Genomic DNA, 72,089 nt, shown 5'->3' on the forward strand with positions numbered 1-72,089 from the left:
TAGCTGTAAAAGCAAAATAGCAACATAGGTAAAGATTCCCCTTGACATTTAGTCCAGTCGTGTCTGACTCTAGGGCGCGGTGCTCATCCATGTTTCGAAGCCGTAGAACCAGCGTTTTGTCCATAGATAGTTTACGTGGTCATATGGCCAGTGCGACTAGACATGGAACGCCGTTACTTTCCCACTGAGATGGTACCTATTTATCTACTCGCATTTGCATGCTTTCAAACTGCTAGGTTGGCAGGAGCTGGGACTAGTGATGGGAGCTCACTCCGTCACGAGGATTTGATTTTACAACTGCTTGGTCTTCTGACCTTGCAGCACAGAAGCTTCTGCAGTTTAACCTGCAGTGCCACCACGTCCCTTAAAATAGCAACATAGCCAGTCCATTTTAATGGATATTTTATTATATTTTAAGGGTATGATTTTTGACTTATTTCTAACTTTTTAAAAATAAGGTTTATAAGTTGCCTTGAGCTGTAGTCTTCAGTGGATAGAGTAGAGATGTAGAAAATAATAATTCTTAGCAGAAACACCAAACTGGATGCTAACATAATGGGGACAGTTTCTGGAACCAAACACCTTTCATTTGTTGGATCAAAGGGATGGAAGCTAAGTATGTAAAGACACATGTTTTCAGCAATTATTGCTGTATGAAAATGCAGCAATGACCTTCTGCTTGCAGAGCATATCAACATTCTACAAGGTAATTCTAAAAATGAGGGCAGCCCAAGCCAAAAATTTAAACTAAGCTTCAGATCAGCTCCAAATTTTGGCTGGCTCTACCTAGAATGAGTTTGGAAATTGGAAGATAGTTTTCTAGTCTGGATTCTGCGGATCAGGCACAGCAACATTAGTTTACCTGAGAGGTTAAAAGGTGTGTATATTTCTGTTTTATCTCCTGTACTTATTCACACCTTCACCATTTCATTAGATCCAAAAACTGTCCTTCAAAATATTTTGGCACAGGGAACTGCAGCCACATCCCAAAGCAAAAGCAAAGCAAAGTATACCACCCATAGTGCCTAAAGAACTCTTTGAGCAGTTTATAATTTAATTATGAAGGCTACATATCCCCCACCCCCAAGCAGCCTGGGTATGCAATTTACTGACCTTGGAAGGCTGAGTAAACCTCAAACCAGCTACCTGCAATTGAACCTGGGCAGTGACCAGTGTTGGTTGCAGTACTGCAGTTTAACCACTGCACCACGAGGCTCATCAGCTGCCCTTAGTTTTGTTCCCCCCCCCCCAACTACTGTATAGTACAGATCATGTCCTCATCTTCTGGGATCCTTTAGCACTGGATAATTTCACATAAGAGAAGATGCTGTAGAAATTTGTGTGTACTGTGTCCATACTTAAATTTCCATTTTTAAATGTTAGGAAAACCAATTCTTCAAAAATGCTCTCGTTATGAATGCAGAACACTATGCTTCTGTATCCATGATTCAAAACACCAAGAAATGGCTAGATATGGCTGCTCAGTAGTGAGCCCACATTGCCAGGAGCCTTGGGCAGGCCTATGTTGCCTTTGGCAAGCAGCAGAGTTCCAGAGCGCCCCACAGCACATGGGAACAGTGAACTACTTCTGAGTATTCCGTACCTAGAAAACTCTGAAAAGAATCACCAAAAGTTGGAATCGACTTGACAGCACACAATTACTGTATTACTGTTATGAATTTGTGATTGCCAAAACCTCTTGTCCTCAACAGCCTGTCCAGCTCTTGCAAAGTCAAGACAGTGGGTTCCTTTATTGGGTTAATCCATCTCATATTTGATCTTACTCTTTTCCTCTTCTTTTCAACTTTTCCCAGCCTTACGGTCTCTTCTAGTGAGTCTTGTCTTCTCATGAGATGCCTGCTCTAATTTAGTCACTTCTGCTAAACAGACATTGCTTTAATATAATTTGAGCCAGTTTTGTACACACAGGAGTTTCCAATGCTCACATACAATCATGCTGAGAACATGCAGTTCCTCATCCCCAACTACCCTGGCCCTAAGATTTCAACCCCTGGAGTGCAATCTCCTGGGAAGCCTGATACTCAGTACTGTATTCAACTTTTTGATTTTAGAAAGGACATGATATTGCTTAGGCCTAGAAATGAAAGTGAGAGCTGCTGCCTCCTTTTCTTCTCAGCAAGGCTCTTTACAGTTGCACTTTAAAGGCAGATATTCCATGGGACAATGTTGTTTATTACTGTACTTGCTAAACGTCTGCCTATCGTGCTGCAGCTCTTAAAGGACTTTCATCCGTGTGGGCTCAAATTATGTATCTCCAACACAACACATGAAGAAGGTTCCAAAGGCACTCGACACAGAAGCGGGCAAAGCATCTTAGCACAGAAGCGGGCAAGAGAGAACCAGCGTCTCCACATGGGGGGGATTATAACGTTTTCCCTTCTCTTTCACGTGTATTCATCGCAAAGTAGGAAGGTTTAACGCGAGCACAGCTGAGGCTCCCTCCCTTGGCAGCTTTAGGCGAAAACGCGAAGCAAAATGATCTGGCGGGGAAGCGGAACCTTAGCGTCGCGACCGTTGTTTCCGGAGGGCGGCGAATGTTGGCGCTCCCCTCTCGCCGGATTGTTGGAAAGAAGCAAAAGAAGCGAAAGCGGTGTGAGCGGCGATGGCTTCTGCCTGGGTCGCCCGTGGTCTGTGGAGAGGCTGGAGCCGGAGTGAGTGCGCCAGGGAAATGCAGGGACGGGGTTAGGCCTTTGAAGGGTGCGGAGACTTGGCTCACCTTGGATCTTCTTAAGGGACGATTACAGGCCCTGCCCTTCATATGTGCGTTTCAGACCTTAATTTCCCAAGTGAGGACCCTATAAGTCTTCTGCTTACCCGTCGAAAAGGTCTCCCTGAAAGAATAATCCCCGACATGTTGCTCCTGGCTCCTCGTTTGTATTGTGGGTGAAGGGCGGGCCATTTTCGCGTGACCAAGAACCGCTTGGATTTCGGATGATGTGCATATTCGAGGCTTTGAGCTGGAGTTTACATTTGGATTCGGTGTCTCCAAACTCAAGGGCCAGTTGTGTAGTCGGTGGCGTGTTCCCCAATCCAGACGTTTTTCGATTTTGAAAGTATAGCTGGGTGCTATATACGCTAAGGAGTATTCGTTTATTAATTACCAGTAGCAAAAATAGCGATGTTGACTGGTCTGCCCTCCATTTGGAGTGGTATGTGTTGATGCTACTTCTATCCTTGCATTGTGCACGAGAGCTGCTAATGTAATCAGTGGATATGCTTTCAGTATCCCCCCCTCCGCTTTTAATGTATTAGTTACCGTATAATGCTAACCTCCAAAAATTGCATGATTGTGTGCTCCTTAAACATGTTTTCCTCCTATTCTTTCCTAACAATTCATATTTCACATATTTGGAGGACCTCAGGAGTAACTGATCTCTCTCTCTTTAATTTTAATTTTATTCAAATCAGTGAAGCTTGCTTCAAATTAAATGTGACCAGGAACTAGAGTTTTGTCCATTAAGAAGAAGCAATACACTGTTTAATGAGACTTCTTTTATTTCCAGGGTTTGTTTCAACAGCTCCTGCTTCTCAACTCTCAACGGCCGAGATTGCTCAGATGCGCAATGAGCTATTCACTAAAGAGAAAGAGAGACAATTGTCTCTTTATCCACGAATTGAGAAAATTGAAGTAAAATATGTTGGTGTATCTCACCCAGGCACATTGTTTATAATGAACAAAGGGCTTTCCACTCCATACAGTTGTGCTATGCGTAAGTGAATGGAATCAAGGGTTGTGGTTGTGTCACTCTAAGTCTGGATAACAAAGCAGAGTCAGGCTTTGTTTGCAGATGCACAATGCATAAATTAATCTTTCATGAAGAAGAATATTTTGGTGTAATATACTTATTCCATAATTAAATAGGCCTTACTGTTCCAGAGAGCTTATGGTACAATGAGTTCCAGTACCAACTTATCCTGTGTTGCTTAAGATATCACGCTCCATAGATGAATCCTTATCCAATTGATATTTCACCTCTCACTATGTGGGCATAACAATTTTGCATATTTGGAATGGAGAATATGTGAGCCTCCAGATATGCTGGACTCTAAACCCTAGCAGGCCTAACTGGCATACTTAATAATCTTGGATGCAATTTCCAGGCCAAAGATCCCTGTTGTATCTCTTCCTTCATTAGTTCTCTCTCTTCTGAACTGTCTTTATAAGTATGTTCTGTCAAACATTTTTAACAAGCTAAAAAGGAAAAGTGAATTCTCTGGAACAGTCTTGAATCCTGCACAAGTAGGTGGGCTTAATCTCATCCTCTTTTCTCAAAGAATTAGGGGTTCTGCTAGTGTCTAATACAGGTAGCAACACCTGGCCACAGGCACGGGACTTTCAAAAGTCTTACACTGAACCTCCATAGAATTTACCATGCATTCCCATTAACCAGAGTTGTGGGAGCTGCAGCCAAAAAAAAATCTAAGTCAGCAGAGGAGTCTTTCATACCTTACATGTGGGCCTTAGTAGCAACCACCATTTGCCTCAGAAGAAAGGCAAACACTCTCAGGATTGGGGGATTATGGATCAGATAGTTTTTGAGAGCCTAATGGGCACAGAAACTGTTGTTGCTAATAATAATCTTGGAACTACAGAACTGGAAGGAACCCTATGGATCACCCGAGTCTAGCTCCTGTCAAGGACCTATACTGGGACATTGAACTCCCAACTCCTTGCTCCACAGCGAGATGCCTAAACCATTGAGCTATCCAGCAGTTCAAAATACACTGCTAGCTTGCCCCCAACTTGTGGCAACTCTGTGAATGAGTCATCTCTAAAATGTCCTGTCCTCAACTGCCCTGCTCAGCTGCTGTAAATTCAAGCCTGGGTCTTCCTTTAGGGAGACAATCCATCTCATATTTGCTCTCTCTCTCTCTCTCTCTCTCTCTCTCTCTCTCTCTTGCTGCCTTTTCCAGCATTATTGTATTTTCCAGAGAATTCTGCCTTCTCATGCTGTGCTTGAAGTAGGATGGCTTAAATTTCATTGTTTCTGCCTTCAGGTTTAATTTTATCTAGGACTCACTTGGTTTTCATACTGGCAGTCAAGGCTTATCCACAAAGCTCTCCACCAGCACCGTATTTCAAATAAATCAGTGGTTTTTCCTGTCAGCTTTCTTTACTGTCCAGTTTTCAGAATCATATATCTTGGCCAGAAATACAAGAGCATACATGATCTTGGCCTGGGTCTCCAGTGACACATCCTTGCACTTGATGATCCTTTCTAATTCCTTAATTGCTGCCCTTCTGAGTCTCAGTCTTCTGATTTCTGGGCTGCAATCTCCTTTTGGATTGGTGATTGACTCAAGGTATACAAAATCTCTTAACTATTTTGATTTCTTCATTGTCAGCCTTAAAGTTGCATAGTTCTTCTATAGTTCTGATTCTGGTCTTCATGTTCAACTGCTTTGGCACTTTCTTCCTTCACTAAAAGTTGTTCCAAGTCATTGCTGCTTTCTGCCAGGAAAGATGGCGTTACAGTGGTGCCTCGCTTGACGACAATAATTCCAGCAAAATCGCTGTAGAAAGAAATCATTGTCAAGCGAGATAAAAAAGCCCATTGAAATGCATTGAAAACCGCTCAATGCGTTCCAATGGGCAAAATACCTTAGCGTTCAGCGAAAAATCTGCCGTAAATACAGCGCGGAGCCATTTTGAAAACCCGATGATCAGCTGTTTTGATCGTCGTAAAGTGAAAAATCGGTCCCCAAAGCAGGGAACTGATCATCGTCAAGCAGATTTTCCCTATTTAAACATTGTTTTGCAATCGCTTTTGCAATTGCAAAAACCTCATCATTAAGCGATTTCGTCATGGAGCGGGGTAATCGTTAAGCGGGGCACCACTGTATCTGCATATTTTAAATTGGCTTTCCGTATGATATGTTCTGTGTGCAGACAACCAGTAAGGGGACAACAGGCCACCTTGTCTAACACCTTTGCCTGTAAGAAACAATTTTGTTTCTCCATGTTTTGTCCTAACAGTAATTCCATGTCCACAATATAGATTACACATCAGGACAATTATGTGCTGAGGCACACTTATCTTGTTTAAAACAACTCATAAGTTTCTCATGCTCCACACAGCCAGAGGCTTTGCTATCAAGCATAGACTGATCTTCTGAAAAAAGAAGACTTCCAGTCCCGTAACCCCTTGTAGCACCCCCTGGAACTTAACCAGTCCCAGCCATTTCCTTCTTCAAAGACAAATGGTGGTTCCTCTGGAGGCTTAACAATATGTGTGTGATGAAAAACTTCTCTGTGGACTTAGATTTCCTGGCTGCAGCTCCCAGAATTTTGGCCGAGTGATTTTTTTTAAAAAGTGAATTCCAATGGTTGCTGTGCAAGAAATGCAGAAGTCCCAAGCCTAGCTGGCCTAAGTTATCCACCTGCTGCCCACTTTTTTTTCTAAATTATTAATTATCTGCCTGAAAATCTAAGCTCACATATTGCCCAGCTGATTATTTTAAAATATTAATTTATAACTACAGTTGTACTATAGTTTCATGGTGATTGTTGTTCTTCTTTTGGTACGTATTTTTGTCCTTTGCTAGATTTAAGTGAATTGCACTGTAAGAAATCTGTACTTGCCCTAGTGGATGGACAACTCTGGGATATGTACAAGCCTTTGACCCACTCATGTGAGATCCAGTTCCTTACTTTTAAAGATGAAGATCCAGAAGAAGTGAACCAAGTATGTTTGTGTTGATTTTTTTCAGAATATTTTCTTCCAATTGTTAATAATAAAGGGAACTAATTATTCTTTCTCTGTCATGTTTTCCCATATCTTCCCGATTTTTCTACTAATGTTACTTAATCACACATTTGTGTACTACAGTTGCATTTGTTTTGCAACCAATTATGTAAACACTTCTCTTTTTAATCCATGGGTTGTTAAGAAATAGGACAGTTATGGAAGGCTATTTCTAGCAGGCTTTTGTACACATGGCTCTGTTCTAGAGGATGTCATGTTTTATAACAGTGGTTCCCAACCTTTTCTGAGTCGCGAACCGGTTAGGGGTGGGTGGGGTCCGTTCGTGGAGGAGCAGCCCCCCGTGCTTGAGGGTGGGCGGGAGTTGCTCGTAGCGGGGCGTGCTCACAAAGGGGTGGGGTGGAACATGCTCACACATATGCGTGAAGGGGCAGGGTGCACTCACGAAGGGGTGGGGTGCGCTCATGGAGGGGCGGGGCACCCGTGCATGTAGGTGGGGTGGGTGGGTGGAGCGCATATGGGGGGGGAAGATCTGTCTCCGCAATCCGGTCCTGCCATGGCCACAGACTGGCACCAGGCCGCAGACCGGGGCTTGGGGACTCCTGTTTTATAACATTTATCACCAGTCAAACAAAATGTATAAAAGGTCTTTTGAACAGGGAGCTCTACGTGTTCCCTTCTCAATCCAAGAGTCTGCTTATGAAAGTTATGGTGGGGTGTTTGAAAAATAAAAATAAAAAGAAAGTCAGTAACGAACTTCATACTTGATATTTTAATTCTTTGAAGCTCGATTTTCAATTGAATTGAATGGTTTCTCATAACTTGACTTCAGAATAATATCTGTTTGACATTCTTGATTACAGGCTTATTGGCGCTCTTGTGCTATGATGTTGGGTTGTGTGTTAGAAGAGGCATTTAAAGATGAATACTTAGTCACTCTTGTTAAAGCTCCAGAGGTACCAGGTACATCATTTTTATTTATAGGTGTCCCATTCTCAGAATAAGTTGAATTTTGCAGTGTATGTAGACATTTTAGGAATGTGGGTCTTGTTCAGAAATTTAGGTAGTAACAGTGGTAACGTTATTTATTTTTATGTTAACTATCACTGTATATTGCAGTATACAGTCCTGAAATTTAATTTCAGGCTGGATGAAGAAATACTGTTTCTTAGCTATTGTGAGTCAATTGTCAATCCACTATATCAAACAGAACCAAGTTCTAAAAATTTATTTGTGTGAAAATACCGTACTTTTCTCCACATTTACTTGCTTTGAATTTGCTATCAAATCGTATCAACTAGTGATCATCACTTAAGTCTTTTTTATTTCTAGTTCTATTAAATATCCTGGGATGTTGAACTATTTGTAAAAATAATCTTGCAGTTTTCCAAACAGAATTCTCAGGTAGCCTCTGTCTTGGAACTGACCATGTCCAGCTGATGTGTGTGAGGAGTTTCAACCCATGATTTCAGCCTGTTTCTACTAGGAAGAAATATATACATATATTAGTTTGCCATTTTTCTTTATGCTGTACGAAGCATATATTTACAAAGGGTCTCAGAGTGGCTTACAAGTTTTCCCGTATATAAAATGCCCCCATGTATAAGATGTCCCAGCTTTTCTAACCCAAAATTAAGAAATCAATATTTTAAACATAAAACACATTTTAATTTAGTAATTAGGTAACATTTATGTGCCAGTACTGTCATATTATGCATCACATTTTAACTTGATTCAGCCTCTGGGCTCAGAACACTTGGACATTACGAGTCCCTGTTGCATCTGCACACTGCCTACGTGCTCCACCTCCAGTGAGGTGTGTTCCAATTCAGCATTAGTTGATGTGAGTTACATAAGGCTTCTGATTGGAGGAAGCTAAATCTCCTGACTGTAGGAAGGTAAGCCTCTTGATTGGAGGTAGCCTGTTTGCAGAGGCAAGGTATGGCCTGTTTTGTTCTCTTCTCAGCTTACTTCCATATATAAGATAACCCTCAAATTTTAGTCTAAAGATTTTAGACAAAAGTATTGTTTTATACATGGAAAATACAGTTTATTACAGTGTACTGTAGATAAAGCAAAAGCAAAACAGAACATGGGGAGAGCAGAATAAAATGCCTGTATACAATGATATGTGCAACCTCTGTTCCTACATGTTGAAATTATTTCTGAATTGGCATCAACATCTTTGCTTTTAAAATATCTCAAAGGCCTGAACAAACAAAACTTAACTGAAACATCTTGTTTGTGGATGACCCCCGTAGTCATTGGGGTTTTGGGAACAATATCAAGAAATTTCACACAGTCCTATAAATAGTTCCAGATCTGAGAAATAACACCATTAGAGCTACAAAAAGTGGCAAAATTAGGAATAGCTATTTAACAGATACTTAGGATTTTGGTTAAAACTTGTATCTGTTATAGAATACCACTCAGTGTTTTTATAGTTTTGATTAACTGTGCCTGGTTTTTTTACAACAACAACAACAACACTATGCTGTCAAGTCAATTCTAACTTCTGGTGACCTTTTTCCAGGGTTTTCTAGGTATGAAATAGATAGAAGTGGTTTACCATTCCCTTCTTCTGGGGGCACCCAGGGACTGTGCAGCTTGCTCAAGGCCACACAGGCTGGCTCTACTTGCAGGAAGCAGTGGGGGATTGAACTCTCAATCTTTGACTCTGAAGCCAGTTCCTAAATCACTGAGGCATCCAGCCTCTGCTGAAAGGAATATAAAGGTGGTGCTGGACAAACTTCCTTGGGAAATGAATTTGGGATATGGGGTTCAGCCAATGATAATATCCTTTCTTTACTCACCCTAATTAAGAATGTGGTGGAAGTCAGAACAGGACATCTAAAGGTGATAATATTCGACTTTTGGATTACATTCTTTTCTCACATGTTAGCCTTTGTTATAACAAAAGAGACTTCGACTTTCAAAGATACTTGTTTTTGTTGCTTTTTTCTGCACCTGTTCTAACTTTGTGGTATTCTTTTTGAGATGAGCAATGCTGTTGTTTTGTTTAATGGTATTTTAATACTGTAGGAAGAAACTTCATGTTGATTTCCAACAAAAGCACGAGCTGTGTTTTAAAAAACTCTACTCGAGTTCAAAAATATTTATTTTGTTTTTGACTTACTTTGTGCAGTGCTATCGGGAGCTTTCTGCTATGATGTCATCTTGGATAGCCGACTCGATGACTGGAAGCCAACAGAGGTAAACATAATGTTGATTCATCAAGCTATTTCTACTGAGGCTTTTCTCTGAGGAGAATCACTACAAAATACTACTCAAGGGTATGGACATACTGTTCAGTATAGAGATCTACTTAGCTTTGTGCTGCTATACTGCATTTCCTGTAATAAGGATGGGGAAGGTGTGGTCCTGCAGATGTTGTTGAATTGCGCCTCCCTTCAGCACCAGCCAGCATAGCCAGTGATCCAGAGGTTATGGGAAATACCACACATAAACATCTGAAACATCTGAATTTCCCTTCCTTGTTCTATAGTAAAGAATGGGTCACATTAAAATATTTTTGGTAACTAAAGGATGCTTGAGAAACTTGATATTTGGGCATTCCTTGGAAGACCATAACCTGATCCACAGTACTCAATTGTTATTTGAACTGGAATGTTTTATATTTTGCACTTGTTCAGATTTTACAGTGCAGTTCTTGGGTGCAGTTCACAAAAACACATTGAAATTAATCTTTATAAATTACAAATCAGTCTTTATCAGTTGAGATTAACCTGCTCAGGGAATAGAAGAGATAATACAAAAGCCTTTGTGAAGTGCAATCCATAAGTGAAATTCCAGACTGCTTACTTTTTCATGATTTACTATAAATGTGATGAGTTGTATAATTTTCCAGTCTGTCAAATTATAAAGCAATATGAGGTGAGCGAAGTGTGGTCTGTGGACTGCGTGCACCTGCTTCAAGGACATTTGCAGCTCCGATGGCTAACCCTAGAGCCCCCCACTCCCTGCTGTTTCACTTTTTTAAAATGAAAAATGAATTTCTTTGCATCCTGAGCCCTCTAGGAGTGACTTCTTTCCTTTGGGAGGGGGTCAGGAGCAGGCATCTCTTTGGGCAGTTCCAATTTTGTTTTCTTTTATTTCCTTCTATTTCTGGGCAGCATGTGGTGGGTTCCAGAAATTTGGTGTCCCAGATCTGCCACTGTGCTTCAGACCCCCATAGTTCTTGGGTCTTCAGCCCCCAGAATTCAACAGGAATTCCCACAGCCAAAATTCTGGGAGCTTAAATCAAATCGGAGTCCTGTCCAATCTTTTCCAGTTCTTATCTGTGATTAATCAAGGCTCTGGCAGCCATCTTTGTTCTGTGGAGAAGACGGAAAGTTGTTGAGTGGGACTAAGCTTTCTGGGAGCTACAAGGAATTGGGTGTCTGGCAATTTTTTAAGAAGCATCCTGTGCACAGACTGTCAAACTGTTCATTCTTTGCAGCTCCCACTGAGCTCCCACCCATCAGTTTCCTCTGTCTTTTCCACTGGACAAAAATGGCTGCTGGACCCTTTATTAACCATTGCTAAGAACTTAAAAACATATGTTAGGATTTTGATTTCTTGATGATAGTTCCCAGAATCCTGGCTGAAGGAATTACCGCTGAATTCTTGGGGCTGAAGATCAAGAAATATGAATGTCTCCTGCCTGCTTGCCATAAATGACCACTTCGATATAAAGTATTTCAGCTAGGGCAAAAATAGGAACAATTGATATTTATTCTTTTCCTTTCAGTTTGGAACTAGACTTAGTAACGCATGGAGTAGCCTTGCTGAAATCAATAGGCATTAAGTTGTCATAATACCATTTAGCTTATGCTAAATATGACTGAGTCTAATCAGTCGTCTGCACCTTATAGTCTTGCATTAACTCAGAGCAAAACAGAGACAAAGCTATCCTAACTATATTAGTTTTCGAAGCCCACTGGAGGATGGTGCTGAATTCTTGCAGACTTGTGAATTTAAGCTACCTGATGTATTAGAAACCTACATTGTTTATCTTGTTGATCTGTGCATGATACATGTTTTTTTTCTCCTAAGGAAAGCCTCCGTTCTTTTACAAAAGATGTTTATAAACTAATTCAGAAAGACCTGCCATTCGAACCACTGGATGTTGACCCAAAAGTGGCACGTGAAATATTTAAGCATAACAAGTCAGTATTAACATATTGTCAGATGAAAAATATTGTTTACAAACAACTATATATTTCACAGCACAACTTTTAGATAAAACTTAAATTGATCAGCCAGATCAAATTAATTATCCTTGCACAAGTGCACTGGCATGAATTGCAGTACCAGTTCTCATTACGTAACAAGCTATCACTTGTGTTTCTCATTGTATACCAGATCACAAGACCAGTACAGTGGTGCCCCGCATAGCGAGGTTAATCCGTTCCGGATTAACCTTCGCTATGTGAAATCTTCGCTAAGCGGGAAGTAAAAAGCCATTTAATGCGTTCCAAATCGGCCCTAACTTCCCACTTAGAGAAGTTTCCTGGCCCCGGGCAGCCATTTTCGCGCCCTCGGCAAGCGAGGGGAGGGCGCGAAAACGCCGTGCGGGGCCATTTCGGGTCATCCGCGGCTGTTTTGAAGCCGCAAAACAGCTGTTTTGCGGCTTCAAAACGGACCTGAAATGGCCCCGCGCCGCGTTTTCGCGCCCTCCCCTCCCCTGCCGAGGGCACGAAAACACAGCGCGGGGCCATTTCGGGTCATCCGGCGCCAAAATGGCCGCCGGACTCCCCAATCGTCGCAATGCGAGTGCGGCGATTGGGTGCTCCGTATAGCGATCCCGAAAAAGGGGATCGCTATACGGATTCGTCATTATACGGTGCGCTCGCTAAGCGAGGCACCACTGTATGTGACAAGAAATACAGGTAGTGGCTTTTTAATTGGTAATGATTAGTTGTAATTATCTGTAGCTTACACCATTGCATCTATGCAGGCATAATCAAGCAATACAATTCTGGCAAGTGTTTTCCATTTTTTCCCATTAGTTTTATAAAACATGTTACAGTGAATGTACTAACATTAAACTACAGTACGAAGTTATATGCTCAGTAAAAATTGTATAATTATTTGGATTAGTTGCATTCATATTTACTTAATAGGATGCTAATATAGAAGCTTTATGGCACTGAAGTGTGTTACAGATAAAGGAAACAGGAACAATTTTAGGTACAGGATTCATTAAAACGTGTAGCTTCTGGTGCATAGTAAGATAATAGGCATTGATATACTACAGAGTTTTGCAGTGAGAATAAATATATGCATTGTTTGGGAATATCACTGTGCTTTAGCTTGAATGAAGCTCTGGCTGCACAGAATGACTTATCTCTTACTGGCTTGTCTGTTTCCTATTGATTTGGATGGTAATGAAAGGAAGGCATTCAACTGGTACTATGTAAGGCCTGGCAAGAGGAATATCAGTCCCTGAAAGAGATGCTTTTAGGACAGACATGGAGAATCACCGTAATCAAGATCTTTTGGAGCATGGCTTTCAAAGTCCTTTGCCATTGACTGGCTGAAAACTTGTTGCTTTGTTATGCATGCAGAAGGCAAGTGGCTTCAGCTGCTTCTAGCTGGCAATTAATGAGTTGCTCCTGAGATTCTTTGGGGTGCCCACTGGCTTGGTATATACTTGAGAATCCCAGTAGGAACTCGCTAATTGCCAGCTGGAATGCACCAAAAGTTACACCAATTGCCTTTGACATCCATAGGAGAGCAATAAGATTTCATTCAGTGTATAGTTGAGGCACTAGAAATTGAAATCTAAAACGTCCAGAGGACCAAAAGTTCCTCACTACTGCCACAAGGAAGAGGGCACAAAGAAAAACCTTACATTGGCACTGGCAATTGTAAAGTAAGACTGGAACATACGGTCATGAATATACAAAAGAGAGTGGCATATCAGTTATGTGTCTTCTATCTGAATTGGCTCTCTTATGTTGTATACCTTGTGATGATTAGCTGTGAATTTATTTCCTTGTGTTCAAGGTACAAACTGGAAGAAATTGAGCAAAAAGCTTCACAAAATTCAGAAGGAAAAATACAGTTGCAAAGGTGAGTAAAATCCATGTGCCTCTTGTTCTATACAGTGGTGCCTCACTTAACGAGATAATCATTCCAGCGAAATCAATGTAGAGCGAAATTCTCGTTAAGCAAAATAAAAAATCCCATTGAAACGCATTGAAACCCCATTCAATGTGTTCCAATGGGCTGAAAAACTCACTCTCCAGCGAAGATCCTCCATGGGGCGGCCATTTCTGGTGCCTGTAAAGTGAGGAATCCATCCAAAAACACAGCGGGGAGCCATTTTGAATCCACCGATCAGCTGTTTTAAAATGTCGTAATGCGCAGAATCGGTTCCGGAAGCAGGGAACCAATCGTCGCAAAGCGGATTTTGCTTATTAAAACATCGTTTGCGATCACAAAAGCGTCATACAGTGGTTTCGTTGTTTAACGAGGCAGTTGTTAAGCGAGGCACCACTGTAGCATTCTTTCTAATTGATCCACTCTCATCAGGTAATAAAATACAGTAGTCTGAACTTCAGCTATAAATGGGCAGCATTCAGTCTTATTCCATTTGTATGGAGAGCAATAATCAAGTAAGGAGCCAGTTTAAAAAGTATCAGATGCCTCTTCCTGTGCTTTTTTTTTAAAAAAAAAGATTGTGTCAAGTGTTATAGTATATACTGATGCATTAATGGTTGTTGAAACAGTTCATGTTAGTGGTCTATCAGCTAGTCTGATCCTGTACTAGAACTCATGAGATTTAATATAAGCATCTGAACTTTTGATTCTTGTTCCTAGCTTGTTCTGTGACTTAAAACTGAGCCACACTTACCAGTGCAGTGCTGTGCCAAAATGGTCTAAATTCCACTTTCATCCACCCTAAATATAGAGCATTTTTCCTCTCATAGCAGTTTTGCACACACCTTGGTGAAATGGTACAGATCTGTATAAAGTTGAACAGGTGGGATTGTCATCTTCTTGAGTAACTAAACCTGTATTCCTCTGGAATGCAAGTTTTAACGTATTACTGAAAGTGCAGTGAAGAGGAGCAACATCTGAAATCGGAAGGCAGATGGTTTGGCTTTTCTTCCTGAGTATGTGGGAGATTATTAGTTTGTTGCCTTTTTAACAAGGGCAGGTTTTGGCTAACTGCTGGGCTGCCACAGATGTGGGAACAATGGTAATGGATGGATGTAAGAATACTTTTTGTAAAGATTCTCAAGTGCCTACAAGTGGTAATGTTAACAAAAATTGAACCCTTAACATTTGAGCTCCTTTCTAGAGGTATTTAGGAGCTTTTGCATTCCGTTGGAGGTCTTGATATGAGTGAGCTGAATATGTCCCAGATCTTGGCTCCTATGTCTTACTCTGTCCACTGTCCATTCCAAGCACTTGAGAAATTGCCAAGAGTAGTGTGGGAAGTGAGGGGTGCTGCGGTGGAGATTGGTTAACTATTATTGTTTGCAGAAGCGCTGCTGGAAAGGGGATCCCAAGAGAACTTCAGATTTTGAAATGGGAGAGGGATAATTAAATGAAATATCACAGGTGATGGCCAATATCTTTTTTTAAAAAAATCTATTTAGAAGTGTTTTGAAAACAATTGACTATTGATGTAACTAACTGTCAAGGATAACTGTCAAGGCTAACTATTTGTAGTTCTAAGGAAATCCTGTTTTTCAGAGAAATGCCAAGTTTTATATTTGTGTAATATTATTAATTTTTGTTGTTTGTTTGTTTTACTATGAATCAGATTTGGTCACTTTGTAGACATTTCTGAAGGCCCTCATATTCCCAGAACTAGCTTTTGCCACCAGTATGAGGTGACAGCAGGTTATAATCTTAAAAGCAGTCAGTCTGAATTAATACGAAGATTCCAGGGTCTCTCTGTTCCAGTTGCCTTAAAGGTTAGTAATCTATTAATTTAACAGTGTTTATGATAAAGATAAGAGACGTGTAATATGTTTGTTGTGCATAGTTTATATATACCCCACCCCATGACTCCACAGTATTGGGAGAAATAGTGCCTGTTGTTTAATATTTTGTAAGTCCTCTCACACTTTAGAGGTGGAATATGAACAAACTTAATAATGGGTAGTCTGTAGATGATGGAAAGAAAAATGAACAAAACTCAAACTTCTGCTACCTTTCCCTTTGGTCTTGATTTAAAATGTTTTCATTCTATGTTGAGATATAGGATCATACAGAAAGATCTGATTTTGTGTGTCCTCTGCTGTGAAATGGGTTTCTTAAGTAATTTCTGGTTCTAATAGGGTAATATAATCCCTTTTATTCCAGTGTGGATTAGATTTTTTTAAAAAATAGTCTTTTTAAAGGGAATATGTCTGTTTAAACTTGTGTTGGATTTGCGAGTCTTTCTTTGCATGAGTTAGTGATTCAGTACACTTCTGCCTTCAACAATGCTGGGGTTAGGGGCATGGGACCTCCCTGTTGTTCAAAATCTGTGTATAACTCTTATACCCCCAAAACATAACTGCAAAGCATAAACAGTTGAATCTTTCTCTCTCTCTCTCTCTCTCTCTCTCTCTCTCTCTCTCTCTCTCTCTCTCTCTCTCTCTCTCTCTCTCACACACACACACACACACACACACACACACACACACACACACACACACACACACACACACACACAGAGAGAGAGAGAGAGAGAGAGAGAGAGAGAGAGAGAGAGAGAACGAACAATTCTCTCTATATAGGGGTTCTCTTAATAGCATTGACATTCCTTTCCAAACAGTTCCATCTGCAATAAGCTTTAAAAATCCTTGTGACCCCTGATCCATATGCTGAATTAGAAATGTTGTGTTTGGAGGCAAGTAGACCACTTTGATGCCCCTGATTCTGAGCAGCCAGTGACACAGTATTTATTGAATATTAATTAATTAATTAATTAATTAATTAATTAATTAATTAATTAATTAATTAATTAATTAATTAATTAATTAATTAATTAATTAATTAATTAATTAGAATATCTGTTTAATGAAATAACTGTATAACCAAAACCGTGTTGTTCAGACCAATGCAATTCAAGGGGGAAGTGTATACTCTTGCTGAATTTACTGTAATGATAGAGTTGTAGTAAAACATTTTAAATTGCTAATTTATGAACTACTTTAGTTTTTAAAAACTCCTTTAACACTATAATATAAGTTATTAATTTGCAACAATAGTTTTCTGCTCTAGTGTGGGAAACTACCCTGTCACTGCTGAAGTGAATTGGAAAAATTGTTAAACTGGGTGTGTGTGTGCAGACTCTTTAATGACAAGCGCCTGAAGCAATCTCTATCTCTGCATATTAGGATAATTCTATTAAAAGCATTTCCATGTAGTTAAAAATGATTTTGAATACTGCAAAACCGACAGAAGATCTTATAAAAACAATAGTCCACCTAACAGGGTGGTCAAATTACTAGGATATAAGGAGTCAAATTAAAATGGCTATTTTGCTGTATAATTCACTGCATGTTTTCATATTCTAGCTTCATCATTCTGTATGGCACAGACTGTGGGAAAGAGCTAAGAAACCAGTAAGTCTGAACCTCAGAGAACAACCCTTAAATCTGTAAAACTAATTTTTCTATCATATAATGAAAGCTATAACATGTAGTAGAAGTCTTAAACAGTGAGGTCTAGGGTTGAATGTGAATTAGATGTTAGCCATCTGCTCTGGAATTCTGAACTTTTGATCCATGGAGCAACATGTTATGCATCACAGTGTGAATATTGCTAGGATGTGCTTGGGTTGCTAAGGCATGACAATAACACTTTTCTATGCCTATTTGAATGGTTTCTGGTCTTTTGGATCCAGAGTTCTAAAAATATAATGGTGGCAATCTTTCCAGACTTCTCCAATTCTGATGTCAAAATCAGCTTCATATTTATGTGTATAACTCTTATACCCTGTGATCATATTTATCCCTAGTGTCACATTTTGGATGTCTTTGATGACACTGTGTGGTATCTTTGTCTAGTGCAGTAAATATCTGTTACTAAAGGAGAGACAGCTAAGTTCCTACCATACTGTATACCTAATTTGGTGGTGATTGCAGGTAAACGAGTTTAAAAAGCCCATAGAAATGCATTAAAATGTGTTTAATGCATTCCTATGGGCTTAAAAACTCAACTTATGCGAAAATCCTCCATGGGGGCGGCCATTTTCGGTGTCTCTAAAGCGAGGCAACACAGCGGGCGGCCATTTTGGTACCGCCGATCAGCTGCAGGAAAATGGGGCCTTTGGGATGAGCGCGGGGAGCGCTCCCCGCGCTCATCCCAAAGGCCCCGCCGATCAGCTGCGCTGCGGGGAGTGGAGAGAGAGACAGAGAGACGAAGCACAGCTGATCGGCGGGAGTGTGCGATGATGGCGAGCAAGCCGATCAGCTGTGCTTCGGCTCTCTCCCCACCCCTCGCAGCTCCAACCTTGGCAGGGAGACTGACAGCCTGGGCAGGGAGACTGAGGCTGGGCCACCCTGGCCAAGAAAGACCCTCTGCGCCTGCAGAGGGTCTTTCTCGGCCAGCGTGGCGGCGGCGCCTCAGTCTCCCTGCCGAGGCTGGAGCTGCAAGGGGAGAGAGAGAGAGAGACGAAGCACAGCTGATTGGCGGGGGTTTGCGCTGATGGCTTCCCCGCGATCAGTGCAAACCCCCGCCAATCAGCTGTGCTTCGGCTCTCTCCCCACCCCTCACAACACAGCTAATCGGCGGGGCCTTTCGCAAAGCGAATTTTCCCCATAGGGGGCATCGCAAAGCAATCGCTCTTGCGATGGCAAAAATTTCATCGCAAAGCAATTTCATCGTAAAATGGAGCGATCGCTATGCGAGGCACCATTGTACTTTCATTTCTTTGAGGGGATGTATAAAAGTATGCACAAAATGTATGCAATCATACACATTTTAATTGTCTAGTGCTGGCTGAAATATATTAGGCAAGAATTGTCATCTATGCAACTTTTTTAAGCCTCTGAAGCTGCTTTATTTTACAGTCTCAATATGAATATGAAACCTTTACTATAATCTTGTAGTTTTAACAGAATATGTTTTGAAGAGAATGTGTTGACACCATATTGTGGAGCAAATTAGATTTTCCCGAGGTTGTAAAAATCCTGCTGTGTCTATCAAATCAATCATGTTCTATGTTCAGAAAATGATAGCTGGTAAAATGCGTATTTCTGTGAATAGATGTAAAAACAATGCTTCTTCATCTAACTGAAGGGACACTGATTTTAAAAATTGAATATATTCTTCAAGTGAAGCATGTGGCATGTTTTACAGATCACAGTGAAAGAAGCAAGGCACAAAAGTGAGAAGCAAAAAGAGGAAAACACAAAAGATGTAAAAGGTGGAAATCACACCTCAAGTGCTGAATCAGCTTAAGTCTTCTAACCTGCATATGGGAAAAAAGCTTCAAAACGAGGAATTTTTGAAAGCATCATGTCATTCAAATCAGTTGCCCAGAGATTTGGACCAAAGATTTTTCACAGACAGAGAAGTACTGGTTGGTCCTTGCTTCCAACTTCATCCAATCAGAAAATAGATGCAAACTTGAAGACTTTGAAAAGGGTGGTATGCATGGGGAAGCCAGTTGGAGCTGGAGTTACTCAAGTTTCAACAGAATTATTTCGAACAGGATGCCTGCAGAAGAATTTGGGAGGCATGGGTTTCATTTGTGATCTTAGCACATGATATTGTCTTCTCACATGCACAATATGTGTCCATAAATCATAGTTTTTAATACAATTCACACTTGGTATGTATGTGTATGTTTTGTTATTACCACATCTAAAGAATGAAAAATGCTGAGGTAAATAGGAAGGAGAGCTGCAAAAGGCACATTGATTCAGGCAAGCTTTGATCTTAATGTTGTAATTTTATAACCTAAGGCTTTAAGTACAGAATGGGAAGGATGGATTCAGATCCTGTTTTTTTTTGGGGGGGGGCAGGTGTGTTACTAATTAAGGATATTTCTAGTGGGTTTTTTTCTATATAGTTTTATTTTGGAAGTTTGGTTATTTATTCTTTTAAAAGACAGTTTCAATCTATACCAGGTTTATTCTGTGGTAGAATAAATTTGGTATGTAAATTAGCAACAAAATTGTCCAGGATGTGGTGACACAGGATCCCAGACTTGTCTTTTCAAAAAGGTACATTTTGAGACTAACTGTGCCAATTATTTCAGCTGCAGAGAATGCATTCATAGAAAAGATGCACAACATTGGGCCTTATACAGTGGTGACTCGCATAGCGATCGCTCCGTATAGCGACAAAATCGCTTAGCGATGCTGTTTTTGCAATTGCAAAAGCGATCGCTTTGCGATGGTCCCTATGGGGAAATTTCGCTTTGCGATGATTGCAGGGAAGCGATCATTGCAAAGCCCCCATTTTCAGCCAGCTGATCGGTGGTTTCAAAATGGCTGCTGGGTAAACAAAATGGCCGCCAGCTGTTTTCAGGCATGGATTCTTCGCTTTAGAGGCGCTATGGAGGATCTTCGCTTAAAGGTGAGTTTTAAGCCCATAGGAACGCATTAATCGTGTTTTAATGCATTTCTATGGGCTTTTTATTTTTGCTTAGCGATGTTATTGCTTAGCAGCGATTTTTTCTGCACGAATTAACATCGCTAAGCGAGGCACCACTGTATAGTCCTGGACAAGGGTTGTGTAGATCCATAATTTCCCTGCTACTGGCATAGCCACCTTGTTACCATCATATCATTTATTATTAACATAGTTGCTTTTTTACTGCTTATGGCAGTGCAGGAACAGTGATGCGCATTGAGATTAATGGTAGGAGGAGGCTTTAGCATCTCCCACTCTCAGTGGACCCAAGAAGCCACCCTACTCCAGCAATCTTGCACAAGATTGCTAGGATTGGTGAAGTTAACACCCCTGCACATGGTTGTACACATTACAGTGTATAACCTCAGGCAACTTGAAGAATACCAATAGTATGTGGGCAGGATAAATGCAATAGTTATATAGGCAGGATGACAGGATTCTGCTTATATCCCTGTTTTGTCCTTGTCTAGCTTTCACAAATCCTGTGAATGGCTTAAATGTCATGAGTGTATTGCTGTAAATCTATGGCATTCCCAATATATGCCAATAGATACTGTATGTCAATTTGCTTCACAGTTTTTCCAAATGAAGAAATTGTATGCAAGAACTGACTCTATGCCAAGGACCTCCACAGTGCTGGCTGGTCAGTTCCACAAACTGTTGCATTTATTTCTTTCTATTTTAACTATAACTTAGAAGTGTGTGCTTTATAGAACCTATTTTGAGTGTTTATTTATTCAATCATTTCCATCTGTTTGTGCCCTGGGCAACCTGACAATATCTGATGGAGCCCATATTAGAATATTTGTGCACTCCTGACATTGATCAGTCACCGGCTGGGTTTTATCTCCATTTCTGTGTAGAAGTTTCCAGTCCTTTTTGCCCAAGCAAGAAGAGGGCCATAGTGTAGTATGCATTACATGAGCGGTACTGGATTGGCAAACTGAGTTGTCCGTTTCAGATGATGTCTCTAGAAATGAGCTTCGTGTCTGTGGGACAAAGGCAGGTCATAAACTCATTAATACAAATCAGTATTAAACAGTCCTCTCTTAACTTTCACTTCTTTCATGTATTTGCAGCCCCATTGCACCCTTGCATTGTGGTAACATCTTCCTATCTCATAACAGATGATTGGCCGGCAGCATTTGTACAAGGGCTCTTGAACTACTTAGCCTTCCTTAGTGCAGAGGTGTGGGTGATTGTGGGACTGAATTTGATTTCTGGTGGGTCACTGAAGTAGAAGGGGCCCTCAGTTTTTTCTTCCGCTGATTATAACCCCAGCTCCCCTGCCATTACCTGAAATGAATCCAAGATGAATTTGCAGCAACAATGAGCTGAAACACTCAAATGCAGCACAGGAGATGGAGCACAACCCATGGGCAGCGCTCTACCTATATATAGAAATCTTGGAAATGAAATCACACCAGGTCAAAATCGTGGGGATGGACTGGGAGAAGATGGAAAGCTGATTTGACGTCATATTTTGCAAGCTCTGCCCCAATGCCGCATGTCTGAGCCATGCACACTGCTGCATTGAAGGAAGTGTACCTCAATGCATAATTCCGAGGGGATGGCGTCGTTTACTGGCTCTCCCTCCAGAAATGACAGGTGGTGTATTAGCCTGTACTCCCACTGATTTTTTCTTGGGCACTACCCCTAGAGGGGAGACCTGCAGATGTGCCATGGGGGGGGGTGCTCAAAAAGACCCAGCACCTGATCTTCTCTGACTTATCAATTTTTTTCCTTAACTACGTTCTCTGTCCCTTTGACCGACTTTAGATTCTGGGCAAAGAACTCTATGTTGTCCTACAGCTGGGATCCTAAAACCGTCCTTAAATCCACTCGACAGGTATGCAGCATCTCCCCTTCTGGGGTAATCCTGCAGCCATATTTCCAGATCCTCTATCTTAATCGGGCTGGGTCTCTTATGCAGGGTGGTCACCACCTCTGCCTTCCTACCCTGTTTCCCTGAAAATAAGCCCTAGTATGATTTTTCAGGATGCTTGTAATATAAGCCCTATTCCAAAAATAAGCCCCAGTTAAGTGAAACCCCGCCCTCCACCATTGTGCAGCATTGTGCAGCAACCAGAAGGAGATGACATGACTGTAAAATAAAACATCCCCTGAAAATAAGCCCCAATGCGTTTTTTGGAGCAAAAATTAATATAAGACCCAGTCTTATTTTCGAGGAAACGCGGTTTTACCACGGTATTCCCAGTCCTTTGTGTCCTTGCTCTGAAGCATGTTGTGCTGGGGTGCTAGTCTGCACACTGTGTACTCGTGCCTGTATTTACAGGCCTTGCGTGAGCATCTGCCTCTCAAATTGAAACCCCAACAGAGCAGGCGGGGTTGAACCACCTGCCCCGTGCCTACACAGGGGTTCAAATTCTGCCCACCTCTATGAAAAAGGTACCCACTGTCAAATCCGTCACCCAAATTTGGTTGGCCGATGTCATATACTGTAGCCAAAGGCCTGGTTGGGGCTCATCCCAATGCAAATTTGTGTGTATTGCACTTCTCATGCAAAACGATTAATCTTAGAGAAGCCATGTGTGCTAAGGATAATCCACATATGCACGTTAAGTCAAGGCACTGGACTAATGACAGTGCCCTCCAAGGCTGAGCCTTTACTATGACTCCAAAGTAAATTAAAAAGCCTGGGAGCCAGTTCGCCCATGACTGTTCAGGTTTACGCCTCCTGCACCTGTGGGTAGGGAGCCATCCAACTCTCAGACGGCATCCATGAATTAGACCACTGGCTATCTGGGAACCTATACATTTGCAAGTTCTGTACTGTATTATAGGGAGTATTTCCCTGTCCTCTGCCAGGCCAAGGCCAGTCTAGTGTTGTAAAGTGCGTGCATGTTTGGCCTGGATAAGGTGAAGAACCAAAGAGAGAGTTAGGACACAAAAATGGAGACCAATAGAACCAGTAGAACTATGGGACTTTGTATTTCTGGCTATAGGCCCTCATCGTGATACAGTGGGGCCCCGCATAGCAATGTTAATCCGTTCCAGGATTAACGTCACTATCCGGAAACATCACTAAATGGAACAAAAAACCCCATAAGAACGCATTAAACCCTGTTTAATGCGTTCCTATGGGGCAAAAACTCACCGTTCAGCGAAGATCCTCCATAGGGGCGGCCATTTTTGCCGCCTCGGTAAGCGAGGAATCCCTCAAGAAAACAGTGGGCGGCCATTTTGCCATGTCCCCGCTCCAGCCCCTCCCCGCCTTACAGCTGACGGGCGGGCTGCTCTTAGAAGCTTTGCTAGCAGCTAAATAGGCAGTGTAAATGCACTGCTGAAGCCTCTGAAAGCAGCGCTTTGTCGGGGTGGTTTGGCAGGGACAGGCCCACCCCCCCGCCCCCCTCACGCTGCTTTTGGAAGCCTCCTGGGGCTTTTTCAGCAGTGAAAATGCACCTCTGAAAGCGCCGCTTTGCCGTGGGGGTGGCGCAGGGGGGTGGCGGGGAGGTGGCGGGCCTGTCCCTGCTGACAAAAAATCTGCTGCTAATTGAGGGAGTGAGCAAACTCGAGGTTAAGACAACCCTGGTACAAGGATCCTCCCGAGCAAGCAGATTCCACACCTGTCCACTAAGTCAGTGGTTCTTAACCTTTTTGAAAGAAACACCCCCTTGAGCCATTGAGGAAGTTATCATCGCCCCCCTCCACACGGTGATGATATCTTATTTATTTATTTATTTATTTATTTATTTATTTATTTATTTATTTATTTATTTATTTATTTATTTATTTATGACACTTAAATCCAATGACCCCTGAAAACAAAATTGAATTCCAAGAAAATGAAATGCCCCCAAAAAGTAACATTTAATGATTTAGTTGCAAGTGAATTTTAAGACGCAAAAAGGGCATAAAAACAAACTGCAATGCAGGAACTAAAACTTTCAAGACAAAAACTCTGAAACTAAATTAAGATTGGAGGAAAATATATATTCATGCACACTGTAAAAAGGCTGTAGCCCTCTTCACAGGTTTGGCTTGCTCCAGCGCCCCCCTACCGCCCCCCTTCTGCTCCAGCACCCCCACACCGCCCCTTTTCATTCTACTGCCCCCCTGAAAAAATGAAATCGCCCCCTGGGGGGCATTATCGCCCACGTTAAGAACCACTGCACTAAGTGATGGAAGACACATTAAGCATTCTATACTTCACAATAAGTATCCCCATCTATTTAGGGGAAAACAAAGAAACATCTAATGCACATGCCCAGCTAGCAACCTGCCTAAAAAGAATATAAAAAGAGCGGTCTGGGCAACCATATTTTGTCTGCTGAGACCCAAAGGCTTTTGGAACCAACTACTTTTTTTGGAACTTGGACAATGGAAATAAAGAATTCTTTCTTTGGTGTATGTGGTATGAATGTGTTGAATGTATGAAACCCCTTTTATTAGAATTGTAATCAATAGGTAATAAAGTATATTCATTTTGTATTTATTAATGTGTCTTGTGAAGTCCTTTGCTGTTTAATATTGTTCTTCTTGGGATACAAAGATCTAGTGGTCACTCTTTTGTGACAGTGTCTGGGGCCACTGGAAGCTCACCTGATGTTTCTGCTTGAGGCGTGTTTTGCACCACCTTTTCAAAACCTGGATTTAGTTCTGTGCCACTGCATTCCCTGGCATCCTGAAGATGAACCCACCACATCCATCATCACAGCCCCACAGTCCTCAACTTTGATGCTGTGGCACTGGTGCAGACTGCTGATTAGCTTCTAAGGCAGCAAAGCAAGACATTAAGTTTTCTGCCAGAGCCTTGAGCTTTGCTTGTTTATGGCTCTTTGAATCCCTAGCTGAGCGACACAGCTGCAGTTTGCTAGCCCCTGAGAGGCGCAATCAGTTTCCAGGGCCAAAATTTTTGCCTGCAGTTGGTCTCATATTGGCCAGCTCTCCTCATCTGAGGATGACTGGGGTGGTGAGACCTGAGGAGCTGCGTGCTTTTTGGCAGGCTGCTTACCTTCAATTTGTTCCTTGGCCTTTTTTAGGCGCCATAATCGCAGCCCAGTCTCAGCCTGCAAAACGTGTGCTCTATGTGTGCACTGGCCAATAAAACCTCCTGTTGATCCTATTAATTTATTATATATTATTAGATTATTAATTAAATTATTTACCTATTTATTATCTTAGCTATCTAATTCATTATCAAAACCATAAGGTAAAATATTTTAATGTACTCTTACTTAAAACCAAGCTATGGAGGGAACACGTTCGAACACAGGCCGCCAGTCCTGGCACGTAAAGGCAGCCAAGGACTTGCTGAATGATCTTTTGCTTTCCCTTCCTGATACCTGTTTTGTTTGTTTTTTAAAAACAGTTTCCAGTTGCCCATTAGGTGCTGGGGGGGGGAATAGGGTGGGCTGATTAAAAAACAATCCTGCTAATTCTGTTGTTTGTTTAAACTAACTATGGCCCACTGTATCCAGAGGCCCAGAACATTCTCCACTTACTAATTTTATTTTATTATGAGCGTGCCCAGGACAGGGCTGGTGAGGACCAGGTGGCCATGCCTTGAACTCTTAATATGAGCCCCTTCTTTCTCCCCCCTTTTTAATTATACAATTATTTAAATTAAAATCCTCCTCACATTCCTTTAAAGCAACCCTTTGGCTAGGGAGCACCACAACTCCCAGCTTCCAAAACCATAGGGGGGGTGCCGATGCAGCCCCCCTTCCAAAATCCATTCTTCACTTTTGCAAGCCTCGAAAAGGGGCCAAAAGGAGGGTGCTCCTTCGGCCTTCCATCTGGGTTGCATTTGCAAGACTCCCAGGTCTCATGATATCCCGGGAGGGAGGCAATGAAGCTCCGTGCTGCCAAAGCACACTTGGCAGTGGAGCCAGCATTTTCATGTGAATGATTCATACAAAATAGAGTACAAAACAAGAAGAGCCAGAAGTTTTGGTTGTGCAAAGGGTCAGTGATTGGCCAACCACATGCCTGTATTCTGCCATATTTGAAATTACTTCCACAACATTGAGTCCTAAAACTGTTCATTGTTTAGTAGTGCAGACACATTCAATAGCAAAGCTATTAGTCCTTAGTTTGTCCCCTTTTCCCCTCCATTCTTCTGCATATACCTCTATGGAGAGGCCCTCCTTTTAATCACATGTTGTTTTAGTTCCCCCTTTAAACACATTTTAAACTCATTGGTTATAACAGTATTCTTCCTTGGGTGGAATTGTGGCTTCAGCTTTGAAGTGATGGCTTATTACCTGAATCCACTTATGCTGAGGATGTATTTGTGTCTACAGTGTGAGTTCTGCTCTACTCCCAGTTTCTTACCTTCAGCAGCAATGTTTTGGTCCCCCATTTGATCAGTTTGAGTAAATATGGATTGAGTACAGGAAGTCCTATGCTTTCCTATTTCGTTCTTTTGCTTTGCCCACCAAAGCATTTCTTCTATTGCATCATGTTAGCCAGTGCAGTATGTTTAATGTGATTTCCATTTGGATCTTTCATTCATAAGCTCCATATGGGTTCCTTACTTTTTCAAGCCTAGACCACTATCTTATCTGTGACAAAATGATAATAATTAAATTTAGTTGAGTTCTCAGCTTGAGCTCTTGCCCATTTGGTTCCCTATGGACAAAATGCAGGCAAAAATAAAATAAATAAAAATAATAAAAATAAAAATCTAGACTGACACCTATGAGTAGTTCAATGTGAATTATATGGAGAAGTGTTTTCTACACAAGTATAAGTTTTTGTAGCCTTCTGTAGTATATTCCTTGTCCCTCCCTCCCCATTTGACCAGTCTGAAAAACAAACATGGGTTGAACACCTAGTTGAGGTTGGTCTCCTTGCTTTGCTTTCTGAATTTAACATTAAGATTTCTCTTTCTTAGGATAGAATGTATTTCCAGAGTGTTCTAAGAAAGACAAATAAGGGAGTGAATGCAGCCTTGATGCTGTTTAAAATGCCCTCCAGATAATCAAGCAGATGTTTGATTGACATTACTTGAAAAGACAACCCACACCCAAGTAGATTAATAGGAAAAAAGCATTCTCATGATTGTCAATGATTCTAATCAAGATGTTATCAATAAAGTAGCTAATTTTAGTAGAGGGAAAATAACACACTGAAGCAAATAGACATGTACATGAAGCAGTTCTTCCTGTGACAGCAAATTTCCCAGCATCATAGTGACACATTTTGTGCTCTTTGCTTTCCTCCCACCAGTGGTAGTAGGTGTTTTCCATGTCAGTTCTGGGAATAAGCACCACACACAATTAATGCTAACATGTAGGAGTCAGTGCAAGATAAAACCCCTATCACGATTAGCATTAACAACATGTGGCCTTCACATCAAATCCTCAGTTGAATGTAGGGCCCATTAATTAAAAGAATTGGTCTTCTTGTTTTACCTATAATAATAAAAAGAAGTAGTAACTGGAAGCTTGAGAAGGAAAATGCATTGTAGCAGAACAAAATTTCCATGAACAAGGCTTGTAAATACAGTGTGATATTCTTAACACATTCCCCACATGCAGAAGGCAGAGGGAATGATTTCTTCGCATTCCATCAGAATCTGCTGCACAGACTTGAGGGACCATCTGGAGGCGAAAGTTGTCTTCAATTTCAGTAGGAAATAGATTTTCTTAAAGTTGACTTTTATTATCATATGGTGCATTTGAGTTTATAAAATATGTGTCAATTTAATAGTTTCACATCTAGAAAGGCAATTCTGTATCCATTTAATTAGGGGTACATCCTACTGAAGTCAGTGGGGTTTACTTCTGGATAGGCATGTGGAATTGAACTGTATATAAAAGTGTGTCTGTAGAAAAAAAAGGAAAACTAATGTTTTAAAACATTTTGACTTAAAGGGTAAGAAACTTGCAGGTCTAAGCTGACTTGGATGAAGTGTTAGTAATGCAACAGCAATTGGCACAGTGTGGACTTTGAAGATAAGACTGAAAAAATTTACTTCCTGTATCACATAAATGTTTTCACTGCTTTTGTACAATGCTTCTCCAAGGGGAACAGTCAGTGCAGTGCAGAGTTGTTACCTTCCACCGGTCTTAGGCTAGACTTATTAGTAATAACTGTTTTGAGGTTTTCAGATGAACATCATAGGTCACAGCTGTGTATAAATCAGAAGCTGGATTTCCCATATTTAAATTAAAAACCATTATCTCTTACATCATATGTTCAAGAATCACCTTTAGTATTTTTTTTTTTTTGTGAAGGAAGTAAATATCACAGATATTTTAAAGAATGTTTTTCATCCAGAGTTCTGTGGTCTAAATATGTTTGACATTTCTTTCGCCCACTGCCACATTCTTGCACTTGAGAGACTGCTTTTAATGTTTCAAGCTCTCTCTTTGAAGCTTGCTGTACTTTTTCTTCCACGTGGCCCTCTGGCTTATAACCTGCATATGTGCTGTGCTAAATTGCGGTGCATGTTCTTCACAGATTTGAGTTGAAATGAAACAGCTTGTTTTCAATCTCTGTGTTTAGGGAACTGAATGAGACTGCATATATGTTCACAGCACTCTTAATTCATAGCTGAGGAGCATGAGGAAGTGAATGTCATCTTAAGATGTGGTAAGTTAATTTAAGTGATAAATGAAAATTGCCTCTTCCTTTTTATTCTAAAATAAACCAGCCAAATGTAGTCACAAGGAAACACATGCAAGAGCCCGGAAGACACCGTTGGTAAGTATGAGAAGCATGTGCTTTTGTCAAATAGTTTTGGTGTGACAGTTCTTGAGTGAAGTATAGAATAGTTAATTAAGTCAGAGATGGGAGTCAAAGTTACCTGCCCTCTGACACCAGAATAAGAATACTTATCTCCCTCATATATTAAGCAATGGGCCCCAGCTGCTTCATAGTAGTAGCAATAATAATAATAATAATAATAATAATAATAATAATAATAATAATAATAATAATAATAATAATAATAATAATAATAATAATAATAATAATAATAATAATAATAATAATACCATCACAAGTACACCTAAGAATATATTTTCGTCAGTCCTAAAGTTTGGGAGAAAAATCAGACTTTATTGCCATAATGTCGAGGAGAAATACACACTTTTTTAAAAAATACAACTCCCATAATACCTCAACCAGGCAAGCTTTTTGTAATTCAAAGAAAGTAACTTCCAAGCTTTGTAGTTGCACCTCATCCTCTCAGGTACATAGTAATACACTTTTCCCCTCTGGCATATGGAAGAAATAAAGACAAAAACTGATTTATGTTTTTCTTTCAGAGGACAAAATTACAAAATCCTTTCAAATTGTTATGGTTGCTACCAACTATACTGTCCGGGAGGGGGGGATGTAGTGGAATAGCTCTGCATGTTCCAACTTTGTTGTATTGTCTTATTCAGGAGATGCAAACAACGACCAGAATCCTATAGGTGTTTGCAGAAGGTCTCTGCAATTAATTGTAGGATTTGCAGTGATCTGACAAGATGCTAAGGCACATCACAGTTGCCCAGTTGGATGCATCACTGGATATGTAACCAAGACATGCTACAGCATCTTCTCAATGAGCCACAGCAAACTACATAAACCTTATGCAAATGTCAATGCAGGATTGTGACCTCTGAATGTCTGCTATTGTTACCACTACCAGCTGCTCCTAGTTTTCCAGTTCATGCTGAGAATACACATGAATTCAATTTGAAAAATATGCCTCAAATCCAGTAGCCAGTCCCAATTAGAGCAGACTCATTGAATAGTACATCAACACTTTGAGACGTCCCACTGATTCCATAGGAATACCAGAGTTAGGAAACTTAAGTGCTGGATTTAAGTCCAAGACTGCATTTAATTGGCAACATTTGATTTTATCATATATAAAAATGGAATCTGCAACTTTAAATGGAAAATTGTTGAATGGTGTGATCCACCTCCCAGAGATCATGAGCTTTTGAAATGGATGGAATTAGCCATGAACCGTTGTACCACTGATTTCTATAGGCATATGACTAACTGGCTGAACTTAAGTAACTTATAGTTACTTAACTATAATAGGTTGGATTTTAGCCAAATTTCCAACTTAAAAATAAAGATACTGTTTATTATTTTTGTTTTAACCATCATGTAAGGATCTAAGACTTATACTGTTTCTAGGATGCAGACCTTTAGATTCTGAATGGAGGACTACACTTGTATATGCTAGTTTAAGGAAAAATCAGCCTTTATTGCCATAATGTCAAGGAGATATACACACCCTAATTTTCACCCTGATATTTAAAAAGAAACAAGGTACTATTTCCCTACCCATCCAGCCTGAATCAGTACTGCCCAGGAAATCCTTTAGCGCTTAACTGGTGCATCTATACATTGATGACTGAAATCATTATTATTTTTAATACATGCAACATGTGACTCTAAATTTGTATTTTTGTAAAGTTTCCAAACTTGATATTTAAATTGTAAAATATTTCTGAAGTTATTTGATTCTTAAATTTTGTAAATAATATTTTCATTAAGCCTTGAAAATCTAGATAGGAAGTTCAAAAGGTACTCTTTTTTCAACATTATGTCTTGATTGAAGAAAACCACCTCATCTTAAGAAGATCATCACTAAGTCCCATTAAAATCAATGGAAGAAATTATTTGCAACTAACTCAAAGCCCTTTAGTTCATTTGGTCTTAAGTGCAACTTTCTTTTGGGTGAATGTATTTTGATTTCTGGCTCTAAAATGCAGCAAACCCAAACAAAAACTGTACAAATTCCCCTACAAATACTTAAAAGTCTTTCAGGTGCGATGGCATTAACACCTGCATGTACAGGTGATAGTTAATGTTTAATCAGCAGTTAAACTGTCAAGGTTGTAATTTCTTCATTAACACAATTCTCCTGGTTTAAATTTTTTTTTGCTATTCCTAGACCGTATTGGTGCATCCCTAACACTGTGGTTATATAAGAACCACTTATTTTGTCCATCTATTTTGTAACTACTTTGGGGTTCATGTTGCCTCACTGGCTGGCTGACTAGATCCCTATATCTGTTCGTCTGCAGAGAAAGTGGAGGTGTTTTAATACTGACATCTTTCTTGTGGTCAGTTCCTTTGCCTACTCTATATTTCACTGCATATTACATTTTCACCTTTGTTTTTAAAGATAACAAAACATCAGTACTCCTACCTGTTGTTGGAGGCAGTTTCCACACAGATGTAAGAGTGGCTGCAGACTTCCTTTTGTTCCACCTTCTTGCAAACCGAAAAACACTCAGGGTGTAGGTTTCCTTTCTCTCTCTCTCTCTCAAAAGAAAGAAAAAGAATGAAAGCTCACAAATACAAAGAAAATATGTCCTAACAGCCACCTAGAAGGCATTGGAACATGCCCATTGCCCTGGTTCTATTCCCTGCAGTCTTGTAACAGAACTTAGGCAAAGAAGGTCAACCCCATACCATCCTGGGACCTTTTATAAGCCACGAAGGTGACTCATCTCCTTGCTTTCAGTAAATCCCCTGCTCTCTTTTCCTTTCTCTGTCTTCTCAGAATAAAAAGCTCGATCTTTTCTTAAGGATAAGAGAAAATTCCCATTGAGTGTTAAAATGCACGGTATTTTCTGCAAAACCTATAGCTTAAATATCTGTCTTTAGTAGTTACAATGAATAGAAATGACTAATTATGATCATGTGTTAAGGTACAAAGAGATGAGCAGAAGAAGGCAGCTAGAAATGCTAGCCACTTTCCTGAATGTATTCAGACGAAATATAGATAGGTATGTTCAGGTGAAGGGTATTTTGAATTAAAGAAGTGAATGACATCATCTGCTAGGCTTGATACCACTCTTCTAAAACCTTTGTTGCTCGTTAGAGGAAAAAAGTTTAATAGTTCCAAGACTTTTCAAGTCCATGTTACATGCGGCATATGAAACATGTAAAACAAATATATACAGTTGTCAAGGAATCATCTTTTTATCCTCCCAAGTGATTTTGTAGCCTACAACTGATTCCTAAAACCACAATTTTTAAAGTGTCAATTCATCTACTCAAGCAGGCTATGTTTGGTTTCCCACCATCATATAATAGTTCCCCACTCATCCCCACCCCCAAATTACATATGATGATGCCCCTTTCCTACTTCAGTTTCTGCCATAGATATATCAGTTAAAATGACAGACAGACAGACAGACAGACAGACAGACAGACAGATAGATATGCCTGCATGATTAACTTGTAAACTGCCCAGAGAGTGCTTTAAGCACTATGGGGGGTGGCATATAAGCAGCACACTTTTTAGATGCCTTATATCGTAGTAATTTGTTTTATGAGTGTTTTATATATATGTTCTCCATAAAGAAAGAATAAGACATATAAATAAGATCTAACAGGTTTGCAGATTAATTGTTGCAAAAGCTGTTAATTTTAAATTTCTGTGTCAAACTGCTAGTTGCTTAAGAACAAAAGAATAAAAAAGTGGCAACCTTAGTAGCAGTAATGATATGTGAAACCTACCTCATAATCTCTGAAACTCAGCTTCTTACCTGGTCAATTTGTTCACCAAACAGTCACCTTTTTTTTTCTTCCCAGGATTTTTTTTTAGCCACCCACTTCTGCCAAAAGCACCATATTTTTAAGTGAATGTAATTCATCTTTTCAGTCATCAGCAGGTAATTATTAGTGTAATTCATGTATTCAGTCACTTTTCTACTTCAGTCTCTGACACACACGTATACATAAAATGTATAAGGTATATAAATGAGATCTCTGTCTCTCATATTTATGCCTTATATACATCTTGCTTGTATGTTTTCTATTTATATGCTTTTTAAAAAGAAAACATATATAAGACATACAGCATAAGGCATATAAATTAGGTACATACGTATGACATATAAGTCAGGAATGGAGGAGATGACTTTTAAAATTATGTGCTGTCAAGTCAGTTCCAACTTACAGTGCCTGTAGTAGGGTTTCCAAGCTAACTGAGACATCGAAGGAGGGCTTTAACGATACCAGTCCTCCAGCATGTTTCCATAGCCAAGTGCAGATTTGAACCCAGCTCTCCTGAATCCTAGTCAACACTGTTCACCACACTACATTGGTTGAAAATGATATACTTGCCTTATGTTCTTATTTATGCATTTATAAGCTGTGTATATATTATTTATGTACCTTATTTCATTTAGAAACTGTGTCCTACACTATTCATTTAGAATAGTTCTTTAGGATGGTATATAAATGTAAGAAATAAATAATAAATTTTAATGCCTGATGGCAGGACTATGTGTACCTGATTTGAGGGAATTCAGAAACACAAAACCCAGTCAATGTGCTAGCTGACTGATATCTCTTATTTTGTACTGAAGATTAAATGAAGAAATAAGGGAGGGGGGCTTAAGTTTCAAAATATTGCTGGTTCTTACGCTACTAGGTGTAGTGTAACCCCTCATAGTGTAAGGCACGTGTGTGCTCAATAATGCCTGCATTCCTCTATAAATTGTGAGTGGTTTTTTCCCTCCTGATATGGTGGTGTCACAGCCAAAATTCATAGTAGCTGTCTCCTGCTTCTTTTTCTTGTGCTTTCCAACAAGAAATTTTGTTGCTGCTATGTAAATCCCCCTCTTGTCCTGCCTTTATATATGATACCCTGAAACACATTTGTTCCAGTAGAGACTGAAGCAGGTTGGAGTACCTCTACAAGAGCACAGGGTAGACTGGAAACAAATCAATGTGCCATTATTTGGGTACAGGTCAGTTGGAGAAGGAGTGGTGAACAACCCTAGCACATGTATTTTATTTCCACAGAAGGAGATGCTTATAATGCAGCTCCTTCCTTTTAAGTGCTTCAATCAGTCTGTGGGGAGGCGGTGTCATGTCCAGTTCAAGGGCTGGTTTGTCCCCCACTTTCTCAGAAGTTACATTTCCCCATGAAAACAGTCCATTTTTCTGCCTCATTTTGATGGCCACATAACAATTATTTGGGTTAGACTTTTGAGCTTACTGTAACATTGTACGGTGCTTTCTTCTTTCTTTTCTTTTCTTTTCTTTTCTTTTCTTTTCTTTTCTTTTCTTTTCTTTTCTTTTCTTTTCTCTTCCCTCCCACCCCGCCCCCATTACACATCACATAATCCCTCTGCAGATTCACTGACTGCTCAACTCTGTGTGCTCTGAAAAAACCCTGGTGGGGAAGTTACCTCATGACATTTTCCCCTTGAGTTTAATTGAAATGTGGGATACTGGAGGGTTGCTGGCTAACATGGAGATGTTAGTACAACACACACACTTCTAAACCACCTTAGAACCACAAGAATCCTGAACCTGAGCTATGACAAATTTCTCCAATTTTTCTCCTCCTTTAACTTTCTTTTTGAATGACACTTTTTTTCCTAACAGATTTATGGTCAAAATTCTCATGGGAGAAAATTTTAGTACAGCACTAAAGTAACACAGAAAAAAAAATAAGAATCATATGTAATAGATATGAGACAAATACAAGTATCTATATACTATATTGGATGCACTTGTTTCTTGATATATGTGAGACATAGGCCAGAGTCCTGTTGGAAGAAAACTGTACGAAAAACACTTCTTGTCCAGTGGGTTTGCACCCTTTTGTAGAGTGTGTTGTGCAACTTGATTTCACAAAACTGGTGCATGACTGGTCACAAAATGGTAACTTGCCAGAGAGCACAATCTCCTGACATGATTACTGTTGCACGCAGGCATAAGACACATAACATATTAAAAAGGCAATGGTCTTCAAATTGTAATATGCCAAAACACATCTAGCATACCAGGAGTGCAGTCTTATGCTCACTTGACTGGTCACAGAACAGGGGTTGCGAGATATTTTGGGACTTACTTCCAAGTAAATAATGTACAGGACTGAATATTCTGTGTGTCAAACTACTAAGACCTGGCATATATTTTTACAAGCTGTTAGGGCTTTTTTGTGGTGGTGGTGGTGGGGATTTAAGGAGGCAGGAAAACAAAAAGAGTTTTGTGATAACTTTAAAACCAAGACATTTTATTTGACATAAGCTTTCCTGGACTGCACTTCTTCTGAGGCATGGAGTGAACCCCAGCAGACAGATATCTAGTTCTACAGATCTGCAGTGCAGCCTTCTACTTCTCTACTAGAGTCAAGTCTTATTGGGTCCAGTGGTACTTCCAGGTGAGTAGGAACAGGAATGTAGGCTGAATTTATTTTAGTGTGCTGTATATGCTTTGTAGTAGTTCTACACAGCGTAGATTCTGATGATGTAAAGTCCACCTGTATCCTTCAGATTACTATGAAACTTAACTATAAACTTGAGGCAATGTGTTTGCACAATAGAGGACATGCAGTGATTTTTGATGATGTATGCAAAACATATACTAAGCAAGCATATTGCAAACTATGCCATTGTGAACAGAAAATCTCATGTGTTGACCAGTTCAGGTGGAATCCAGTCTTCAGGGGCTCATTTTCTCATGGTTTTGCAGACTTGCCATGTAAGACTTTGCTCTTCATTATGTGTTTAATTGTTAGAAAGCATGATGTTATATAGCAAGTAATAGTTGCTTTCTTTCAAACTTTCATTTGTTTTAGCATTACTGTCTTTGAGAGCTTTGATATGCAATAGGATATAAAATTAAATAAATCATAATCTGTTCAGGCTGCTATGAGCAAGATCTAGCTCTTTCCTTGGACAGATGGAAAACATATCCAGAGGACCATGATGTGAACACCAGACCAGAAATTATGGGCAGGTCTGTACCTTAAAATTGAGAAGCATGCAGCTCAGCGTAGAGGAAAACAAGGGGGCAGAGCAATGCAGACTCTGAAGCACAGGCAACATGAATCTAGAGAAGAGCATATTGATGTCACAGGCCATGGAAGAACATGGAAGACAAAAGATGAGTTGAAGATTCCAGTCTGAGTAAGTTGCAAGGAAAAAAGCAGGAACAATATCCATTGTAGTTTTAGATACGAAAAATATTTGTGTGTCTCTTCTCTGAATGGTTACTATAACCTGATTCACATTCACGTGATTGATTGATAGGACTCAGAGAAGACAGGCAACAATGGAATATATTTCATGAAAGTGACCACTTCTTTTTCAAAGCTGTATGGAATGACAATGTGAGTGGCTGTATTGATCTCTTTTCCTTTTATTTTTACTCTCTTCCAAACCATGATCTTGTTGGCTGGCTTGATTTGTTCAGAGTACACAATCTTCTATCATTTTAAGCCTTTAAATTATATTTAATTAATTAAATGTTTTTTTAATTTCAGATTATTGTTGTTGCTTAATTTGTTTCATTTTTTAAAAAAGAGAACACATAAATCTCTTTTAGTGCACACCATTTTGAAATATCCAGTGGGCTGAATATTGATAAAGGAATACTTCTAATAAATGATGCAGTTGTTTCCTTCTCATCCCTGTTTGGCTTTATTCTTTACCCACTTTAAGAATTAACCTAAGGAACTTAAGATTATAGCCAGTTGTTCATTGTGTGAGCAGTTCTAACTTTTCTGACCTTCCACAAGGCTCTTCATGCAAATATAAGTCTTCCAATGGGGTGGTGTTCTGGCATTGGCAACGGCAAACAGGAGTTCATAGAATAAAACCATTGCCGCATTAAACTTAGCTTGTGTTGCAACAAGACTTTGGCCAATGTCTGTAACGTGTAAGAAGAAAATAAATGAATTCTTTTGCAATACTGAGGCTATTGTACACTTACCACATATATAATATTCACTGGACAAGACAATAATGCTGGCAAAAGTTGAAAGGAAAAGGGGAAGACCAGTGTGAGAGGAATGATCTGAATGAAGTATGTCATGGCCTTGAGTCTGCTAAAGCTGAGCAGGGCTCTTAATGATAGGACCTTTTAGAGGCCACCAGTTCATAGACATGAAGTGAGTTGATGACACAGCAAAAACAATAACAAGAGGACTCAACACCAGTTGTGGAAGTACTGTACATGTGAGAATAGAGGCCAGAGCTGCCTTGTAACAGTTTAAGCTTGCTAATGTAGTTGCAAACCTATTTAGGAATAACAGATGTTGCCTCACTCATGCTTCAGGTACATCCAGACTAGACTACTGTAGTACTACTATTACTATCATTATAGTTCTATCCCACCTTTAGAATTAAAACAGCAGCAACAACAACAACCTTAAGGTGGCCAACAAATGCCACTGGAAACAATATAAAAGAATAAAACCATTTGAGTCATCATAATAATTGGAGCAATTTAAAAGACTAGCCTGAAAAGATGCATCTCCATAACTTTCCTGAAGGCACATCGAGAAGAAACCAATTGCATTCCCAGAAGAAATACATTCTATAATCTGAGACAACACAGAAGAAAGCCCTCTCCCACGTACCTGATCAGTAGCCAAAATAGACATGCCTTATTACAATAAACATAGACATTTTAAAAAGAAAAGGCAGCCAAAGGGGTCCTTAGCAGTGTTGAGATTGGAGGGGGCCAAAGAGGATGCAGCCTCTTCCTCCTCTTGGCTAAAAATTGTTCTTGTGTGATGGATAGTTTTCTCAGAATGAGAGTCTTCACTAGTACCAAGGAAGGCTTCCTTTTTAAAACAAAAATCAGCTTGGCAGGTTTTCATTGTGATTATAGCATGAGAGAAGAGAATTAACTCTGGCTCTATAGCCATATATGTAACTCGCCAAGCTTTTCATCTGTTCGCTCCTTACTAAGGCAAATTAAGCCAATTCACTCAATTGAGTGGGATTGTATCAGATTTGGTTTTTCTTCTCTGTTTTTTTGTGTTGTTCCAAAGCAAACCAAAGAAATGAACATGTGAGTACCAAAACATTTGCAACTGCAACAATTTTCTGAGAGAATGGTTGCATTTTCTGACAGAATTTCAAGGGTGGCAATATTTTTGGCCATGACTGTATAGTTTAAGTCTGAGGGATGGAGAGAGGAGTGATTACCAGAGGGCTGGGAGCCACAGATGCCCATCAGTGGACTTTGAAGAGCCATAGCTGATCACGCAAACCCCCTCCCCCTCATTATATCTCTTATGGGAACAGGGTTTTTTAAACTGTAAAAGCCACCCTGTGCTGTCTAGTGGCAATTTTTTTAAAAAAATGTTTTGCACGGGGGGCTGTGAAGGCTTCTGGGGGTGCTGACTGAACTTAAATCAAGACAGAACTCCCTGCCCTCCCAGTCATTAGAAGGCGGGAATTTGTGAGGAAATTTCATCCTCAAATTTAGACTTTCAGGGTGTTTTGGGGGGACTATTCCATGTCTTTGCACCCCTGTTCTAGAATCCTATTTGGGTTTTGCAAACTTGATAAAAATTTCACACAAAGAGTGAGCTAGCCCTGCTCCCCCACATCTTTCCTTTCACAATTTTTCACATGTAGGATCCTTCACAATCTGGGCACTATTCACCTGAGTCAGGACTGTGATTTCCTTTAGGGCCCCAAGTCATACTGATAGCCCTTGAGCATAGCAGAGACACCTCATCAGGCTAAACAGTGATCACTTTTCACCTGCAGATGTCCAGTGTGATGATGGCAGAGTGATGAGGCCAGAATGCCACCCCTTGACTTTTGGGTGAGTCCTTTGTTCAATTTGTAACATCCAAATAAGTCTGTTGTGCAAGTTTATTTATACTGTATGGATTTTGGACAATGTTCAGAGAACACTGGGTGTAAGGCATTGATTCCATTGAGGTAGTTCAGGCTGAGCTCACATGGTCAAAACCCTCAGCCTTTCTGTACAGTGGGGTCTTGACTTAAGAACGGCTCGAGTTAAGAACATTTTGATTTAAGAACCACTCTCATAGGAAAATATTGACTTGACTTAAGTACTTAGATTTGAGTTAAGAACTGAAAAAAACCCACGTGGGAGGCAGGGAAAGTGCAAAATTTGAACTTTCAGTTAACTGTTGGCCAGTGAAAAGAGTGCCTGTCTGCTTCCTCACTCCTCCCAGCGTTTAGAGAGTGGATTGGGAGACAGTCTTCGGACTGCCTGGTACGGTACTGCCTGGACTGTATTTTCCCTGCCTTCCCTGAACCTTTCTTGACCTAAGAAAAAAAGAAACAAAATATCCCCCTCTAGTGGTCGAAGGCAGAATAGCAGCTTCCCATTAGTTTCTATGGACTGAAAAGAGCAGATACGGATCAAATGGTTTTCAATGCATTCCTATGGGAAATGCAGATTTGAACTGAGAACTTTTTGACTTGAGAACCGGCTTCCAATACGGATTAAGTTCTCAAATCAAGACCCCACTGTATAACAGGAGCTGTGCCATCATCTGTCAATCACCCGCTAAGTTCCTTGTTGCCTCTGAACTTAGCTGCAGTCCTCAGAATATCAGGGAGAGAAATGGATTTTCCCAGGAACCATGCATTCTTGCAAGTTATCCCTGTTAAAATACAAAGAGAGTTTGTAAAGCCTTTAACTTTACAGAAACTTGCTCCTTATTAATTGATATGGACAGATCTAGCTATCTGCATTTTGGAATCTTTCTCAGGACATTTATGGGGGCTGTTGTAATGTGCACCTGCCCTTCCAAATGTATCATTATGACACTGATTGTACATAATACAAAACTATGTTATTGATTCAACTTTGGTTGAATTAGGAATTGTTTGTAGAACTGCAGTTTGTTGTCTTCATTGTCTGTGTGTACAGAAACAGAGAGAGAAAGAGGGGAAGGAAACTGAGCTGAAATTTCCTGTAACACTAAAGAGTGGAGCTATATTTGGCACAGTACAAAGTGGCTCTCAGTGTTAAGGTAAGAAAGAGAAGCTTGGCATTGTATGCGTTTCAAAGCAAAGCATGTAGGTGGGGAGATTTTAGGAGTTGTTCACAACTTAATCAGAAATTTCTGAACAATCTCCATTCATGGGGTCAGTAAAGTACATGGGATTTTCAGTCGTCAGTCTATTGCAGATTTTCGTTTCCCCAGAAAATTCTATATGATGTCACTAGTAAAACATTGTTTTTCTTTTCTTTTTTTAAATCCCTTATTATAAAGTTAAATTGACAGCTTTAGTTCATTGTCTAGATAACATTAAGTCACTTGCTTATTATCAACATTTAAGTTATGGTTATTAAAAATACATAAATAAGAATACATTTTAAGTAGTACTCATATTCTGTACTTACGAAATAAGTGTTCTATGAAAATGAAGGCACATACAAAGGGGCACCTGAAAGGCAATAGAAATGCAAGAAACAACAGAGGATATAATTAAAAGAATATAATTGTTCACTGTGTGGCCAAAATCCTCTTGTATAGGTGGCATAAGGGGAATAGTGTAACCAGCACTGGCAGATTGCTCCTAATTAAAGTTTTCCTCTTTCAGTTCTGAGTCCCACACAGCCACCTACCTTGCATGCATTTCGTTTTTGCCAATGTAACTTACAATTAGATGACTTTGGCCAATGTATTTTGAGTAAGTGTCACTTCAATTGAGAATCTGTACATTATTGTATAATTGCACGATAGTGCAGATATGATGTGTGGCACAGCAACTCAAGATTGTATAAAGGATTTTAAAAATAGGGGAAGCCCAAACAAAAGATCTATAACTTTTAAACCAGGCTTTGGATCAGCATCAAATTTCACATAGCTGTAGCAGATAGTCTGAAAAATTGCTTTGAGTTTGGGTGAGAAATAGTTAATTAATGAAAAAAGGAGACATGCATCATGTATTTTTGTGAATGGTAGTGAGTATAAGAGGGTATCCTGTAGACCAATGGTTCCTAACCTTGGGTGTCCAGATGTTCTTAGACTTGGATAACACAGCTAGTGGTGAAAGATTCTGGAAGTTTTAGTCCAAGAACATCATGGTTGGGATCCATTGCTATAGACCATCTTGACTGCTGCCATTGGTCATGTAATGCTTGCCATCCCTTTTCTGCTACAATGAAGGCACAATATTGTGCAGCAATATCCAGCCATTTCTTGGCATTTTGAATAATGCATAGAGAAGCACAACATCCCACATTTATAAACCAGAGGGTTTTTTAAAGGTATTGAATAGTTCATCAGACTATGGGTAGATGCCCAGCTAGACCTCTCCGCTGGTCCATGTGGGATTGGTTTATGGGAAAAACTGTTCTTTCTTTCTTTCTTTCTTTCTTTCTTTCTTTCTTTCTTTCTTTCTTTCTTTCTTTCTTTCTTTCTTTCTTTCTTTCTTTCTTTCTTTCTTTCTTTCTTTCCACTCTTTTTCTCAAAGCTAGTCTGACCACAAGTACCGTCTCAGTTCACTTTATCCCACGAACCATGCTTCACTGTTAAACAAGAGCAGTGATGCTTGTGATGGCAGTACAATTGCTCATCAGTGCACCAGTAGTAATTATCAGTTTATTATTATTATTAATTTTATTTATATGCTGCATTTCTCCCAACAAGGGATCCAAAGCAGCTCACAAAATTAAAATTCACACAATTTAAAAACACAATAAGTTAAATATTAAAAGATAAATTAAACAATATAGGATTTAAAATACAATTAAAAGATTAAAGCATGAAAACATAAAAACTATTAAATTATCTGGTAAAATGGGTTTCAGGGATTCAGAACCCCAAGACTTTAAGAATCAAATCCTTAATTACTCTTGGGAAATATAAGCCCTTGTGCCAACTACATTTGCCAAGAACTATTTAGGCTTTTCTTGACATACTTCTTCTGTGTCAGACATAGGAGGTTGGATGGATGAGCTAAGAATACTTACTAGGCTGATATTAAAATATCAGAGAAAATTTTTAGGACTGCATGATTTTTAACTCTTACTCGGGGAGAAGTGTTATGACTGGTGACAATTGTATTTGGCCCTTAGCCCAGAGGGTTTCACTAGCATCTCTAGTTAGTGATTGTATGAACGTTTTTTGTTTTGTTTGTCTGCTTTGTTTGTTGCCCAGACAACATGAATAGTTAGAGATTCAATTCCTCTGAAACATTTTAGTGCTCTGATATGAGTGCCTTCCCACAAGGTATATGTTCAACACTTAAAACAGAAATGCACAAAGCTTACTGATGAGTAGTCGCACTCTGGGCTTGATCCAGGAAAGAGTTTGACTAGCTAGCAACCTCCCTAAGATAATGAAGAAGCAGCTTTGCTTTTTCCATACTCAATTGCAAGCACTATCTGGGCCCACTTATGATACATTCCTCATGTAGGTATAGTAGTGGAAGATCAGGAAATTTTTTGTCTCTTTCATTGTTTCTTTCTAACTGATGCAAATAATGCTGCTATAACATCAGCCTAGAAATCCTGAGAGCATAATTCCTGATTTGTCTTGGCACCCTGGGAAAGTTACAGTTCCTGGGACTCATGTTAGGCACAAGGCAGTGGCAGCTGGTTCATTAGAGCAAATGGGGTACTGCTCCATCCAGCCTCAGGCTATATCACTGATTTCTTGTACCATAGCACAGAAGGGAAGGACCCTGCCAGTATTGTCCTCTTGCTGAATTCCTAGACACTCAATCTGTGTGAGTATGGGGATAGGGAGAAGAGGTAAGGCAGGTAGCAGCAAGCTAGTCCCTTGGCTGTACCCACTGTTGTCTTCTGTGCCTTCCAACCTACCAACCACAATGGGCACTCATCGCTAGCATATAGGAAAGCTCTTCCACATAACAGCTGCTGCAGCACCCACAGTCAGGTGAGTGGAGAAGGGACAGGTAAGTGGATGGATTGGGGAGGGAAGAGTTATCTGGCTCAGATGGCACTCTAGCTCAGAGAAAATCTTGAAGACAGTTATGTTCACCTTTATTTAGAACTGAGCATTCTGAGTTGCAAACATCCATGCTTCAGAAGATAGATTTTGGTGACTTCACCAGTTACAATAAGAACCATATGCATGTGGTTTCCAAAGGGGAAAATGTAGAGTAATATGACATATTTTCTTGTAAGCACATTTTTACATTTATGATTTTGAAATTATGTGGATGACTAGTGCATGCTCTTTATACTTTTCACATAGTTTCTCAGGAAGCAAAACCCCAAAACCCCTGAAGTTGATTTCACATATCCTATGGAGACAGGTGAAAAGTGGATGAAACAAGTGTTTTAACACTTTGTCGGAATATTGAAAAAAATATTAGTTGAACAGAAATTCCTGATTCATGTTCAGGTTCTCAATTAGTGATTCTTAATAGCCTGGCCACTGTTTTCTGGACCATCTGGAGCTTCTGCATCGGTCTTAAAGGAAGCCCCACATAGAGAGTGTTACAGTAGTCTATTCTTGAGACGATGAGCACATGGACCAATGTGGTGAGTGCCCCCGTGCCTACATAGGAACGTGGCTGGGCGATCCACCAAAGATGTAAGTGGGCAGACTGAACCACGGATGCCACCTGGGTCTCTATGGTAAGCGCTGGGTCAAGATGGAACCCCAGACTGTGAACCGAATTCTTGTGATGAGAATCACCCGCCCAAAAGAGAGGGAGTTCGACCACTGACATTGGGGCCACCCACCTGCAGGACCTCCGTCTTGTCTGGGTTCAACCTTTTGACTGCATCCATTGCAGAATGGCCTCCAGGCAGTGCCCAAGGGACGGAACGGCATCCACTGCAGATGGAAAAAAGGAGATGTAGAACTGGGTGTCCTCAGCATATTGGTGACACAAAACTCCACATCCCTGGATGACCCCTCCCCCCAACGGCCTCACATAGATGTTAAACAGCATTGGGGAGATTATTGAACCTTGTGGGACCCCACAACTGAGGGACCGCGGGGCTGATACATTCTCCCCAATCTGAACTCTCTGGGGATAGCCCTCCAAGAAGGACCAGAGCCAAGCGAGATCAAGGCCACCAGTCCCCAACTCAGAGAGCCTCCCCAGGAGGATACCGTGGTCAATGGTATTGAAGGCGGCTGAGATATCAAGGAGGACAAGCAAGGACATTTTGCCCCTGTCAGCCTCCCTAAGTAGGTCATCCAGAAGGATGACCGATGCTGTTTCTGTGCTGTGGAGTGGCCTGAAGCCCGGCTGAAATGGATCCAGGACATCAGTTTCATCCAAGAGAGCCTGAAGCTGGTCAGCCACCACACTCTCAACTACCTTGCTAAGAAAAGAAACATTGGTGATGGGCCTATAATTGCCAATGTTGTCCACCGCCAATCTTGATTTCTTTCTAATGGGCCTAATGAGCATTTCCTTAAGGGCAAGAGGAACCTTGCCCTCAAGAAGAGACCCATTTATTATTTCAGTGGCCCATTCAGTTATCACAAGCCTGGCAGCTTTGATTAGCCAGGCTGGGCAAGGGTCAAGGGAGGAGGTGGTGGCTTGGCAGCAATTTACTTTAGCAAGTAAAAGGAATTAAAAGCTTATCCTGACATGTCATAGCTAGGAACTCTCGGTTTCCTAGTGCAGCCTTGAGGTTTCTATGGGGAGGAAATAATGGTTATTACCATGGGTGGCCTCTAGTATTCATTTCATCACAGACCTTACAACGTCTTACTGCTCATAATCCTGTGCCTTCAACAACACCCAACTGTACTATGTAAACTGATGAGCCTTTACTCATGGCTGTTATCACCATGCTAGAGAAAGAGGCATCTCTTGAGTAATTATATCTTTGGCTACTGTGAAATACATGAACAATTTGAAAGAAAGTTGGAATTTCTGTTTCTTTGGCTGCTAGAAGTATACCTACTTAAAAGTATACCCTTAGAGGTATACCCACTAAAACACAATTGCATTTTAGCATGATAATACTTTGTGGTTTTGTCTGGATGTGTTTTTAATATTGTTGTCTTGGCTCATAGTTTTGGGGAAAGGGGGGGATATGTGAAATCAAATAAATCAATAATTCACCCTATATTTGTGGCCTCTTACCATATTTCAGGAACATTAGTGTACATATCTATTCTCATTCTTTCTGCATAGTAGATCATGTCCTCTCTCTTCACTTCCTTAGCAAAATGCATTAGGCCACTGAAGATTAGAAAGCATTAACCCATTTCTTAGAATTCTTGATTCTTCCTCTTTTTCCTGGAAACTGCTGTTAAACTCGTATATCAACAATGATTGATACAATGCAAGTTAAGAATATGCATATTCAGTTGGTCCCAAACTTGCATGATTTATTTTACATGCCTCCTTTAATGTTCTTGGTGCTAGGTACATTAATTTTACATGTTCTAAGTGAATCCATACCTGTATTACATTTGGATTTATAATCCCTAATTTGCCTATTCTGTTTTTTAATGTTCATCTGGTTTTAGATAGTTTTATAACTCTGGGCAGCTTTATACATGATATGGCAGCAAATCTACATTTTCCTTAACAGAGCGTTATGGCAAATTTTATACAAATATACTCATACAAGACATCATTTGCAAACATACCTTTGATGTACTCTTACTTTACAATTTTTAAGCATCTTCAAGGGTAAAGAGATCTTCATTTTCAGATGCTAGTATTTCAACATCAGCAAATGCTTATTGATTTATTGACCATAATGGAAAATAGTCAATACGATTGATTAACCACTACAAATCTAGATACTCCAAATGCAATAAATCTTCCAGTATCTGGGACCTAATATTAGTGATAATGCTTACAAATTTAACATTAAAAATAAATAAAAAAGACTGCTCTTATTAAACTGTATTTTAAAAAGGTCTGTGTTAGATCTGCCAGGAAACTATTTGAAAATGCAGTATGCCTGTGAAATATGTCCCTTGTGCATTTGTAAAATTACAACGCAGATATATATATGCTATGGTCTTAACAGCTTTAATACTACATGGACATAAACTTCCTAATTGTTAGAGTAGTAGGACAATGGAACCAGTTACCTTGAGAGGTGGGGAGAGCTCCAACACTGGAAGCATTCAAGAGAAATTTAGACAACTACTTGGCAGATATCCTTTGATTTGTATTCCTGCATTGAACAGGGGGTTGGACTCGATGGCCTTGTAGAGACTCCTTCCAACTTCATGATTCTATGATAGTAATTGGTCACAAAATATATCATAAAAACATTCTTCCAATATCATAGAGGGCATAGGAGTGACCCTTGACAGTAAAAATGCTCTCTTATAGATAGACACCAACAATGTGCTGAAACAAATTCATCATCACATTCATTACTAGGGCAACCTTTCAGTCCTAACACTGCATCAAAACAGGATTAAACTCCTACGTTTATTTCATCAGTGGTCCAAAGATTTCCTCTTGGGGTGGTGGTGGAAGGCTTTAGTTCAAAGATGTCTTTATTTGGCCTATGCTCAGAAAAGCTATGCAGGCATAACAATGCACATCTTTTATCCATCTGAGGATCTAGGACACTGATTGATCTAACTTATCCTGTTGGTTTGTCCAAGCTATTCTGCTTTCATGCAGTTTCAGGATTAAATGTCTCTCCCAGTAATGAATGTGGTGATTCTATCCAATGTATGGATACAAGCTTTTTTAAAAAAAGCCAACATCTTATAACATCTATGCTGTGGACAGGAATTATATTGAGTTCAATGAGAATTCTTAAAAATCTTCAGGTCGAAGGTCAAGATTTGGTGAAGCTCCACAAGGCTAGGAAACTGATGTCATGATATAATGATGTCATGTCATTCATTCTGTTTCTTTGCAACATCTTTATATATTCATATATTTTTTTAGTTTCAGGCCCAGATCCAGATGAGGAGATCTAATTCTGAGTTATCTTATAAAGTATCTGAGCCTTACTGTATGGCTAGAAGAATCTTCCTATAAATTGCCCAATGTCTACTTTTGATGCTTACCTCAGTGTCTGGTAGGATGAGCAAAAGATGCTCCTTTTCCTAGCACTTTCCACTATCTTTATACTGGCTGAAAACAGGAATTTGTGTGTGTGTGCCACAACAGTAAGACTGAATGATGGGTTTGAAACTACAACATGAATTAGAGAAAACTATTAATTCATTACCATGGTGAGATTTGCATCAACAGATATGTTGCAAGGAATTTTGCTTTGAAATCTAAGACACTTGAAGTGGAGTGGGGTTAAAAGAGGCTAGGTAGTAAAATGTTTGGTTTGAAAGCAATAGATACACGTAAGGGTTATGTACACTCCCCAGCTGAAGCTTCAGTTCGGATTGCATCCTCTGAACACCCCACCCAGGCAAGAAGGACATGAAGAGCTGAGGTCTACAAGTTCAATTTCCTAACTTCATACACCACGATACTTTTATATTCAACCACTGTATGCACAAGAAGGGATGTTATTTTACGTATAATTCTTTTTCCAAGTGCATCTTGATATTTATACATAGCAAAGGTTGACAAAACTGTCTCAAAAGCTTCATGAAAATTTGACCAAACAATATATGATATGTCCAGGGTAGATAAAAATCAATTTTTTTAAAAAAATTGATTTAAAAACATCAAATCAGATTTTTTAAAAATTATTGAAATGCTATTTATTGGTTAATAAAACTCTACATGATGATAGTTTCAATTTAAAAGTTTCAATTTTGATGGTGGTCCAGCAGTGATTTTTGTCTGTTAAAGGCTTCCTCGGCCAGAGACTCCCAAAGACCTCCTCAGGACAAAAGAGAGTCATTAAGTAGTCTCAGAACCTGAAAGGCGAAATGGAAAATTTTCAGTCATTTAAATTAATTATTGCTTATTAATCAGGTTAATGCTGGTGTAACTTTATGCAAGAGGATTTTGCCACAGTGTGTTTATATAGCCTGTTAAAAATGATTTGTAACTGTGTCTCAACAGTTCTTAGATTAGGGCCTCAGATTTATGGGGTGTTATTAGGGCTCTGTACAGATTATTTAGATTTATCTGCCCCCTCAGGCACTAAATCTAGTACCCAGTCTAGATTTAGTAACATACTAACAATCTAGTAACATACTTCTTAAAAAAAAACATAGACTTACTTTGTGTTCCCAAAGGTACATTACTTGTTAAAAGTAATACTTGGATATGAGGTATGTATTACCAGTTTTCATTGAGGTTACTCAAATGTCAAGAGTTTTTTTTTTCCTTCCTTACTATATAATGTGGGAAACCCTATTAACATCTCTAGGATTGCTGGCAATAATTTCATTGAGTTATTTGTTTTCCCTTTATGCAACAACCCTGGCTATTGTCCCTCTCCACCTTCTGTAGATCAAGTCAAGCTGTAGCATTCTTTCTGAGTATCAGTGAATTCAGAATTACTGGGTAAGGAGAAGAAGCCTGGAGATGAATGCAGGAAGGGAAGAGTATGCAGTACAAACAAAGCTGACACTATATGAACACAATGCCTTAGAAAGCTTTGAGATCTTTTGAGGTCTTCATTGTATGAGGGCTACCATATCATTCCTTCTCACTGGAAGGGAAATGGTATAACAGCAGCAGGGAGTAAGAAAGTCTGTTTGTGGAAATATTTTAGTGAAGTTCTTGTACCTTTGGGTAAAGCTAGCATGCATTCAAAATCAAACAATGCAACTAAGAATTGCAAGGCCTGGTTATCCAAATGAAACAACACCATGAGCAATGTTCCCTCTCAGAAGGAGCTTCCTTTGAAGATGGCAAAAGAAACATATCTGAACTGAGTTGTGTGAAAGCTATGTATGCATTAAAGTCAGAGAAAGGAAGAGTGCACTTCTTTTTGGAGATGAATCATATGATTATATTGACATATCTCAGTAGTGATTTCAATCATGATTTAAACCATCATTTTAATCAATTTGATTTAAATCAAATCCATGCTGGATATGGCTGTTCAAAAAGTGGAGTAAAGGAATGAGTGTGTTAAACTTCCAACATGTTTTAACTTGCTGTACTTCTGACAACTTTTGAAACTTTGCATAAGTGTAGACCTCATTGCCCAGATGACTGGTTCCAAAAATGAGGGCACATAGTCCTAGATTTATATTCAACATTTTTTATCAGTTTAATCAAATTTCTGTTATAGGTATTATTATGAATTTAGAATTCCTCAGTCCCCCCGCCCCACATTTGTGCCAATTTAAAATTTAAAATAATTTGAATTAAGTTTTTGTGTCCATTTTAATTTTAAATTGTGAATTTAATCTTTATTGTTGTAAAAGTGGGGTTTGAGAATGGGGAAGAAGAAGTTGAAGGGAGGCATGATATTCTTCCAAAAATCAAAGAGGGGTCATAATGTTGTGAAGGCATGTTATAGCTCATAGATATAACACTCTGTGTCACAGCTACGGACATGGAGCATGGATGATAAGATTGAAATTATTAAGTGTTGCTTTTATTAGCAACAGAATGTTGAGGCTCAAAATCAAAAAGCTCTTCCTTCACAGCTCTAAATGGGCATTATTTTGTATTTTAATATGCTTACACAATCAGTGATGTCATGGTTTCTGCCCATCATGACCATAACAGTTCTTAACAGAATTTAAATGTGAGCCTGGCAGTTATTCTGAACGTCTCCTTTAAGGGTGGAGTTTCCTCTGATATAAATATTATTCATGCTCCACAAGTGTGGCCCTGCTCCTCTCTCACACATTCAGTAGTTGAAATCTAGTAGTAAGTCACTACTACTATAGAGCTATTGAATCAATGGAGGAGTTAATTCACCAAATCCCCATGGACTCAATAGATTTACTCTACTTGTGATTTACTACTGGATTTCAACCAGCGAATGTGTGAGAGCAACCACAGGAATGCTTCATTTAACATACAGTGATTGGCCCTGGTACCACAAGGGCATGGAATTGATATGTTTTAAGTACAGTGGTGCCTCGCTTAATGAGCGCACCGTATAACGATGAATTCGCATAGCAATCCGTTTTTTGGGATCGCTAATGCAAAGGCATACCGATGGTCACAATGGGCAAAACTCGCTTACCGATCTTCGCATTGCGACGTCGGGGGATCAGCTGTTTGGCGGTTCCAAAATGACCGCCGGACGACCCAAAATGGCTGCACACAGCATTTTTGCGCCCTGCCCTCGCTTACTGAGGGCGCGGAAATGGCTGCCGCAATGGAGGAACATCGCTGAACAGGGAGTTTTGTGTCCATTTGGAATGCATTAAACAATGTGCATTAAACGATCCAGAACGGATTAACCTTGCTATGCGGAGCACCACTGTACTTGCTTAGATTTTCTTCCATAAAAAAAATCAGTGGGCTTTGAAGACCTTTTATTCTAACTAGATCAGTGCTTCCCAACCTTAGGTTCCCAGAGGTTCTTGGACGACAACTCTCAGAAATCCTGGACAGCATAACTAGTGGATGAAAATTTCTGAAAGTTTTAGCCCAAGAACATCTGGGGACCCAAGGTTGAGAACCATTGAACTAGATAATGTGCTAGCAGCAGAAGCTAAAATCTGAATGTCCTATTAGTGAATAATCTCTGTTGCACACGGATGAATTTAGCTGGGAAAGCACCTACTGACTTTCTGGATAGCAGAACAAGTAATAATACAGTACTAGGTATTGGTTATACCATGACTCACATCTTTCACTTCTGTTGAACTTTAGCGGAGCCACAGGAGCATAGCCAAAATGAAAGTGAAACTACTGGTTTTGGTATGCTGGACATCTCAAACAACTTAGCCGTTGGCAAGAAACCAGCTCAGAATCAAAATGTGTCCTTGCATACATTTGCACATCTGTGTCTTTGGAGTGAATAGGAAACTCCACGTGATGCCAAATGATACTAAATGTAGTCATTGCATGAAACCAGGCAGACTGACATCCAGAATTTAATTCTTGATGTGTTAAGTATCAAACTGTCGACCTGCTATCGAAGGGTTTCTTTCTGTTAAGTAAGAAAATCCCCAAAGTTGACTGATAATCGAAGACATTTTTTTTAAAAAAATAATAATAGTAGGAAATGCATTGTATTGTCTGGAAATAAATAATCTGATTTCAGAATAGTTGAATAACCTACCTTTTTAGTTGAATGCAACCTGAAGAAACACAAAAGGGAAGCATTCAAAATAACAGTAGTGCTAATTTTCTTGTTTTGATGAAGTCACATATGATGATATGGTGGCAGTGCGATCATTGCAGGATAGAAGAAATGTGAAAGGACAAAAAGAACCAAGATCTAGAAGTCCCACTTTGAGTACAAAATATATTCAACCAGATAAAATAACTCTCATCAGCTTCTGCACAGCTTAAAATAAATATGCTATTTTGAAAGCTTTAAGATTTCTGAAACCAATCTTCAAATAATGCAGTAAGAGCCAGAGTTGGTTGTACTTACAGAAAGCCCATTGAAGCCAATGGAACTTCGTTATGATAAGAATGACTCATGTCTGACTCCAACCCATGGTCTACAAGTCCATGATTTTTTCCTCCTTTTGATATTTGTTATTTATGGAATTTCACTAATCAGCCAAAGTTTTATATAAAAGGCTCTCATCTTATATGTAATTAAATACAAAGAAAGTCTTGCAGGCAAATGTTTCCAGATTACAGGCTATGGTCTGGATTTTATGGAAATCAAACCCAGCTTTTCTGCTGACTATTGAAATCTATGGGTTGACTCAGCATGACTCAGGCATGACCATTTGACAGCTTCATCCTTGAAGACATCAAGGTTTGCCTCTTATGGGACTTAGCTGAGGGGGATCATAAAGGGAGGTGCTCAGAAAATGATGCCCTGAAGCGGACGTTGCTGTGGTAACAGTGGCATATAAACACTGTGTAGGAAGGGGTTGAGAATATGTGGTCCCTCAGAGACATCTTAGACTCCCATCAAACCCAGTCAGCACAGCCATTGGTTAGGAATGATGGGAATGGCAGTCCAAACAGACTGTGTCCAGTGGCACCACCACCTTAGCATCCCTACTAATTTGAGTGCTACTTTATAGTACAGGTAAAACATTAAAAAGTTGGCTGTGGAGATGGCTCCAGGATTGAATGTGCTTTTTAATTTGTCTGTTACAGGAGGAGCAATATGGAGGAGGAGCAAGAGGGGATGGTATAGTGAGGTGCAGCTTGTTCAGCTGAACCCAATGGTTGGTTTCTTCTCTAATATTCTTCTGCCAACAGGATTTTTTTTATTTAGGAATGATTACAGTGACTGCTTGCTGAAAATGAGACACATATCAGATTGGTGCTGTACTTTTCTATTAATGTATTTTAACTAGTCTTAATTCAATACTGCTGTAATGTTGTTGTTGTTGATGATGATAATAATAAACCCTACACCAGAGGGCTATTATCCTATAATAAGATAAAAAGATACAACACATTTAACCACAACCTTAATATTATTTGTATATATACATATGAACCTGTACATCAACATAAACATTCACCAAATAAGCAATGATTTAAAAGATTTAATGAACTGCTATAAACTTACTAAAAAGTTCAAATAAAATACATTGGTTGCTGACCTCTCCTTACACCCAGCATATTGCTCCAAGCTGAACAGATGGGTTTTCAAACCTCATCTAAATTAGTCCAGCTCTGGTTCCATATGAAGGTGCTGAGGGAGAGAATTCCACAGCTTTGGAGCCAAGAGAGGAAATGCTCAAAGTATGGAATTTGCCACCTTAGTCCAAAGGACCAACGAAATCTGCAGACCAAGTCCTCTTAAGAGGAATATGTCATGACACCACCTCTGCTAAATAATTTGGACTGGAAGAATGTAGGGCTTTAAATGTCGGGATAATGATTTTAAAATATGTCCTTGACCTGATAGGCAGCCAGAGCAGTGCCATAAAATGATAGGAAATATAGAAGTAATGTGGCAATATTAAAACCACTAGTACCACACTATCCTGTACCAGAGTAAGAGAACAAAGTGAAGAAAAAGGATGACCCACTCCATACGTGAAACCACCAGAGCATGGACAATGAACTTTGTAGTCTCAGAAGTCAGGAAGTGACGGATTTGGTAGATATTAACAAGAAGGGGACATGGTGGCATTGCGGGTTAAACCGCAGAAGCCTCTGTGCTGCAAGGTTGGAAGACCAGCAGTCATAAGATCAAATCCACGCAACAGAGTGAGCTCCTGCTGACCTAGCAGTTCAAAAGCATGCAAATGCAAGTAGATAAATAGGTACCACCACGGTGGGAAGGTAACAGTGTTCCATGTCTAGTTGCACTGGCCACGTGACCACCGAAATTGTCTTCGGACAAACGCTGGCTCTACGGCTTGGAAATAGGGATGAGCACCACCCCCTAGAGTCGGACACAACTGGACTAAATGTCAAGGGGAACCTTTACCTTTACCTAACAAGAAGGAAATTGCACATTTTGGCTGTTGCAATCACAAATGAAGAGAGTGACAGCTCAATATCCATTAGAATGCCAAGAACCATGACCTCCAAGACAGGGGTCACCAAACAACCTTGTAGGGAGAGAGAAGGGACAGTGAATGGACAGGCAAGACAATCCAAATGAAAGACCAAGGCTTCATCCCAAGGGTGAGGATGCTAACCCTGAGAGAGACCTGGAGGGAGAAGACAAGAAACCAGGTCTTCTTGGTGATTGCTCCTCGGCTGTCGAATGGACTCCCCCATGCAATCTGCTTGGGTCCTTCAACATTTAAAAAGTCATGAACGACCTGGCTACTTAGACAGGCATTCAAAAACATCATACCTGCAAACTCAGCTGAGTCTATCTAGCCTATCTGTCCAGTGTCCACCATCTTAAATGTTTTAAATGTTATGATTGTTTTTAAATGTTTTATTTTGATATATTTTTATGTTTTGAGTTTATTGCTTAATTGCATTCTATTATTTCTAATTTTTGTTATGTTAAATGGTTCTTGGTGGTATTTATATACTGTAAACTACACAGACTGGCCTCAGCTAGATGTGTGATATAAAAAATGAAATAAATAAACAAATAAATTGAGTCTTATCCGTGTTCAAGTTTCAGATGATGAGAGAATTTCCATGGCATTATAATGTGACGAACTGGCCTGAATTCATTTGTCAATTCTAACTGGAACAGATGCATTAAATTGGTAGGAACGTGGTAAGTCATTACTTCTGTAAGTTTCAGTGATTCCATGGGTTTACTCTGTTTGGGATTAATGCTTGGATTTAAGCCTTCTCTTTTTATCATTGCAACTTTTTGTCTGTTTTGATCTGTATAGTATTTATCATTTTTAAAATTTTATCTGCACCTGTTTTGAATCTATTTGAAAGTTGCCTTGAATTCCAGCTCTGAAAAATGTTGAGCTATAACTCAAAGAAGGAAAATACTTTGAAAGGCTGATTTTCTGTCCCCTTTATTGTCTCTAAAATGTAGCTGCAATCACCGTTTGGATTCAAACGGAAACTTCTTCCTTCTTTAATATTCCCTTTTTACTGTCATAATTTTTTTTAAATGCAAACATCCTTCTCTTCCTTATTTGTTGGCTTCTGGATAAATAGCCTCACAGATAATTATTTTACATCAGGAATACAGTCATTAAAAAGGATTAATTCCTCAGCAAAAGTATTAATTCCTCAGATCCTACACCTGTTGATAGATTTCTCCCATAATCATTCTTACTGGGCGAATGATGCCCTGCCCTTTTCCAGTTTTGCTCCTTTGGAATCCATCCTCTCCTCTCCTCTCCTCTCCAGTTCTCATTAATTATCAACATTATGCTGACACCAGTCAGGATCTAGACAAAGTGAGGCCACTATGTTAGACAGCAGATGGTAGTGGTGCTGGGACAGGCTGCAAAATGTTGAAAATACTTGCTAGAAGAAGTGAACGTGAAACCTGTTTCTCAGGCATCCTGGAGTAATTTTTTGAGAAATGGAATTTACTCTGGCACACAGGGGACAGAGAAGTCAATGTGTCTTGACTGGGGTTACCATGTGTTCCTCAAGGGAGGGGGGGATGGGTGAGAGCAAAACCTGTAAATGATGTCTGTCTGCACCAATGAAATGCAGAAGCAGGCACAGACAAGACACCAGAAGACATTTTTTGTCACATTGGCTCTTCCAACTGAAAGGTGGGTGCAGCTGTTTTTAAGTCCCCTGAGCCTTTGTTGTTAGGATATGCTCAAGCTTACACTGCAACAGTTTTCTCCATGTTCTTTTCTAAACCTTCAACTTACATTTACATTCTTTACTTCACATTGTATATTGCTTACTAAATTTAGTTAGGAATAAGATTTGAGATTAGTAGATTTATAGATTAACATGTTATAAATCAACAGAGAAATATTCTGTTAGGTTGAGGCCTCCTTGGGGTATATGAGGCAGAGGAATAAGACTTTGTTATATATAGACACGTATGTTAACTAATTTTGTGTCTGTTGATGTGATTTTCATTGGAAGCAGTTGTGTTTTGCAGCAGTATCAAATACTGTTCTTTGGGCAGAGTCTGCAGGCAATGTGAAGGTAGAAGACATAGACACTTGGGGAAGGCTTCAGGCATGCTTTCTGCAACAACGGTAGCAGTTTATACTGAGAGGAGTGGGAGAGGGAGATGAAAAAGATCATATACCTCTGGGTGCTCAGCACTAACTCTATGAAACAGCAGGAGGAGGCAGTACAGAGTGTGTCTCTCTGCCAAGGCGGTGGCAGAGAAGCCTCTGGTACAAAGAGGGGCAGATAGGAGTGAGTCTCAGACATGTTCCAGGGATGTGTTTGTGCAATGCAGCCAGGACGAGGGGCCAAAAAAGATGGTGATGGTACTTTTCTCCCAAAGAGCCAATGTGCCAGAAAAGGACAAGGATGGTATCAGCACTGACACTGTCAAAGAGATTTATGAAAAGCATCACACATTATTTTCTAATTTTATATTGTATTTGGAAAGTTGAAAGTAATTTACAGTGAAATGTTGAACTGTAAAAAAAAGCTGTCTTTGAGATCCATGATGAGCAGCTGGTGTGTCAAGGGATGCTTCTGTTATGGACTCTTCCCTAATTGGTGTGTGTGTTTCCCCACTTCCTCCACTAGGAGAATCTCTGAGGCTGCCATTGTCTGTTGTATAGCAAATGAACTATTAAACAGTGGCTAGGATATCCAGGAAACTGTAGTCCAAAAAGACATTTTCCATCTCTGAATACATCTGGTGATGACTTTCTTTTCCAAAGAAAAATATCCAGCTTCCCTTGCTTATACAGTAATTCAAGCCTTCAGTTAAACCTCAGTTTTATGAATGTTGGATATTGTGCTTCTGTATCCATGATTCATAACTCCAGGAAATGGCTGGATATTACTGCACAATATTGTATTCATGTTGCCAGGAGGCAAAAGGATGCCAACCTTTACTTAGCAAAGGGCAGCCGGAATGCTGACATCACCAATGGCAGCAGTCAAGCTGATGTGCAAGATATCTTCTTGTGCTCACCTACCTTTCACAAAGTGACACCAAGGAAAGGGAAAATCCCGGAATTTGATCCCTTTTTTCACTGGTTAACCATTTCTCAACCAAACACAAAGCAATTGCCAGGACTGTTTTTCAAAGTGTGATTATAAAATGGAGGTTTAAACAGCAATGTTCTGAATGCCTGTTAGAAGTTACTTCAGGGCTAGCAGGTTATTTCACCAGATTGGCAAATACATGTAAAAAGCTATTGGCTGCACAAGATTAGCAAAGCACATTGCTGTCCAATAGGATTTGCAGCCCTGGTGGAACTCATAGAGAATGAATATATGTAGTTTCTGTACTAGACGGAAGCCCACAGGAAAACACTGTGTCCCCTCTTCAGAGGCAAAAGCAGTCTTCTTGTTTTCAAAGCAACCTTATCAACATTTTCTGCAGCTGAGGCCGGTTCCATTGGGATTTCCATTTTATCCACAACAGTGGTTGCCAACTGAGTGTATGGATATTAACTTATTTACCTAAATATAGCTAAACAATGAGAACAACATATATATAGAGAGGGTGTAAAACAGCATGGGTCGAAGAGGGAGCAGGACGCCAACACCACAGTTGTGAACATTAGAAGAAGCGGGCGACAAACTCAGACAAGATCAAGCAATAAGTAAAATATGTATATGATTAATCTCTAGAAAAAAAGTCATTTCAGAAATTATTTACAGTAAAATTCCCTTTTATCTAGGGCATTTAACTAAGTTCATTTTTCATTCACAACAAATATTGACTGCAATATTGGTACTGTGACTGCATGTGAAAATAGACTCCTGCCAAAAAAAGTGTGGACATTTTAAAAATGAAGCGGACAGCTTCCACTACCCTCCCCACATTTCCTCACCTAGCATACTGTATGAAGAGACTCACATTTTCGCAGCAGTCAAAAATCTGATACCAGAGTATCCACAAAGCTTTAATATGTCCACATGGCTGCCTTGGCTTATTTGCAGTAGCTGTGATTCCAATGGGGATTCTTAAGCTTAGGATGGTGAGTCAGGCAAGAGATTTTCTTAGCCTTACTTGAACTGAATTCTCTTTTATATGCAAAGCATTTGGTATATAGTTCATCTACACTATTTTGTGAGGTCTAATTCTCTTATTTTGAAATTTCTTTCATTTGTAATAAATCCTGGCTGGCTGAATCCGTTTTATGGCTTTGCTTTACTTTATTTGTTTTGTGCTGATTGCAAGCTATTTTGAGTGACACCTAATAGTGCAAAGTCAAGAAAAGAAAAGAAGAACAGGAATAAGAATTTCACCTAAATCCAGTTGCTTTAAAAGCAACATTTGGTGAAAAATCTCCCTTCCTATTACTGTGTGACTTTTCTTCCCCCACAGGAATAAAGTGTGTTTCATTTATGTACTTGGCTGCATGCCTCATTGGATTTAGATAACTGCATCTCAATTGGCTGCAAATTATGCAAACCTTATGCTGACACCAATAGGATTCCAGCCTTTCTGTGTGTGTATGCCAAAATACTGTAATTGTCAATCAGATGGGGCACCTCTCTTATTTTGCTTCCACTTCTCAATATAAATCTTTCCTAGGTCCCCATCCTTGCTAACTGCTGCTTTGCTTCACGGCTATGGGATGTAGTATAGCAGGAAATGAGATTCATAGCAGATAGTAGAATTTTGCTTCATATACTACACCATCTAGAATTGCTCAGAGATGGGAATGAACCGCCAAATAGGTGGTTGTAGTTCGTGGGTTGTCAAGGTTGATGACTCATGACCCATGAATTTCTCTAGGGATTTCCAATGAACAATGAATCAGTTTGTCAGTTCATCATTTTTTTCTTAGATAGCCTGTGGCTGTCTTAAAAAAAAAAAAAGCTGAGCCCCCACCCCATCCCCTTTCCACTGCCCCCCCCTTTGCCTCCTTATGTTGGCAAGCCAGCTCTCTCTGCTTCTGCAGACGTTGATCAGCTGATCAGCACCGGCACAGGCAGAAAGATCAGGCTAGCCAGCCAGCACAGTTCCAGACAGCTAGCCTGCTCTTTCTGCCTATGGGCCTCACTTATAGGTAGAGAGAACAGGTTAGTTGGTCGGTGTGACAACCCCAGACCTACTGGGATATGCCACAGTTTCACTAAGCTGCCACCAACCATTCCCTGTAAGGAGTCACACAGACCAGGAATGGATTTTTAACAAATAAAGGAATAAGGTTTATTTAAATAACACACAGGGAAAAATAAAATGATCAAGTGAATAAGATACAGTAACGTGGCTTAGTCTCAATCATACATACACCAGTTTGGTTCACACAGAACACCTTTAAATAAAGCACAGACCCTGAACCTATCAGTTCTGGCTACCCCTACAGACACCTGAACCTATCAGGTTGGTACTGACTGACACACAGTAGTACCCTGTCTGACACACAGACTCCCACACCAGCTTCTTCTCTCAGCTCTCCTTCAGCTTCTCCTTCAGCTCTCCTCCTTCAGCTCTTCACACAAACTCAACATATATATACAGTACAGCCCCTCCTCCTGATGTCCCGCCTTCCACTCCCCATAGGATGGAACTTTCCCTCCAAACCCATGACAGACAGGTAACATCAGTGCTGTATGTAACAGTCGGAACCATGCTGGTAGGCTTTCTCTGCCCCTGCAGGTGCCAATCAGTTGATAGGTGCCTGGAGAGGCAGAGAGATCAGGCTAGCTCGCTGGCACAGTTCCGGCCAACTAGCCTACTCTGCTTATAGGCTGGGCCCATAGGCAGAAAGAGCAGGCTAGCCAGGCAGAATCATGCTGGCAGGTTCTTTCTCCCTCCGCGGGTGCTGATCAGGTGATTGGCACATGCAGAGACAGATATCAGGCTAACTTGTCAGAACGGCAGTTTCCTTTCTGGCTGCCTAGCCTCTGTTCTGGTGGAGGCAATGGTGGCGGCAGTGGTGGCAACAGAACTAGGTATGGAGGCAACGGGGACAGTGGGAAGGGGACGGGGGGCAGGCTCTGGGGGCAGAGAGAGCAGCCCACCACCAACTAGGCTGCCAGAACAACTGTTTGCTCTTTGGGCCTAGGCCCAACAAAAGGATGAATAAAAAGGGTAAATATTAGTCACTTCATGTCTGTCAGGGCCTCTGGAATTGATGAATACTATGTGACAAATATTACACGAATCAGTAATTTCCGATGAATATTGCAATCCATTTTTAAAATTCATCCCCATGTCTAGTCAATGATCATATTGTCCGAAGGATTTGGTCAATTGTAGTCCAAGGAAATAACTTTGTTAGTATCCCTTTTCTATTAAATATAAATATATGAGTCCTCTTTGTGTAGTTAATGAGAAATAAGATGCACATAACTTGGTAGGGCATATATCTATGCAGGCAGTTCAAATAGCCACATCAAATATATGCAGAAGTAGTTATTTGAGAAGGACATTACAATTTCCTTCTCATTGCTTGAAACTCTTTTAGAGGCATACAAGATTCACAATGACTATAAATTCAGTTAAACAACAAACTCAAACTGTTTGTATATTTACTTCAAATATTTAACCCTGCTTTTCTCCTTTAAAAAGAACTCAAGGTGGCTTACATTGTTGAAAGACAATATTTAAAGATAAAAACCATTAGTATACAATGGTGGCTTGCATAATTAAAAGACAATATTTAAAGCTAGGAACAATGAGTATAAAAAGACAGCTTACATCATTAAAATACAATATCAAAACTAAAAACAATAAGTGTACAAATATTAAAAAGGAACAAACAAATAGCACTCAGAAATGGTAAACACGAGACATACTAAAAACACAGTAAGCATAACAATCGATAGTCAGTCACTAAAGGAAAGCTTGCCTGAAGAGAAAGGTCTTTGTCTGCTTGTGGAAGGACAGCCAATATACCCTCATCTTTCTCCTCCTCCTCCTATTTTCCTTTACAGTGGGGTCTCTACTTAAGAACTTAATCCGTATTGGAAGGTGGTTCTCAAGTGGAAAAGTTCTTATGTAGAATCTGCATTTCCCATAGGAATGCATTGAAAACCATTTAATCTGTATCTGCTCTTTTCCGTCCATAGAAACTAATGGGAAGCTGCTATTCCGCCTTCTACCACTAGAGGGGGATATTTTTTGTTTTTTTTCCCCTTAGGTCAGGGAACAGTGTTAAAAGCACATCTGACGAAGCTAATTTTGAAGCAATGGACTGAAAACCAATTAAACTGTTCTGGCTGTTTTTTTGTTATGTAGAGGTGCGTTCGTACATTGAAGCATTAGTTCCCATAGGAACTAATGCAAAGCTGGTTAATACGTACTCTACCACTAGGGGGAGAACTTTTTTTAACCTAAGATGACCTAAGGTTAAAAAAAGAGCAGGAAAGTTTTTTTTCCTGTTCTTATCTTGGATTTTTGTTCTCAAGTAGAAGCAAAATTTAGCAAATGGAGCTGTTCTTAAGTGGAATTGTTCTTAAGTAGGGACGTTCTTAAGTAGAGACCCCACTGTACACTTTTTTTTTGCTCACAGTGGTATTTAGCTAAGATTCCAAAGAAACTTCCAGAAACTTGTGGAAGGTAAAATGTAACTTAATCCTTCCTTCCTTCCTTCCTTCCTTCCTTCCTTCCTTCCTTCCTTCCTTCCTTCCTTCCTTCCTTCCATACATACATACATGCATACATACATACATACATACATACATACATACATACATACATACATACATACATACATACATACATACATACATACATACATACATACATACAGCAATCATCCAGTCCACATTGATTCTTATGGCTTCACAGCTTTCTATGCAAACCAGTTAAAGCCAGGCTTTCCCTCAGTTGCAACATTTATCCATGAAATAGAAGAGGAAGAATCTTTAATCTTTAATTATAAGATCTGTCAAATTGTGCATGGCTTCCCATTTTGACACACTGAAAGTGTTGATTCACCAAGACAGTGACTGCATGTTTCACTAGATATGCCCTGTTCTATAAGGGCTAGATACGTCCTTTTTAAAAACAATAAAGAAAGCTTGGGATTTGGGCCAGATAACGGTTTAAACAGGCATTGGACAACATCCATAACATCTGGGTAAAATCCAGCCAAATGAATAAGATGCCAAGCCTAGCCAGTTGCCATGTCGGGGGGAGGATTCTGGAAGTTATGGGTTCACAACAGGAACTTCCCCTGTCTCTGCCCTCATCCATGTTATTGCTTTTTGACCCCTTTTATTTTCCTTTCTTCTGTTAAACGCAGGGGAGTTTCTCACTTCCTAGAGCAGTGATTCCCAACCTTGGGTGCCCAGATGTTCTTGGACTGCAACTCCAGTGAACAGTTCTGGGAATTTTAGTCCAAAACATCTGAGGACCTAAGGTTGGGAACCACTGACATAGAGTGAGGTTTTTCAGTAGAGTTTTGAAAAGTTTAACCCCTACACCAAAGAAACCTGAGATCTCCCCATGACTTTCTTTGGCTTCTGGCAAACTAAGTCCTACGGTGGACCTGTAAAAAGGGCAACAGCAACATGTTGGCTAGACTACTGACAATTAATGTTGCTTAAGTGAAATCATATGAGTCATGGGGCAAATGGCTGCTAAATAAAAAGTGCTAGTTGTATTCCTGCTGATGTATGAGGCACATAACCAGCAACATGATTAGCAGCTCATTAATTAGTGGAAGCTCCTTGCTGTGGCTTACACACAAAAATATGTCAGTGGAATTTTAATAAAATTCAGAATGACATCACATGAAGGTTAGTTCCTATTCAACAAAGTGCTAATTATCAGACAGAAAACAGATTACTAAATCCAGAGGTGGAGGAGAGTCCAAGAAAAGTTTAGGGTGTACCTAAGACTGGGGAAGCCATATTGTCTGGGCTACATCCTATGGATTTCTGTTTGATGGCAACACAGAGGTGGGCTTCTTCTGCAGAAGCGGTCATTGCTGAAGTAACGTCCTCTGCAGAATAACATATCTCCTCTGCAATATTTCAAGCATCAACCTGAGCATGGTTTAGATACCATGGACGTGAACTGTTGGAACTTTTTCCTATATTGAAAGACTGTGTTTCAGTTGGGTTGTTACATTGTTCCATGGTGCTGTAAAACATTTACGGATTTTGTGCAAATGAAAATTGTTATAGGAATATTTGTTATAAACAAACTGAAAAATTCAATGTTTTATATTCATGGAAGAGATCCGGTGTGGTCTAGTGGTCAGAATATTGGAATGGGACTTGCTAGCTTCAGGTTTTAGTCCCTACCAAACCATGAAATTTGCAGGGTACATTTGGGCTGGTCATTGAGTTTGACCTGCTTCACAGGGTTGTTGTGAGGATTAAGCACGATGAAACAAAGGCATGCTTTCTGGAGGTTATTGTAGAAGATGCAATAATCGAACAGGGCACAGAAAGCTGTTCTATACAGGATTGTGCAAGTGTTCTGTCTATCCCAATATTGTCAGTTCTGACTGCCAACAGCTACATAGGGTCTGAGGCAAAATTCTTCCCTAGCTTTGTCTGAGAATCTCTGGTGTTCTCTTCCAACCAACTGATGGTCTCCCATCTAAGTGCTGACCAGGACAAAGACTGCTTTGCCTCCAAAATCAGGAGAGAATTGAGACCAGGCCCTCATTGAATTATAATGTAACACACGCAGAGTACCTAGATTATGCTGTTTTCTGCTTCTTTCATATATATATCATGCATTTGTTGTTATAACTGTAGCAATTAATATTCATATTGTATAACTGTAGTGATTAACAGTCACACCATATGTATAACCCAATGATATCCTATGAGTAACTTAAGCATTTATCTTGCTATGTAATACAATTATTCAAGTATTCAATATATATGCATCTTTCCTTTCTGGTTGCCTTCAACTCTACCCAGGAACCTCCTGACCCTTGTGCCAAAGAGATTTATACCTAACACCCTACATTCTTGCATATCAAAGCATGCCTAGGTTCAACAGGCCTTCAATGGCCTTCTGGCTTAAACTATGGGAAGAGATAATGTCTCAAGGAAGAGAGTATTTGGGTTTCGTTTCTCACAACAATTACAGTTTCTATTTCATCAACAAGAGTTGTTTGTAGGAAGGAAGCTAAGCCATCTGCAGTTTGACACTACCAGAAGAATTGCCTCCTTGAAAGCCATATAGTGGGGCCCAGGAAGACACAAGAACACTACATAAACATACCAAAAGAGATAAGGGAAACCAAGGCATATTCAGAGTAGACACATTGACTCCTTTGGGGTATGTTATGACCTTTAGGTCAAAGGGACACAAGGGTACCATGGGGGGATCCAATTCGAACCAATAGATTAGATTCACGAAATACCATTGGCCAATAATAAGGAGGATCCAAAAAGTTGTGCGTTCAAGGCACCAATCATAATACTTTTCTTATGGCTCTTTGTGTATCACCCTATATAATACTGATGCTGACTTCTTATCGGGGCTCTTCTCTGCTTTTAAGATGAAGGGCCCTAGCTGTGTATCCCAATAAATTGGCTTTAATAGCAGCTGGTTGTAGTGCATCGTGGTCTGTTGTCTTCGCCGGAGTTTATTCCCTCTTTTAGGGTTAACAGAATGGTGTGTTCCAAGTGGCATAGTGATATAAGAAATGTGGCTGAGGCATTTGAGATGCATCTCAGTTACAAAGTACAGAGGTTCTGCATTAAACTGTTGTTCAGTGTTGCAAGCAGCTTAGCTCATATGTGGCAACTGGAATGGTGGAAAAAAAAATCAGAGGAAAAACCCCAGGTGAGTGTATGGTTTTCTTACAATACTTGCAATCACTTTTTGAAAATGGGATGCCCTTAAAGAAAGCAATTAGGCATTCAATATCCACCTGAAACCCACATATTCTTAAGAGCTCAAACTGATGCATATATACCCACCAGTCATATAGGTTTCCAGGTCTTACTCTTGTGCAAAGAAGCATAAATCTGTAGTCTGATTCATCACTCCAGACTCTTACTCTCATTTTGAGCAGAAATCCATCTTAAACAAAAGTACTATGTATTTGTTAAACCAAGCCTGCTGTAGTTGTCTACTTGGATTGTGTGTCACAAACCACAACATATAAAAGAATTTGCTTTCAGACAGAATGAGAAGATGTGATCTGTGTAAGGGGGGCTTCCCCTTATATTTTAAAATGATGCATTGTTGCATAATGACTGTTTCAAAATGCAACATGACTTTCTGCACTACTGATAGGGCTGTCAGTTCTGCCAAGACATGTGTGTCCATAACATGATTGGCAGTTGTTGCACGTTTTCTCTGAGAAAATAGTCTGTTAAATGAAATACTGTAGTTTAGTTGGAGAAAAAAAGGGAGAACTGTGTAGGAATATAATTATGAAAAACACTAGATGGCAGTAGCACAACATGTCAGTTGTAAAACCATTATACTGTACAGTATTTGCAGTTTGTCGTCTCTGTTGTGGTTGCTAGCTGGTTGTTATTTTATTTTATTTTATCCAAAACTATTCAACAGCTGTCAATTTTTAATGTTTAGGTTGTCTAACGTAAACATTGTAAAATGAACACATACAGTAGATTTAGTTTAACTTGAAAAAAATCTATACATTTCACAAATAAAAAAGGATTATTCCATTCAGTAATGCATTTACAATGTGGGTGTTATTGATTTATTTCATGGATTGGGGAGGTTGACAAATACAGTGATTTAATAGGGTCACTAGAAAAAACAACACACTGATATTTTCACTAAAGGTGAAATACATATAAGCTATTAGGCGAAACACAGCAGCTGTACATTCTACCTCCTCTCCTCTGAGAACCAAATAGAATTAAGGGTGTTACAAATTTATGAAGGTGAAATTATTGTAGGAACATGAGTTCAGCAAACCCCTGATAGTCTAGTTCCAAAAATTTGAGTTGCTGTAATTATATGCAATACTGTGAAAATGTCATATTTTGTGATCTTGCATTGCTGTAGCTGTTAGCTCAGGGAAGTACAAAGCAGTGTGTATGTGTGTTTACCTCAGAGCATTACTCTTTGGCACTACAGCTTCCCAACTAGCATAGCTCATGGTGGTTTGTTTAGCTGTTTTGTTTTAAAGGTAACATTTTGAGGCTCTGACATGTTTTTGTAGAAATTAGAAGCATACTAAGATGATGCACGCTTAAATATCAATAGTAGTTTCCTGTATACAGAAACTTCCCGGACAGCAGTAGCTCCCTGGATTTTTAAAAAATCCTCCTTAACACCCAGTGAGATGCCAAAGGACACACTTTGTCAGTAGAATCCTAATCTACTTTAGCTGTTCAAACAATATCAGCCTATCAAAGGATTTTAGATTTCTCAGAGGCTTTTCCATTGTACACCAAGACAGCCTTTCAGTATCTTGCTGAAATTCACTTTATACCTACTGTGTGTTGCAGTGATGTACATTTACCATACTTAGTCAAGTACATGTTGTATGCATGTATATAGTGGAAAGAGCCGTGAGGAGGTGGCGTATAAGCACCAGCGTCATTGAGAATTTTTCCTTTCTCATTTTTTCCCATGAAGAGCAACTGCTTGTTTTGTACATTCATGCTATTTAATGAAGCAGCAGGTCACCAACTTGCCCAGACCTGTTACATGCAGGAAAATGCATATTAATTGCTCCAGAAACCTGCTGCTTCTCTGTAGAATCTTCAGTGTTTGAATTGGATTGGAAGAGGAAATATGGCTTCTGGAATGGATTACTATATTTTGCGTCAGAGGAGTCATTTTGGCACTCATTTTCAGGATTGCCTTCATACTAAATAAGAGAGAAGAAAATAATTCAGTGGCCAAAATCCAATTAGCAGGCCAACTGAATCAATGGGGATTTGTTGAGGACTCTGTAAGTATCCAACATTTGACTAAAGCTGAAAAAGAATATGAAAAGAATTTTAGTGCCAAAATGTAATTTAAACAACATTCCTGATGAATTTAAAGTTTGTATATGGAACAGATATACTGTACTTTACTGAATATTCCAAGCCTCAGAGAGTGATTCTGTCAAATCCTAACAAGAATACACCAGCAAATATGGAACCCAAAACAATGGGTTCAATATACATTCCAATCCCCAAGAAAGGAGATGCCAGCAAGTGCAGCAACTATAGGATCATTGCTTTAAATTCTCATGCAAGCAAATAGATGCTTAAGACGTTGCAACAAAAGCTTTTACCTTATACTGAGCGAGAAAAGCCTGATGCTCAAGTTGGATTCTGAAAAGGAAGAGGCACTTGAACTCATATTGCAAATATCCTCTGGCTATTGGAGCACACCAAAGAATTTCAGAAGATCAGTCTCTGCTTTATAGACTACAGCAAAGTCTGTGACTTTATTTATCATGAGAAACTAAGTTGTTCTTAAAGAAATGGGTGTACCTCAGCACTTGATCATTCTGATGCCTAACTTGTATTGTGGTCAAGAACCTACTATTGCCCTGTTTCTCTGAAAATAAGATCTAACCAGAAAATAAGCCCTCGTATGATTTTTTCAGGATGCTCATAGTATAAGCCCTACCTCAAAAATAAGCCCAGGTTAACTGAAACTCTGCCCTCCACCATTGTGCAGCAACCAGAAGAAGATGACATGACTGTATTTGCACAAATGTAGATTGTTGTACATGAAAAAAAATCCCTGAAAATAAGCCCTAATGCATTTTTGGAGCAAAATTTAATATATGACCCTTATTTTCGGGAAAACATGGTAGGACAGTTTATGGAAAGATGGAATGGTTCCCTATAGGCAAAGGAGTCAGCCAAGGGTGTGTTTTGTCTCCTTATATGTTCAATCTATATGCAGAACACATCATCCAGAAATCCAAACTAGATTCAGATGAAGGAGGAGTAGAAATTAGTGGAAAAATTATCAGTAATTTGAGATACACAGATAATACTATTTTACTGGCAAAAAGCAGCAATGACTTGAAAAAGTCTTTGGGTAAAGGAGAAAGAAGAATGTACCAAAGCAAGACTGGAGTTGAACATGAAGAAGACAAATATCATGACTACAGAAGAACTACACAACTTTAATGCTGACAATGAAGAAATTGAAATCATGAAGGATTTTGTATACCTTGGCTCAATCATCAATCCAAAGGAAGACTGCAACCAAGAAATCAGAAAATTGAGATTCAGAAGGGCAGCAATGATGGAATTAGAAAAGACCATCAAGGGTAAGGACATGTCACTGGAGACTAATGCCAAGATCATCCACATTCTTGTGATCCCAAAGGCTGAAAGGAGACAAACTGAGTCATTTTAAATATGGTGCTGGAGATGAGCTTTGAGGATACTGTGGACTGACAGAAAGATTAACAAGTGAGTCTTAGAGCAAATCAAGCCTGAACTATCTCTGGAGGCAAAAATCATGAGACTGTCCTACTTTGGGCACATCATTAGAAGGTAAGATTCTCTGGGAAAGACAATAAGGCTGGCAAAGGTTGAAGGCAGCAGGAAAAGAGGAAGACTAAATATGAGATGGATCAACTTCCTAAAGGGAAGGAAGCCACAGGGTTGTGCTTGCAGTTGCTGAGCACGGCTGTTGTGGATAGGACATTTTGGAGATCTTTCATTCATAGAACTACCATGGGCCACAGGTGACTTAATGGTACATAACAACCACCACCACCACAAGTTCCACTGATTCAAATGGGTCTACTCTAACTGTGATTTACTATGCTCAAGTATCTGTACCATTAAGTTGGAAGGAATGCAGTTATTTGTGCAGCAAATGTTAAGCCTCACTGCAACTTCTTTTAAAAAGAGGAAATTAATACCTCAGACAAACAGTTATGCCTGAATGATGTTTTAGGGTTGTTTGTTCTCCAAACCCTAAACAGTTTTGGTTTGTTCTCCAATTGTATAACATTTATTAAGATGTATTTGCTGAGGGGGCTTTAGCTTCCTCTGGTTTTCTGGAGTTCATCATTCCAGACAAACAGAAATATGCAGCTAGGATTTCTCGGCACACACACCTTGTTGTTCAGAACATAAATCCTAGAAATTCACATCTACTACGGTCACTGGTCATGTTTGCTGCAGGGTTTTTTTAGCAGTTATAGTCCGTAAAATAAACATTTATCATCTCAGGACTTATATCATAATGAATACCCACAGGGTAGGTACACAACCTGTGACAATCAACAGCTTCTCTATGCACATTATGCTAGCCAAAAGCATAGTGACACCCACTGGCATGACAGAAATGGACACAAGCTGAAAAACATAGGCATTTGCTGTTGTGTGCCAAGTTGCACAACTCACCATGCAACAGCAAACACCTGTGTTGACTCCTTCAATTGTAGCAATTGACTTCTGAGAGTTAAGTCAATTGTGTCACACCAGTGTAAAAATGCAATAAGGGTTCAAATCATTAGATACATATTGGACAAAGTGGAACTTTTTACCAGAAAGCCACTGCCCCAAACTTCTGTGTTTGGTTTGCACAAATAAATGCCTGTGTGGAGCTTTTATGCAGTATGTGTTAAGACTGTTCAGAGTATCAGCTTACGTAAAGTATATTTTATTTTGAATGTGTACATTGTAAAACTGTAGCTATTGTAAGTAGAATCTAACTGAAAATATATGGTTTGTTTTGTTTTACTTTTGAGGTAATCTTGTAAAACCTGTATGAAGGCGTATGTATTTTTTATTGCTCCAGACTATGGCAGGGAAAACCCCAACAAACTTGGAAATAAACCCAGGAAAGGAGAGTTTGTAATACATTTATATAAAAGGCTTATATAAAAGGCTTTTTAAAGCCTAGGCATATGGAAGTAGGGTATATAAAATGTGATGCTGGCAGGATTTTTTTCTCTCAAGTAGAACCACAGGGACATTTGTCCCCTAGGTAACATTGTCTTTTTCTTGGCAGAAATTAGTAATGGGAAAAAGTGCTTGACAAATAAGTCTAACCTCCTTGCCAGTGTTTAGCTCTTATTAAAGGAGCTGCTTAAGGCCATGTATGACTGTTGCCGAACATGAAATGGTTTCTTCGGTTTTCTAAACAGGCATTTGAAGACTAAAATACAAGTGCAATGTAATGAAAATGCTGTGAAAGCAAGATAAGTACAGCAAATACTCAAGGAGAACTAACCAATTTTGAACCCTACCTCTAATTTCTTAAAACTTTAAAAATGTAGTGTTTTGGACTCTTATCACTCAGAAACTCTCAGCCAGCATGGCCAATATTGATTTATTTTCTAAAGAATTGGAAGAAAAGAAGACGTAGCAACAAACTTATATTTCTAAGGCATAAGGAACTAGGGACTTAAATTCTCCAGGAGAAATAGCACAGGTGTCTATATTCTACAACCTAAGCAAGCTACCTATTTGATCAAAGTGAAACAATAAACAGCAGCCCAGCTAATAAGACTTGTTTTGGGGAAGTAATCTAAGTTTCCTTGGCCTTGAGTTCACAAGAGTAAACAGGGCTGTTGATAACAACACTTTTTGGAGTTCACTAATTCATAGTTTTGCAATAGGTTGGTACATAGCAGAATCATCATCATCAGCAGCAGCAACAACAACAAAGTTCCCTATTCTGAAGCCATTGCTGCCAACTCATGTAGAAGATACTGTACAAGAATTCAGGCTTGCTCAGCATGGCTCTGATTTTGATGCCAAATAATTAAAAAAAGGCATCCCTTGGATTGCAAATCACATGCAAAAATACATGTGAATGGTAAATGCTGTCAACTCCAGTGGTATAATAGTGAATTTTGTAGTCACCATGATAGTCCCTGTAGCCATGCTTGTCAGGGCCTCTGGAATTGATGAATACTATGTGACAAATATTACACGAATCAGTAATTTCCGATGAATATTGCAATCCATTTTTAAAATTCATCCCCCTGTCTAGTCAATGATCATATTGTCCGAAGGATTTGGTCAATTGTAGTCCAAGGAAATAACTTTGTTAGTATCCCTTTTCTATTAAATATAAATATATCAGTCCTCTTTGTGTAGTTAATGAGAAATAAGATGCACATAACTTGGTAGGGCATATATCTATGCAGGCAGTTCAAATAGCCACATCATACTCCCTTGACAAAGATATGCAGAAGTAGTTATTTGAGAAGGACATTACAATTGCTATGCCCCAAGTCCCCAAATCCTGGAAATCAGATGGTTTCATCTCTTTTTCTCTCTTCTCTTGTTGAAGCGTGAATGCAGAGTAGAACAGTTAGTTCTGCATGAAGTTTCTTTTTCTCTGATAGTTACAGCTGAGTGAATACAGCCCCCCCCCCCGCAAGCAGAAATCCCTGTTGTTATCAAAGGAGCAATCCCTGGCTTGTGTAATTGCAAGGTGGAGATCACCACAGCAAAAGTGGAATGCTCCACTCCCAGAGCCCTTATACTCTTTGCTGCCAGTAGGATATAGGTCTATATGTGTGCACGCACACCTACAGCCTATACCCAGTGTGGTGTAGCTCAGTGGTTCTTAACCTTTGTTACTCAGATGTTTTTGAACTGCAACTCCCAGAAACCCCAGCCAGCACAGTTGGTGGTGAAGGCTTCTGGGAGTTGCAGTCCAAAACTCCTGAGTAACCCAAGGTTAAGAACCAGTGGTGTAGTTGATACAGTGATGGATTAGGACTCAAGTGGCCTGGGTATCATGGAAACTCACTGGAGGATAGCATTGAAAAACTGATTCTTAAATATCTGACATACCTTGAAAATCCTTGAAAATTAGGATTGCTATAAGCCAGATGCAACTTGACAGCATGCAACAACCGCCACCAGCTGTATATCTTCCAAGCACCAGGGAGAAATACATTGTCTTATATGCAGGAAACTAATTCTAGCAGCCTTTCCCTGCCAGCACCTATGAAGACAGCAGACAAACTCCAAGGGAACAGGGATGGCAGACTTTCTCCTAACCAAAGAACTCCAGTGCATCAACCTGGCAAGTCCTGGCTCCACTATGGTAGTTCTTGCCACCGATCATTCATGCTTTGCTGTGTGCATCCTCTCTGTGGAGCAATAGCAGTTACAGAATTTCTCCCTTTGTTTTCAGTCAATCTAGCTTCAGTATAATTGAGGTCAAGGTGTTTCATTTTGAAAGTAACGGCCAAAATCCTACTGAGTTTTCACATTTGGTTTAATACAATTGCACACTGAGCGGTGTGACTTAGTGCGCAGCAGCCACTGCCTATGCTAATTTCTCAGTTTGTAGTAATTTGCCAAGGAAATTATTAATAGGATTTTTTTTCAAAATGTAATGACTACCTGCCTCAAACCTGAGCTGGTGAATGGGCTGATCCTGATTCCAGTACTGGAAATGTGTTCTTCCTGAAATGCCACAAATACTGATGGCTTCCTCTGTCAGCCTGGGACTGCCATTCTCCATCCAAGCTCCTTTTTCTTGTTCTGCATATTAGATTCCTCTGAAGCCATAGGGCTATGTAGCCAGCCTCTTTGACTGCTTCCCCTGCTTAGAAGGGTCCTCTCCTTCCAATCAAGTTCTGTCATTTTCATTCCCTGCCACCACCACCACCATCACTACTGCTATTACTGTAAGCTATTTTTAGCTGGCCAGATAGCTCAGTGGTTTAGGGATGGTTGGGAATCCAATTCCTCACTCTGCCTCCTGTGAGCAGGACCAGCCAGTGCAGACTTGAGCAGGCTGCCCAGTTAC

The 72,089-nt window shown here is 39.7% G+C and overlaps 1 protein-coding gene and 3 long non-coding RNA genes across 4 annotated transcripts; 3 read left to right on the forward strand and 1 right to left on the reverse strand.

The window, feature by feature from the left end:
- Window positions 1–2,346: 2,346 nt before the first annotated feature.
- On the forward strand, window positions 2,347–19,519 carry MRPL39 (mitochondrial ribosomal protein L39). The gene is made up of 10 exons (XM_020789627.3): window positions 2,347–2,672; window positions 3,525–3,731; window positions 6,568–6,707; window positions 7,589–7,688; window positions 9,871–9,938; window positions 11,781–11,893; window positions 13,737–13,802; window positions 15,505–15,658; window positions 17,252–17,299; window positions 19,038–19,519. Exons 1-10 carry the CDS (start codon window positions 2,624–2,626, stop codon window positions 19,137–19,139), a joined length of 1,047 nt encoding a protein of 348 aa, XP_020645286.3. The 5' UTR covers window positions 2,347–2,623; the 3' UTR covers window positions 19,140–19,519.
- A 5,368-nt stretch (window positions 19,520–24,887) lies between these two features.
- LOC110076994 (uncharacterized) lies at window positions 24,888–31,536 on the reverse strand. Its single transcript, XR_013542888.1, has 2 exons — window positions 31,447–31,536; window positions 24,888–25,051 (listed from the first exon to the last, which is right to left on the reverse strand). It is a non-coding gene; the product is annotated as an uncharacterized LOC110076994 (long non-coding RNA).
- LOC110076995 (uncharacterized) lies at window positions 28,639–36,675 on the forward strand. The gene is made up of 3 exons (XR_013542887.1): window positions 28,639–28,880; window positions 35,295–35,427; window positions 35,912–36,675. It is a non-coding gene; the product is annotated as an uncharacterized LOC110076995 (long non-coding RNA).
- Window positions 36,676–38,754: 2,079 nt separating this feature from the next.
- Window positions 38,755–54,182, forward strand: LOC140705661 (uncharacterized). The gene is made up of 4 exons (XR_012085104.2): window positions 38,755–38,831; window positions 39,915–40,017; window positions 52,088–52,158; window positions 54,030–54,182. It is a non-coding gene; the product is annotated as an uncharacterized LOC140705661 (long non-coding RNA).
- Window positions 54,183–72,089: the final 17,907 nt, after the last annotated feature.

Source organism: Pogona vitticeps, chromosome 3 (genome assembly GCF_051106095.1).
Source record: "Pogona vitticeps strain Pit_001003342236 chromosome 3, PviZW2.1, whole genome shotgun sequence".
Classification (NCBI taxonomy): domain Eukaryota; kingdom Metazoa; phylum Chordata; class Lepidosauria; order Squamata; family Agamidae; genus Pogona; species Pogona vitticeps.

What these genes read in the sequence shown, in the direction of transcription:
- MRPL39 (XM_020789627.3), top strand. Translation starts at nt 2,624, where the DNA reads ATGGCTTCTGCCTGGGTCGCCCGTGGTCTGTGGAGAGGCTGGAGCCGG. An exon ending in TAAAGCTCCAGAGGTACCAG is followed by an intron (nt 7,689 to 9,870) that starts GTACATCATTTT and finishes TACTTTGTGCAG; the next exon opens with TGCTATCGGGAGCTTTCTGC. An exon ending in GGGAAAGAGCTAAGAAACCA is followed by an intron (nt 17,300 to 19,037) that starts GTAAGTCTGAAC and finishes CATGTTTTACAG; the next exon opens with ATCACAGTGAAAGAAGCAAG.